Genomic DNA, 60,948 nt, shown 5'->3' on the forward strand with positions numbered 1-60,948 from the left:
TTCCCTACATTTCAATAATTCCCATGGAAAGTTTACAGTTTGGAATATTTCCGAAATTCCCAAGCTTAACTTCCAATAAAAAGTTTCTGTAAATTTACCGGAAATGTTCCAACCATTGCAACGCTACTCTGAAATAATAATAATCTTCCTTATCACTGATGATGTTCAGGTTTGAGATTCCCTGAGATCACCTTTTGGATGTGTGATTTTTTAAATTTTCTGATGTACAGAGTGGTGGAGATGAAAAATAAACAGTAACATCTCTTTCCAGAGAAAGTGTCTGTTACTAAGGATAATCCATTAAACACTGTCAACAGTTGAGAAAATACTGTGTTGTGTAATTTGGGTGAAGTGACCCTTTGATCCCTGCTGATAATCAGCAACACGGGTACGCATGATCCTTGATAAAAACAAGGATTATACCAGTGAAATCATCAGCTAACATCATTTGTGTTGAAGTTATTTTAGCTTTACCATGGCTACCAACCAAGCATTCATTATCGTAGGTCACAGATGCAAATGAACAGAAGTATCTACAATTGCAACAGAGCTCAGCATTGACCCCTGTGATGAATGCAGTTGTTCTCTATTATTTTTCCAAGGTAAAGGTTAAACACTGCAGTCTTTCATCATAACTTGCAGAAAACTGGGACGCTTTAAATGTCTGTAATCAACCTGTCATTTATTTTGCACCCGCCAGGCAAAACTATTGTCCATGAAAATCACGTCACGAGGGAAACATGGAAGCACAGAACTTTGCATGACTGTTGACAGATGAAGAGCATGAACATTTCAGCCATGGCCAACTTTTTTCCGGCTTGTTGACCGCCTCACATATCGCCCGATTCTCAGTGGATTGTGGCTGAAGGAAATGTGGTCCAAAAAGATATTACAGAGAAATGGAATGGGCCAATGCATGCTTTCTCACAGTAGGGAAAGTCTGCCTGTAGCCAACTAAAAAAAATCAAAATGTCAAGGATCTCCTTTAAAATCACATCCCAAGACATTTAGCTGTATGAGGCATCCAGTGGAAACAAATCCTTGTAAGCAAATTGGGGGATTGGCATTGATTCCCTCCCAAAGCTCAGAGATATTATCCGTGCTTAAAAACATCAGCATTTCTCGCCCCCTCACTCATCTCTCTGACCGCGATTCCACCAAAAGCCTCTTTTTACAAGACTTTCTACTCTCCTCTGGATATTAGGCCTCACACGTTGCAGTAAAACAAAAAAATGTGTTTCTTCTGCAGTCCTTTCAGGATAGCTACACATATCAGTTACTGTCGGTGCTGATCAACCCTGTAACAAACACTAATACATTACCAATAAAGTTCATAGGATTCTTAAGAGCCCCCAATGTGTAGCAAATAAAACTTCTGATTTCACAAAAAATAAACTATTTTCTTTTCCAGAGGAGTAGATAAAGTAAACAAAAAGACATTCATAATTACTGCTTTGAGATGATTGTTCTTCTCATGGATTTATTGGCTTTGTCTGCCCAAACAATCAGTACTCTGACATGTGTTGTCTTCATTCCCAGTTTCTTTCTTGTTTGCATTATATTTTATTGTCATTCATTTTGCTTTGTCACACACAATCTGTCCCTCATTTTGATAGCCAACAAAAGTATATTGTTCACTTTGTCCCTTTGTGTAGGCTGATAATGTACATCTGATGAAGTCCTTACAATGACATAATCACCATAATTAAATTGATCATTTTCAGTCAGAAAATGTAAAGCAAACTCATAGATGACAGATATTTCAGAGTGGTGGCCAAAACATATAAAGCTAAACAAAGCCTACACACGGCAGAGATGTAATTTACCATAATACTGGGTCATCAGTCCAAAAATACAACAATGTATTACCAAATAAGAATGTAAACAAATTACAATTCACCAAGTTCAACAATAAAAAGTGCAAAAAAACATGCACTGGCATACAGCAAGGCTGCATCCTCATGCAAGTCGATGGTGGCTGACAGCATTTGGTCCAAACGGCAACCTCCTGGCCTGAGCAGGGAGGCAAACCCCGAAGTGCCTTAAGCTGTATTCTACCAAAAAACAGGGGGGCACTGACAGCGGTTGCAGAAGCATTTTGGTCCTATCTTTCTCACTTCTCACTTGATTTATTACCTCATAAAAACATTATGGTCTCAATTTCTAGTAAAATCTTCTTCAAGACAATATGTTGTTGAGTGTGTAAATAATGGTCCAATTTAGAAGAAAATAGAAGATAAAGAATCATATCATTTGGGGAGTGGCTACCTTTGATTGACAGGTGGCTAATATGGCGAACCGTCATCAGAAGAGAAGAAAGGCAATGCGTATCCACGGCAATGTGTACTTTTAAACAGCCGTGAACTTATTTGTCGTTGTTTATTTCTGGTTTGGTCTCATAAAATTGACCCTCTCACACTGTATTGTCACTTAATGACAATAATGACAAGACAATTATTTAAACATTTTGTTCATTTAAAAATGTCTTGTACAGCGTTTGGTTGGACTTATAGACACTCTCAAGGGCGTCCCGGTGGCACACCTGGTAGAGCGCGTACCATTGGGGCATTGTCCTTGTAAGCGGGCGGCCTGGGTTCGAATCCGATTCGGAGCCCTTTCCCGCATATCTTCCCCTCTGTTTCCCCCTTCACTCTGTCCTATCAATAGAGCCCAAAAATGGCCCAAAAAATATCTTTAAAAAAAAAAAGACTGATAGACACTCTCATTTTTTCAGGTAAGTAACGTACATTTTGCACGCCCCCTTTCACAACTCGCCCATTTGTGGTACACTATTTCAGAGGTGTTTCCAGAGTTCCTATTCCGTTGCTGTCACCTTTCTCCGTCCCCTTAACTTGGCCACGCCCCCTTTTATGGCCTTTTATTTTGTAGGTTCTATTGGGAGGTGGCCAAAAATCGCTGGACCTGGCTTGGCTGGCTCGGGGCCCATTCATCACTGCTTGCAACTTTAATTTGTGTTGTTTTTTTTACTAACATCCCAGTTAATGCTAAAGGTAATGCTGACATGAATTAGCAGAGACTTCTCTCAGTCAGGTTGAGGTGTAGAGAGGCGTTTAGTCAGTGTCATCAGATCCCTCTCGCTCCTCCACAGTCCAAATATGGTCTGCTCCGACCATATGAAAAGAAAGATGGCGACTAGTGTAACGCTGAACTCGATGCATAGATTTGCAAAGTAATTTTCAGAATACTAAATGTCATGTTTAGCTGTGTAAACATTTAATGTTGGTAAAGAAAATAAAAATTCATTAGGCTTTACTTGGAAGACAGGAAGTGAATGAGATTTCAGAGCATTGGCAAAGCATGTAATGAGCCATCTTCTTTCCATCCAGTACCTTTGGCTGAGCTCCTGAGCACCTGTAGAATTGGCACTTGCAAGCCTGATTTATTTATTAGCTGAATTTGCATTTCTGAGCATGTGTAAAAAAAACAAAAAAAGTTTGAGGTGATGCCAATAAAGACAAGACAACTGAAATTTGAACATGATACACAGTTTTTATGTTGTTGCAGCCACATACCACACTCTTATTAAATTTGAAAAATAAGTATAACCGAACTGTTGCTCTTGTATTCCCCTGAGAGGTTAGACAGGCCTGCTTGTCCAGCTAACTTCCCAGAGGAAGATTTTACTGCTCAAAGCTTGCTCTTCCATAGCTCAGGAGACAAATTTGAGATTCTCATCTCAGCCTCATTTTAGTTTCTATTTTGTCTAAAATGTTTCTCATATGTTTCTCCTAAAATTCACTAGGAGCAATAGGTGAGACAGAGTAATTAGAGGGAGTCATACTTGAGACTTAAGGGAGATACCTTGCTAATCTCAATTCAGTGTTTTTAATGGCTCCTTTATTTCTCCTTGGAGAAGAAAATGAGCAATACTGGAGCTCCTATGGAGCAATATGGCGCACGCATGCACGCTTATATATATATATATATATATATATATATATATATATATATATATATACACACACACACACACACACCAACAGCCATAAGGCTTTATAATTCTATACCAAATGAGCTGACAGACAAATTGATTTCCTTTTTGGAATGAATAAAGTAATCTGAATCTTTATTCAAATTCAAAACAGCAGGACTCAATTGTTAAGTACAATGACTGAGTATTTTGAGTATTTCAAGAAGCTGTAATAACATTCACAATAACAATGTTTACAATAAAGTTAACATTGAAAGACAGCAAAAGCTATTCTCACATTGCCTGTACTATAAATGCGTCTCTTTTCAGTAAAAGTATGTTTTTAAAACAGTAACAATGTCTCCAACAGTGTTTTGAGCAGTATCAGCACAAGTTTACAACAGTGCACATTGCACAACATTTAACAACTTTAGAGTCTTTAAGGCCCTCATGCAGCATTTGCATACAGGGGCTTTTTTGAACATGGAACATTGAACATACATCAGTATGCCACATGAAATACTTTACAGCGTTGTGGCCCTGATGCGGCATTTGTTTATGAAGGCTTTTTTGACCTTACTTTTCTCCACCGGTGTCCATCCATCCAGGGTACTACAGCGCATGATGTAAGCTGCAAGAGAAAAAAAACGGAGAAAAGAAAGCACAAATTACAAATTTCATAATGTAACAGCAGTTACAATGACAGTATTGAGAGCTTTTTTTATCCCGATGTCACAAAATTCACATTGAAATATCTCTATGGTTCACACGAGGAAATTCAGTAAAACTGTGAGGTCACTAAAACAATCAAAAAATTAAATGTAGCTATGTGACACATGGGGTTCTAATACATCAGAAACTATGCCAAATTTGGCCAGATATTGTGATGAATGTGAGAAGGGGCAGAAGAAAGAAATAAAGAGTAAAATTACAACAAATTCATTTTTGAAAATAATTTGTGCTTCTTTATGTTATGTATTTTTACTGATGGATTTCCACAACCTTTCCATATTTCCATAAATTGTTGACAATGAGCAATGTACTTACTTAGAATCCCACTGACTTTGAACTTATCCAGGACTGTCTTCCCATCTGGCACCTTCCCGTGCTTCCCAAAGGCCACAGCATTTCGGCACTCCTCTGCAGTAAAAAACTCATCAAAAAGAAGATGGAACAATCTGAGGCAGTCCTTCTTTGCTTCTGCATGTATTGCAGCCAGGCGGGTAGAAGACACGAATAGGCCACTTTCTGGATACAGCTCTTGCTTTCCAGATCTGTGTTTTGGAGCCCCAACATCAGCCTGCGGTTGGATCTGTTCCACTTTGTTCAGAAAGCTTTTTAATGCCTCCAGGTGCTCACCACCTGTGACACAAAATATGAATTACCTTACAGGGACACAGCAGCAAAAATAAAATAAAGGAAAGGAAGAGACTAGTTTTAAAAAAATCAAGAGATTTCATGATGGGCTAAGATTTTTACCAAATTGTTAAAAGCTTTTAAGTTTTAGTTTAATTTGGTACATAAGGAAAATTGTGTGAGAAAAAAGTAATAGTGTTAAAGGAACAATTAACTGAAACAGAGAGACAAAATGTACTTACTTATACCGCACAGCACATCCTGCAGTTTGGCCTTCTCCTCCACTAATTTTTCCATCTCTGCCTTGCATGCCCTGCATGGCTTCCATGACCTGTCTTCTCTTGATTCAGGCAAACTGAGAATTGGCTCTCCAGATTCTGGAAGTGGATCACGCTCGATGATGAAAGTATCCGCAGATGACGAGCTTGAAGAAGTGTCAAGTTCAGACGTACTAGGCTGGCTCTGGTCCCCAAGAACAGCAGATTCTTGGTTTGGACTGTACAACATTTTGAGAAAGCTTTCTTTGGGTGTCACAGTAGGAGCTGGTGGCTGTCTTTGGTGATCTAAATTCACCAAAACAGGTTGTTCTGACAGGTCTGAAGATGTGGGCAGTGCCTTGTGATGCTTTGGATACTGTGAAAGGTTGGAATGATGTGTGACTGGAGACAGAGTGGGTACATACTGGTGGAGCAGCTGGGTAGGTGGATGCTCGTAACATGGATGTTTATGTGGCGATGACTGGGAAACTGGAACCTGGTACTGTGGCCAGGCAGTTACAGGTTGGTGCTGTGGCTGGATGGGTAAAGATGACTCGGTAGGTGGAGGTTGGTACACTGGCCAGGTAGTTGGAGGCAGGATGAGTTTGTTGTCCACAGTATTTGGATAATCCTGTACAGAGGTGGACTGACCTGCTTGAGGTAGTGATGGAAGGTTGTAAAATCTTTGAGCAGCTGCATCTCTTTTTTTCAGGTCTTTCTTTGTAGCCTTCTTGACATCCTTTTTAACTGTTCCAACGAAGTCCACTGTGGCGCTGTAGAACTTGCTGTCGGACCATCTTGCAAGTACTTCTTCCCCTGGCTTCAGATCTCTAAGGCAGGCGATGGGTTTTTCATCTTTGCTTTGTATATCACATACATTAAAAAGCTTTGCCGTGTATCCATCTTCAAAGGTCAAAAATACAAAAAGTCCTGAAAATGAACAGAGAGTAAATAAAGGAGATTTTGAGTAAACTAGTACAGGCTAAAAATCAATCTTACTTAAACGTGCTACTATATCTTATTGGTCTCAATCCTAATCCTCTTAGACCTTAGCAAAGATAAAAATTCATTTCTTCACTTTAGCCTTCAACTAGCATTAACTTTATTCTTTTTGCATTTGCTTCACACTTCTTCACTCATGCGACACTTTACAATAACAATGTATTTAATTTGAATCATGCACTCTGTATTCTATCTTTTCACTTTGTTTTTATTCTATTTAATTATTTTATGATTACTGCATGCATTTTATTATCAACGAGATCAACAAAATTCCTGCAAGTCTATGAATGCAGTTATTTTTATTAATTTCTCCAAGATGCCCGCCTCCTCCAGGTAAACAAACACCTGGTTGCATGTTTGAATAACTATTTGCTGTTGTCTGTGGAACAAAAATGGTGGCGTGTGAGCTGCAAATAGCTTAAACGGTGGTAGAACACACTACCTCCATTTTCTGCTGCTGCTCGGAGGTGGGGACAGAGAGATCTGCTACATAACAGGAGACATTAAGGGAAAAATCTGCACATTCATTATTCTAGAGGTAAAATATTAGGAAAATATGGCCCATGGTTGTTTTTGCCTGGAATTGTCCTTTAAGCTGTATTGTCTTTCATGCAGACACCGTGATATAACTGCGCCCTCTCATTAATTCTTGGTCTCAAGCCGCCATCTAGTGGTGCACATAAATCGCGCGACATTGCTTGTGACAGTGGGTGGTAACGGAAACACCTTTCCTCAGGCAGACTTGCCTGTAAGTCCGCCAATATATGCTGCCAATATATTGATAATAATAATCCCAGTGATAAGAGACCAGAGACTGTCAAAGATTTTGGTTATTATAATGTCCAAAGTAAGTTAGAAATGACAATCACGCTAAAAATTAGCTAAGCAATATAGTGAAACAATAACTCAATTACCATCTGAGTCCTGTTTGGGTGAGCCGGGGTCTGGTTCATAAAAACACATCTTCTTCGGTGGGTTTCGCGCTCTTTTGGGCATCTCTTTTTTGGTATTTCCTGCTGGGCCATCCATTCTGTTAAATACATAAAAGTACAATACATTTTATTTATTTAAAAAGGTGGTTCAATGTCTTACTTAGTTTTATCATGTCATTACATCTCATAATTTGGTACAGCAACTTGTTGAACCATTTGATGTGTTACTGTAACCATATCAGACAACTCAGGAACTGAAAAAACATGGTCTTTAAGAGGATATATCCTCTTAAATTTCAACACATAACAATTTTGGCCACAGCAAGCACTTTAAATATGCATGAGGCTCCAATGCAAATATCTTAATTGCCAAAAATCATACTTTTATGGTAAGATTTGATCACCAAATTAGACTTGCTGTCTTGTTTGCTAATTATATATATATATATATGATTAACCACTCACAGAAATCTAAAGAATTAACACATGAATAAGTATATAAAATTATGTTTAAGTCATGAAACAATAAGCAGTATGATCTGCTCTGAAACGCTGGAGGTGTGTGCTGGAGATACTGAACTCTGTCCAGCTACCTGCAGAACTCCCTTATAAACATACACCATTTAAAACAAGCCTTGTTTAGAGCAGTCTTGGGATAAACAACATGGGTAATACTGAAAAAATAACATTCATTAGCCACTTCAATGTAATTCGGCACATATTTTGTAGGTAAAATTTTGTAGGTCAATCATCGTTGTGTTAATTTGAAGTTTCTTTCAATGGAGTTCAGTATTATTTTACTCACTTCACTGTTTGTGGAAAAAAAAAATCCCAAAGTGCATATTCTTTACGTAAAAGTATTACTGCAATAAATTACCAGTGTTAGCTAATCATAAGTTCATGGCCACATGTGGTCCGGGCATATAGCCTCACTAGCTAGCTTCACTATTTGCCACATATGCCGACCAGTTTCTTCAAAAAAAGTATCTGAACCAACATAAACACTCGCCATTTAAGTTTTTACAAAGTTTTACCCAAATTACGCTTGACAAAGATGTCGCTTACCTTCTTTTACTTCCAGTAGCGGTTCCTTCTTCCTCCATCTCTCTTGCTCGCACTCCAACCGTTAACGTAAGACTTTACGTTAGTCATGTCAATTGACCAATCATGATGCAGTATTTGTGACTGATGGCGCTCTCTCCCAATGAAATGTTGACGTTAGGGCTGCATCATTTACTGGGTTCAAAGTTCACAACTTGTTTGCGCCAAATGCAACTCGTTGAAGAAAACAAAGATGCAGCTCCTGTAAGTGGTGAGTATATAAAGCTACACTTTTTCTAAAGAATAAGTTTACTTATTATTAGTGTGAATGCCTTAAGCATTTTCTTTATGAGTTTAGCTTGTTTAATTTAGTTTTGCATGTACAATATATTTGACAAATATTTATATGTGATTAAAAATGTATAATAATAATAATTTCGATTAATTAATTAATTTAATCTTAATTGTTTATATATATATACATATATAGTACTATGAATATATGTAATTTGTATAATTGTATGTATAAATGTATAATTTTCAAGTGCGTATCTCTACTGTTGAAATTATTTCAGGCAAACAGTAGGGCACATTTGAAAATGGCACAGAGGCACAACTCACGTTGGAGGAGAAAAGTGAAGAGCCAACAAAATACTTGCAAAAGATACAGAAGAAAGGTACATTTACATTTTATTATTTGTTTATTGTCACTTGCAGTGATTGAATATAAGTACATTTACTCAAGTGTTGGTACTTAACTTGTCACTTAATATTTCCACTCCACTACATTTTGCAGACAAATATTTTATTGTTTACTCCACTACATTTATCTGATAACTATAGTTTTTATTTACCTTACAGATTGTACGAAGCATCAGAGCCAAAGCACCACATGTTTTAATAAATTTATCTAAATGATTTAACTGATGCAGGTTTTACCCAGGTATGCCTAATAAAATTGTATGTGAGTATTAAATGTTAAATGTATTATTCTCTGTTTTCAGCAGGACACACAAGGACAGGAGAACAGAGGTAACGAATGTGCAAAAATAACAACTCTGTTAGACATGTAAGAAATTGCATGTTGTAAAGCTTTAAATTTTGATCGACTGCAGTGTTATTTGAAAGAAAAGTTCATGTATCCAATAAATCACTGTTACTTATATGAGACTTGTGAACCTCACTTGGTTTGTCAAGGTTTTACTGGCAGCTCAAGTGACTATAACACTTTAATAATCTAGTAATTAGTAATGTGTTTAGCAGAAGTATAGTGAAAAATAAACATGTCTAGTCTAGTATACTGCTTTTGAACAATTGGTGTAAATGAGCCATTGCTATAAGAAAACAAATTTGCTAAATACATTGGGACTTTTTTTTTCGAGGTCAGATGACTGCCGCACTGAGCAAGAGACCAGTTCTGCTAATCTGGAAGCTGATGACGTTGCAGATCTGGAAGACTCTTCAATCACAAATTTGTGTGACCTCCATAACACCAACCATACATCCCAGTGCAGTGGACACACAAGTGAGATGCATCACTCTGGACTTAATGTTGAATCAGAGCCTGAACAGCCTTTTCACACAGATACATTTGTTGATCACCTTCCTGAATTTGTTGAAGAAGACGAAAATGTGTTATTTGACGATGACCTGTCATTTTATGATGACCTGTCATTTGAGGACGGTTTAGAGCTAAACCAAGAGGAGGGAACAGAACCCAAAAGCCCTACAAACACTGGAGATAATCCAATTTACAGAGATGCGCCAGTTTCTGTTGCAGAGAGTCTTCTCCTCATAATGACTTTTGCAAATAGACACAAAATAACAGGAAAAGCTCTCAGTGACTTGCTTACACTAATCTCTCTGCACTGCCCCTCTGATATCCAGACTGAATGTCTTCAGAATTTACACAAATTTAAACAATTTTTTGACGATTCCTCCTCTCCGCTTTTGCACAAATACTGTAGTGCATGCTTCATGACTGTTGAGAGTACAGACAACCAGTGTAAAACCTGTGAAGCCAGTGTGTTGATGGAGGGATCAACTTCCTATTTTATTGAGGTTCCCATTGAAGCACAACTGAAGAGATTGTTTGCTAAGGAAGGTTTTGAAGAAAAACTTATGTTCAGGTTTAATAGACACAAAAAGTGTCATGACAGTATTGAGGACATATATGACGGAGAAGCCTATCAGAAATTGACTACTTGTCATGGCCCTCTCAATGATTCCAGAAACATTTCTTTAATGTGGAACACTGATGGCATACCCATTTTTAAGTCTTCAAAGTTTTCTGTGTGGCCTTTTTATTGTGTCATAAACGAGTTAAACTTTGTTGAACGCACTAAACGAGAAAACATGATATTTGCAGGTCTTTGGTTTGGGGACTCAAAGCCGTCAATGTTGACATTCCTTGAACCACTATGTGAAACTCTGAACAAAATCGAAAGAGATGGAATTTCTGTTCAATTTGCAGGAGCTCAAGAGCCTTTCCTATGCAAAGCCTTTACCATTGCAGGTACCTGCGATTTGCCCGCAAAAGCATTGGTATATAATACTGTTCAATTCAATGGACAGTTTGGGTGTCTAAAGTGTGAACAGCCAGGTCAAACAGTAAAGACAGGAGAAAGAGGTCATGTCCATGCCTTTCCTTTCCAGAAGACAGATCCAAAAGGCCCACCTCGTACCCACAAGGGGTTTGTAGATAATGCGAAGATGGCCTATGATTCCAACAGCATTGTACGTGGGGTGAAGGGACCTACCTTTCTCAGTAGACTAAAAAGCTATGATTTGGTCTTGGGTACAGGTATAGACTATATGCACTCTGTACTACTGGGAGTAATGCGTCTATTGATGTTTTTGTGGTTTTCCACAGAGTTTTCCCGATGTGCATTCAGTATGGTTAGGTCAATCAGAGAAGTTGACAAACGCATGAAAGAAATAAGACCGCCATTTTTGATTAGATTCCCTCGTTCTGTGTCCTCTCACAGAATGTTCTTTAAAGCATCTGAGTATCGGTCCATTTTGCTGTTTTTTGGGCCAGTTGTATTCCGGGGCATTCTTGCAGGCCTGTACTACAACCATTTCCTGCTCCTTAGTGAAGCGATCTTCATTCTTATGATGGAATCAATAACCCCTGCGCAAATAGATCATGCTGAAAAACTACTTTGGAATTTCTGTTCTCAAATGAGTGGACTTTATGGTGAACGATACATGATAGCCAATATCCACTTACTTGTCCATTTAGCAGATAGTGTAAGAGCTCTTGGACCTCTGTGGACACACTCTTGCTTTCACTTTGAAGACAAAAATGGGTACTTACTTCGTCTTATACATGGGACCCAGAATATACCTGTCCAAATGGTTAATGCTGTAAAGACTATACAGTCTCTCCCTAGCATCACACAAAACATAAAGCTGAACACAGTAGCTACCGAGTTTTTGGCCAGAATGACAAATGGCACTAGTTATCAAGCTGTTAATGTTGACAATAGTGTGGCCATGATAGGGGCAGCATTCAACAGATGTCTTGAAACTGATGATATGTCTCTGCTGGAACAGTTTCGTGGTCAGGGTTTATATACTAATGTTGTCAAGGCATATAACAGAGCTCAAATAGGGAAAACGGTTTACACTTCCAAGCAGTATGTCAAAGCCAAAAGACGGAACAATTCCACAGTGTTATTTTGTGATGGTATGCAGATCAAATATGGTCAGATTGAATTATTGTGTTCCTACAAAGAAGGTCAAAATGAGATGAATCTTGTATTTGTGAATGAATTTGCAGTTGCAGGTATAAATCTTCTAAGGGACACTTTGACAGGTGGGACATGTTTCCATATTGTGAGCCTCTTGGAAGTTCCTGTAAAAAGGACAGTAGTTGGACTTGAAAGTATTTTGGGAAAGTTGATGTTTATTGATTTGTCCTCAATGCCTGGTATTGTGTTTGCTGCACATTTCCCTAACAAACTTGAAAGGGACTAAACATATTTATGAACTCAAAGACATGATCTTTTTGTGAACAGAAGAGCCCATGATTTTTCCAACTAGTAGAAATTCCTTACTGAAAATATAGTCTCAAGTTGATGGGCAGATAGTATTTTGATGCTATATTAAGACAAATGTCAGTGATCTCAACAGTTCTATTAATATATTGCCACACAAATAGGTCACTTTGGGGCTTAACATGAGAAGATACAGACATCTGAATATATTACATTGACACCACTAATGGTCTGAGTTTTTGTTAGTTAAACTTTGACACAGCTGAAACGTATCTTCTTGGTCTTAAAAGCTACATCGTTGGATGCTAATATAGTTTTATGATCTTGAAAGACTGTGATCAGTGCAATGTTCCATGTACTAATATTGTTAGATTATTGATTTTGAGATATCCAGTGAAACATATTGTTATAGTGGTTTTTGTTGGCATTTTGTAAAATAAATTTCCACAATGCAAATGTCAAAAGCGTGGCTTTCTGTTTACTGTTTTGATATTAATTTCCTAACTATTTTCACAAATGTGTTCACTATTGAAGGCAATGGTAGTGAGTGATAAAAGGTGCTACATTCTGATATTGGACTTTGTTGAAATAGTAACTTTATTGCTCTCAAATTACCAATAAATTGCTGTCGTTTTTATTTTACGTTTTATGTGGTTCATGAAAAAAACCTGAATTACATGCATTGGAATACTTAAAATTATTCATAGAAAATATAATTAATATAAAAGCAGAAGGTCTTTGCAGCCTACAATCAAATTTTAAATCAATTCATTCTGAGTACAGTAATACATAATTTAAAAAAAATCATGTGGATTACAATCAAGTCAACATGATTAAAAACAACCAAAACATTGATCTAAGTCTGAGAAATCAATGCATGCTTGTGGAGAGCTCTTCATTTGTTCTGTCTGAGCTTAGTATGAGATGGATAAATTGAAGCGGGGATGAGAATAGATTGAGTTTATAGAGAGAGCTCTCTAATTTCTCTGCACGAGATCACAGAGAGACACAAAAGTTGAGAAACTCTGAGAATTATATTAGATCTTGTTGAGATCTCTTCTGAAACTTAAAAGGAGACTAAATTGAGATTTAGTGCATCTTATTGCTCTGGAGAAAAAGATGAGACATAGGAGAAATAACCTTTAGTCTCAGTGTGGTGTCACACAAATCTCATAGTTGTCTAGGAGAAGTAAATGAAACATTTTTGAGATCTCTTTTTGAATTTTCTTTTCCTCTGGGTTGGTCTAATCACAGTCATGTGAGAAACCAGTGAGAGCTTGTTAAGCCTCTGATTGTTCTCCTCCAGAGCCCTTCTCCTATCTCTCCCCCGACGCCGACACTGCCCAGCATCACACCAGCTCAATTATCCATGAAATATTCTCCCACACGCGCCCTCTGATGACGCATATTGTTGAAAATGACTCTCCGGTTGTGCTTTTCAACTACACATTAAGATCCAGGGACGTGGGGGGGGGGGGGAGCCATATGTGATGCCCCTTTTTATTTCTGCCTTGCTTGTTGTTTTTGTCTTTAATTAGCCCGCTGATGGAGAATTGTTTGTTGGCTGTTTTCGGTCTGCTCCCTATGCTTCTACAGAGCAGATTGGTGTGCCACTGGTCATGGTTGCCATGACAACAGCAGGGACACCGGCGAGTGGTGGAAAGTTTGCTTTTCATGGTATGGATTGGCCCCATTGTCCTATTTATACTGGCTGAGGGTTTTTAACGGTTTTTTGGTGCACAACAATAAAAACACAAGCCAGAAGTAAATTGTGCTTTTGTAAAATGCAGTGGGATGTGATGTGAATGTCATTTGCAGAAATTTGAAGTGATCCAGCTTTTTGTTATTCAGCGCCAGCACCGCACTGCGATAGCAAAACTCCAGCCTCATCTTTTATTCATGACTTACCACTTCACAAAAAAATTCAGCTTCTCCAAAATAATCCAGTTCTACAAAAGACATGCATGTGTGTTCCAACTAAATCTGCTCCCCTGTTTGAATTCAAAATATTTTTGAAAAAAAAAAAAAGGTACTGTCAAATGACAAAGGTTTTACATCAGAAGGAACACAAAAGCGCTGGTGGCAATCACGTAAGGAGCCCCTCTGGAGACTGTAGGTGGTTGTCTGTGCTGACACAAGGACTTCACAGCCCATTCATCCCCGAGTTGTTCAGCCGCTCGCCCAACACTGCACAACAGGACCACCGGGCAGGGCCGCTTTATCACTGGAACGCAGTGAAGACACCAACACAGACACCTTGCAGGGCTGGAAAAGCTACACGCAGGGCCGCTTCGCCTGGGAGATAAACAAACGGGCACATCTTCTCGGGAATAAACAGACACACTGGTGCTGCAGCAAACACACAGGCCCTCTGATACTCTCATTACTGAACACAGTCAGCTCATCATTGTGGTCTGTCCAGACAGGAGCAAATAAACATTGACCGGGGCTACTTGATTTCTTATGAAAATCAGATGAAAACAATGTGTGAAAGTAAGATGATTAAAGGAATGCACGCACACAAACACAGATCCTTATCATTCTATTTTTTGAGGACCCTGATTGGCATCATGATAGCCTCTTACCTTAACCTTAACCATCGCAGCTCTGGGGGGGAGACACCCAACCATCTAGGGGGGTCTGGGGGCATGCCTTCCCAGGAGAACATTTAGTACATTTATAAGTAAAATGCATCGATCGTGTGCACTTTGAGAGCAAACACCTCATGTAACATTTTTTAAAATCGGGAGATACCATTTTGAAAGCTGCATGCGTTTAGTGACAGGAAGTTATTCAAAACAGTTAGTCACAATTTATTTTGATTAAAACGACTTTAATTGTTAGCAAATGTTAGCTCGCAGCTACCGCAGCAGTGTGTTCGGACCTCTGACCGGCAGGACAGGTTGATAGTGTTTAGGGTTACGGATGGATCATGTGGGGGCAGGACTGATACGGACAGTGTCTGGATATGCGTGCATGCCTTGGAGAAGGGTGGAGAGGTGGGGGTCTGGTTTTGACTGACTGACGGGTGACAGATTGCTGAGCAACGGCAACACAATGGCAATCAGGTTAAAATACTTTCAGTAGCTTAAAATGTGACATTAGCGCAACACATGGGAGTCTGGCGGGCCGCCAGAGTCTAGGTAATTAATGGGAAACCCTGTAATACCAATCCTTATCCTAACCCTAACCTAAGCCTAATTCTAACCTCAACCTTCAAGCCAAGTGTTAAGCCAGTCTTCGGGCAAGAACGAGTCCGAGAGCAGACAACGCGACCATCAGTTCAGCCGGAGTGACCATTTTGCAGCGAAGTTTTGTTTTCCAAAAATGTCCAAAACGTCTTCTCAAAACTAATAACAAGCTTAATGCTGTGTTTTTAATCTCCATGGTTACTTCTATGATTTCTCCGTTACGTCATTTCCTGTTTTCATGTTTTGGATTACGGTCACGAGACTAGCGCCACCCGTTGTTATGGAGATTTATTGCATCTCACGCAAGAACAGCAGAACATACAGGCTGCTGTGTAGTCGGCAGTCGTCGCGGCGATGTGTTTCACTGCTTTTTTTCACCGGACTGTGTCAGACGAGAGGCGACAGAACCGTCGGACAAAAGCTCTTTGGCGTCGGGTCCCGTCAGGTCCTGTCGGGGCAGTGTGTGGGGGCCTTTAACCCTCAAACAGGCCTTTGAAGAAGTAAGGTTCTGGCCAAAATGTCCTCACTTCAGCAAAATGTCCTCACTCTGTTGGTTAAAATACTTTCCTGGTCCTCACTTTGTTCGAAGTACAAGAACACACACACACACATGTGTATTCAAACAGACACCACTTGAGAAAACATTGTTTGACAAACTGTGGTGAAGTAAAGGGTTAAGCTCTTGGTGTTCCTGTCCCATCTCCAGTTGAATTTGATAAGCAGTTGGAAAGCTCTATATAGGGGATGTATATGTAGATCCAGTCACTGTGGGAGATTTTTGGATCTCAGTGCCAAACTAAGAGGGGGAAATCACAGTAAAATAACTCTGAGTGAACGACTGGGAAGGTTCATCCAAGTGGCAACCACCACTGCTGAGTGTTGAAGCCAAAAGTGAAAGGAACTTACAGCTCCACTGATCGATATTTCTTATATTAACAATGGATCAAATGACTGAGACAAGGTCCACAGAGAGATATCACACAACCCAAACAGTTCTGCAGATCTTTTTAACTTTTTTTTTTATTGTTTTTAGTTTTCAGGCCGACAAATCCACCTCTCAGTTACCTCATTTGCAGTTGAAGGAAGCAGATGTTTTTAGTAAAAGCTCTGATAAACCCACTGTGAACTACCTGCCCAGTACCAAACAGAGTTATGTTAGAAGGGGGTCATTCCTGTGTTCCCAGAAACATATGACACATCCTGGGAACATGATCTTCTCACGTCTATGTATAATGAAGGTCTGAAAAGTTATTTTTACCATGGTGTTTTATGTTTGTTATTTAAGAAAGCAGATGAATCTGATATAGACAATTATAGACACTTAACAATTATGAATACTGACTAAAAGGTATTTGCTAAAATAACCATGAACAGGTTTACTGATATGTTAGATTACATTATAGATAAAGAACAAACCTGTGCAATTAAGGGCAGATTAATGTGGGACAATCTGAAGCATTTTACAGGAAATCATGAACAAACATGAAAGAAAAGATTTTTACATCGTAGGGCTCGACCAAAAAAAGCATTTGATTATCCCGACAGTATCTCTGGTCCAATGTCTTTGTTAATTCTATTGAGTGTCTTTATTTTAAATCAAATTAATTCAAATGTGTGCGACATAAATGGTATTTTAACCAAACCTTTCAAAGTGCACAGAGGGTTGCCATCAATTGGAAATGGATGTCCTGATGAACCAGTTTATATGAGTTGGCTTCTGGGGCTCAATTAAATCGTAGCAAACGGAGGGTGTTTGGATTGGTTCCGAGTCAGACAAGGTTAACATTAATATTCAGACCAAACAAGAAACTAAAATGCTTGTTCTAACTATTTGTAATTATGATTGTGCTGAATTAAACTATAAAACAAGAGTTAACCTTGTTAAAACTTTCATCCAGTCCAAACTCATGTTTCTTGCAAACATCATCCAAACATTAATATGATCAGTAAAATCAACAAACAGTGTGTAAATTTAATCTGGGCCACAACAAGAGAAGTGAGTAAAATAAAAATTTTGTTCAAAAGAAAGGAATATGGTGGTTTAGGGGCAGTTGACCTTGGTATTGGTCTAAATATAGCTTTTGTTAAAAAATGTATCTGCTGCCTTCGAAAGAAACTTTCTGGGTGGGTGACCTGAAATAGTGGAGGAAAAGGAGCAGCAGAGCCAGCAGTGGCCCTTATTACATGTTGTTATTTGGAGATTTTACTGATCGTTTTATACATTTACACAGGTAAGGTCATATGTAATAACATTTGTGACTCTGTAAATGGCAGTCTGACTGATTATAATAATATCGATATCTCTAAACGATCTGAAGTGATCACAGTGTTCAAAATTAAAAAACCTCTCTGAGAGGATAAGGGACGTCAGCTGGTTGGTGACTGTGGGGACGTCCCAGTCACACCAGTTGTTTCTTGGAGCTGCTTTGTTAACCCTTTATCAGGAGAAGAACCGTATTTGGTAACTTCAGCGGATATCCAAAATAAAATATTTCGAGAAAAAAGTTGCAAATTTACTGGATTAAAGTGGCAGATCTACAAGAAAAAAAGTCGCAGATTTAAGAGATTTAAAGTGGCAAATATGCGTGGAAGAAAGTCACAGATTTACGAGAAATAAGTGGGGAAAAAAGCAACTTTTTTTCTTGCAGTTTCACCACTTTAAATCTCATAAATCTGCGACTTTTTCGCGCAGATTTGCCAATTTATATCTTTTAAATCTGCGACTTTTTTTCTTGTAGATTTGCCACTTTAATCTAGTAAATTTGCAACTTTTTTCTCGACCCCATTTTGATATCCACTAAAGTTACCAAATATAGTTCTTCGCCTGATAAAGGGTTAAGACAAAAATGTGACCTGTCATGTTGTGCAACGAAAACAAGACACAAGAGCACCTGTTTATAGACCGCCCCAGAACCTAGGACATCTGGCTCTCTTTGAAGGGTTTTGGTAAAAACTTCAACATAAATGACTCCTCGGTCATGTATGGACTATTGGATGAAAAGATGCCCCCTAATCAAAGACTCCTCTTACAGACTTTATATGATGCTCCAACAAACTGATATCTGTGGTGGTCAAACAGATCATCACAGAACCAGAACCGGTTTTAGGCAGCATGTATGAGGGGGCAGTCAGAAATGTGAAGGGGGCATCATGTGGACACATCATGCTCCAGAACTTTTGTTTTCTGTGCTTATAGTAACGATGCTTTCTTCATTGGTCTATGTGTCCAACCCCAACCTGGAGAAGTGGATTACACTTTGTCAGGCCTCTACCTTCAGACCTGTACAGGTGTCCCACATGAAGACTAAGCTCCTGCTGGTTTAGCTCTTAAGGTCACTGAGGCACGCAAACCCCCTCACCACAATAAAGTGGCAATCCCTCAGGGGGGGAAACTGAAAAATAAAAATAAAATAAATTAATAAAATAAAACATCCTTCATCCAGATTTCAACCAACAAACGTGTATCTTGTGTCTCTTTTTCTGCAGATTTTTCCGCTACTGCAGATAATTTTGTCAAATTGTAATGTATATTAATTTTGTGAGTATATTAAAATGTGCTTTCTCAACTTCTAAAATTTTGATTTGAGAGGGCAAGACATTTATTTAAGGGGGCTCGGCCCCCTCTTGCACAGAACTCTGTAGGAGGAGGACTTTGGACAGGAGACCATCTCTACCCTAGCACACACTGGACATTTAAATAATCTACAAATATACATACACACAAAAAAATACATCTCTGTATTTTAGTAACTTTTCATATGCATGTATGTGTGAGCATATGAGATTATGTTGTATGATTATGTATTGTATAACTGTATATTTACATTTGTGAAAAATTTCAATAAAGAAAAAAAAAGGAACATGACAGAGGGTCTTTTGTTCCCATGGTCCTATGTTCACCAGTTCTACATACGTGGCTCCCTTCCATTAGCACATAATGGAAAAAAAGAGAAAAAGATGTTTACCAGCTCTGTATGAAATGGGCAAGGGTTAGGATTAGGGTGGTTAATGGGACTATAATCATGACTCTCAGGTCATGAAATTGCGTGGGCACAGATCTCAGACGAGATAAATATTACTCTTTTTGTATGGAGAACAACTCCCCAACATATTTCAGCCCTTCAACGAAAATAATAGGGATTATTCAAACCTATCAAAAGACAGGGGAAAAAAACATTGGTAAAACCATTATTAGTATGTGTGCTTTTGTCCCAGTAATACACATAAGTAGGCCTAATATATATATATATATAAACCTTAAGTCCAGTCCCCATCGGACACGATTTTGGCTGAACTCAGCCAAAAATGTTAAAGGGAGAAAAATCAATATGAAATATTTGAACTTTCAAATTTGACCTGAACACAACAGGAGGGTTAGTGTGTGTTAAGAAAAACTGGAAACATAGATATGCTCCAATTACAAGTTAGCAACTAGCTGGTGAAAAAATAGACGCTAAAGAGACAGATTTTTTTTTTTTTTTTGTAGGGTCGGAAACAAAAAGAGAATTAAATACCTCATTCTTTACTAAACATGTACAAAAACTTTATAAGGTTAGAAGTGAGAAGCCCCCAAGTGGCTCAAAATGAATCAGTGCCAAAGTAAAATTCAGTGTCTTCATAAATACTAGGGGTGGAACGGTATACAGAGTCACAGTTTCGGTTCATACCTGGGTTCAGACACTACGGTACAAGTTCTGTGGTGGATTCTGTTGCTACTTCAACGTGCTCTCATTTTACAGCTACATGTGTTTGGCGACAGGAAGTAATTCATACAGATAAGCTTCTTGTTTACAGTGATGTTCGTAAACTTGTCTATGGCACTCCTCAGAAATAAAGACGTTAAACTCTTGCTATTTATCTGTTGCATGAATCCATAACCATACAAATTCAACATTAATTTAATCCATAAAGATTCATTTTATATTATATTTTGTCACACGACTCGCTTCCAGCCTGTTAGTAGTGGAAATGGCAGTCCTTTTCAGTGTACTGAATCATTATAACATGTTCTTTTAAAATATAAATGCAAAAGATTCAAATTTTATGTTTCTTTTTTTTTTTTATGCCGCATATTCTCCATGTAAATCCAGGCACCAAACGGTGACGTCCACACCATGTCGGTACCCTAATAAATACCAAAGACACTGTTAAAGAGACTGGGGAAATCTCCTCTTCCTTTCTAGTTATTAAAGTAATTTAGTCACAGGTTGAATGTGTCTTGATATCAGTTTTGAAATGATTGTTCAAGCAAGGAGATATTAAAGTTTAAACTTCCATACGTAGTTGGTGTTGTTTTTTTTCTTTGACACCTTACAAAGACGGTGCCATGCCTTTGTTCTGATATCCCATTGGTCTGGTGGCCCAAATGTCCCAGGAAGTGAACTATGTCTCATACCCCATTTGGTCCAAGGCCTTTCTAGGGCCGGTTTGGAGCCGGTGACTAATCTTGTACAGTTCTTTGCTTTCCGACAGCCAAAAGAATCAGCTTTCGGCCCACTGGGGGCGGGATTATCGTGACCAAGACCAACTAGAATGTGTGTCATTCATTTTATTTGATTTGTTTAACTGCAATGTGACTGATACCGGTGAGCGTTAGGGAACTTGCATTAGCGGGCTAGCTAAATGTGTTATACATGTCATGTTTGGATGCCAATGTAGGCTCGCAAAGCCAGGAGCAACATTTGTAAAGATGATGTAGTCCGCCATTGTTGTTAACCCTTTATTGGGTGAATAACTATATTTGGTAACTTCAGTGGATATCAAAACTGGGTCCCCATGTCTCTCTGTTTGGTCGTAGAACCACTTGGATTCCTTCCAGCTAATCAGCAAAGATCAGGCTACGTCACAGACGGTGACACCATGACATTTGAGAATATTTCGAGAAAAAAGTTGCTAATTTTCTAGATTTAAAGTGGCAAATCTACAAGAAAAAAAGTTGCAGATTTAAGAGATTTAAAGTGGCTAATCTGCGCGAAAAAAGTTGCAGATTCACGAGAAAAAAGTGGGGAAAAAAACAACTTTTTTCTCACAGATTCACCATTTTAAATCTCATAAATCTGCGCATTTTTATCTAGAAGATTTGCCACTTTAATCTCGTAAACTTTTTTTCTCAAAATATTACCCCCCACCCCCGGGTCCGTAAGTTTTTTTACACATTCTGGTAGTATGTAATATCCTCCAATATTCTCTAGGGTTGAAATTTGGAATTTGCAAGTATTTCAATGAGTGCTCTATTAAGGGTTAATATAGTGGTGGAGACATATAAAGTGACGTAATGGTGTGGCTCTCTAGCAAATAGGTTCTGAGACGGTTCACAACTTGAACCAACTGCAAATCAACACCAGCCCAGTAAAAGAACTAGGTTTGCGTTGGTGGCAAAGTGGTTTAAGTGTTTTTTGGGCCTCAGCGGAACCATTACTTACCATAGTCTGTAACATCATTCAGAAGTGCAATGGCAGTCACTGGACTACAGTGTGTATTTGTACATTTTGCCTTCTCTCTTCTTCTTTATGTAAACAAGTGTGTCACTACAGTTTGCAGTGTGCGAACCAGAGAGAAAGATGGTGACCACCACTTTTTCTTCTTGAATCTATTGCCTGCACTGTCTGAGAACATTTGCATCCAGAATATGTCCGGTTTCTGGTCTTGGTTTCAGGTCCATTACACCCCTATTTGCTAAACATGACCACATTCCCATCATGCATAGTGATGCGTTGATGAGTGCAGCTTTAAAGAGAGGAATATTTTGGGCTGAGCTTAAATCGACATGCGTCTCTGCTGTGGTGTTTGCTGCGCTCCTCATCTCATCTCACCCCAGCTCAACCCGGCTTCTGCTCTGTTGCCCAAATTTGAATTTTGGATGAGTGATACAAACAGCGAGATGTGGCAGAGGGGAGCAACAGAGATCAATCAAAGCTGTGTGATACGAAGCCAAAATCAGGAATGCAGTTCCTGTTCGGTCAAGCCAGATTTGGTGGAAGTAAAAAGCAGACAACCCAGAAGGTCATATCTTTGTGGAAACTGTTGAAATGACATCTATTGCCAGGGATCTGGAACATATTACCTGTTTTTGCTTTAGGAAATCAACTTGTTTCGGCCGTAGATTGGTTTCCGCTGTGTTTCCTGGCTATCAAGTCCATCTGATCCAAGCTTGGGTTTGTCATGGAAGCTATCAAAGACCTCATCATTAAAACCAGGTTCTTGTTCCTGGGTAGTGATGTGAAAATATCAGGTTTATCGTGAGTAAGTGGATAAGAATTGCAGTTATATATATATGCAGTGTTGAATTTCCATCGTTTGGCTCAAATCAGGAGCTCTAACTCTCATCTAAGCTGCAGACGGAGAGAAGGGTGAGCAAGCGGCGCTTTGTTTGCTTTGATGATCACATTTCTGCCAGATATAAATATGAATCTATCTCCAAAAGTGTAATTGAAAGTGAGCACGAGCATTTGAACCGTACCACCGGTCTCACTCTGCCACACTAATAAGCTACAATTCAGCTTTGATGTGGAAGTGTGTCACCTCCTGAGGAGAGGAGCAGAGGGAGGGACTCTCCCTCCGTTTCCCTTTTTATTTTTTTTCCTCCATAGACAGATATGATCAGTGTATCTGTGAGATGCCATCTGAAGCGACACACACACACACACACACACACACACACAGTGTTCTGTACATCAAGTTATTAATCACCATAACAAGGAATCAGCAGCAGCGCCCACAAACTGGCACAAAAGAACATGGCAGTTGTGACTGTGGCTAAAGGAGAGATATCCATAATTAATTGATTGCAGATATGCCACATGGGACAAGCAGCTTTCATGACAAATTGCCAAGCATAAAGTGACGAACAATAAGATGGAGGAATAAAAGTCATCACGGCAAATTCATTTTTCATTCCCTCCCATTGACATCTCCCTCAGTCTGTCCGTCAGCCTTTCCTCCCCCTCCCTTCTCATTAACACACCTTTCAACTGCGACATATAGATGACATTTATATATAAATCACAGGCATTAACATTTATAAACATGAGGGTTTTATGATGGCTTGGTAATGAGGTGTTATAAATCCCAGGGCCATGGTTCACAGTGCCAGCGGACACATAAACCGCCGAGAGCACTTTAACAAGGACGCAGCGCGGCGGCGCTCCACTCTGTCCCACAGAGACGCATCCCACATCAAGCCAGCATGCAGCTCTGATTTATGGGCTCATGCTGCAGCTAGCATACATATGTATTTATATACTGTTCAACATCAAATTATACATCTAAGATAGATAGATAGACAGGCAGACAGATAGATAGATGGGTGAATGGATAGAGGCTTTCTGAGGGGCAGGGGCGTAAAAAAATAAATTCAATGCAAAAGGGCACCAGCACGTCGAAAGTTTTCCAGCATGTAGGGCAGCCCGTATGGCACTGTATCTTGTTTTGTTTTTTCTATTTTGAGGCCATCATACAGGGACTTCTTTGTGTTTTCTTCACTGGAAGTTCACTTTAAGGGGCCCTTCATCTTTTTTTTTCATTTAAGGGCACCTATTAGTGCACTACATCTCATTTATATCACTGTAAGGGCACTGTAGTAGACATTTCATACATTTTTCTCCACTGAAAAGGCACCATACACTGCAAAAAAAGAAAAGTTGGGTGAACTCAAAATTTCAAGGCTAAATATTTTAAGTTTTGTTTTTGAGTTTGCTCAACTCTGAATTCAGATTTTTGTCAAACATAACTAAGTACTAACTTATAATTTTACATTGTAATAACTTTTAATCCTTACTTCTGCTAACTTCTGCAATGTGCTGAATTGGCACAATTGTAACGCCGTTATGAAATGTCAGCAAATGTTGCGACCACAATTTTGAGTTAGCATTGATACGCTAATGGCTACTCTTGTAGCTGTAACAAGCAGCGCCGCTAGCATCAGTTAGCCGCTAGTATCAGTTAGCCGCTAGTATCAGTTAGCCGCTAGCATCAGTTAGCCGCTAGCTTTCGCTAATGACCTAATTTCACAACAAAGAAATAAGAGTTAGCAGAACTATTGTCCCTTGTTGTGAACCCCAACTTAAAGATATAAGTAACAACAACTCACTAACTTGTTTTTGAGCAGACAACTGGCTTCCTTTGTTGTGCTAACTTACATTATTGCCCTAAATGTCAACAATATATTTCTAAGTTTTACCAACTTAAATCACTGTTTTAGGCCAAAAAATACAAGTTGGCTTTTTTGCAGTGTAGAAGACTCAAATTTTGCCATGCCAAGGACCTTATATAACATTAGCCTCTGACACACCTGTTGCAATTCTATTTAAATTATGTGTACATTATGGTGGCAACTATCAAAAATCATACATACCAGCTTTTTCATTATGTTTTCCTTTCTTTTATTGATAACTAATAGTCAGTCTCTTTTCTATTATAAACATTCCTTGTGATTTCTGTCTAAACAGTAAACATTTTCTTTTACAATTTTTCTCTTTTGTTAGCCTTGTTTATTCGTTACATTCTACTTCTTCTGTTATAAAAGACATATATTGAAAAAGCATTAACTCGAAGAGCACCATAGAGAGCATTTTATCCAATATGTAAACACTTAAAGGCACCCAGAGGGTACTTTATAACATTTTCTCCACTGAAAGTCACCCATTAGTGCATGCCATCTAATTTTCTCCACTTGAAAGACAACGGTTGGTATTTTATCATGTTTCATCTACCACAAAGGCATCTAAGAGGGCACTTCTGCTGCTTTTTTTTTTCTTTTTTCAAAATGTCCCCTTCCTGAGTATATATATGTATATATATATATATATATATATAGATAGATAGATAGATAGATAGATAGATAGATAGATAGATAGATAGATAGAAATTTACTACCTGTATGGATAAGTGGTGTCAGAAGGAATCGAAGAGAAGAAAAACAACAGCAATAAAGTGCAGTTTGAATGATGCTTGTGCAACAGAAGCCATTAAGCTGCAGATCGATAGTGGAGGACAAGCAGCCTGAGTATTAAACTGATCATGACATCAAGCTAAAGGCAGAGACGGCCTCTGAAGACTTCCTTTTGGCAGCACTTTATTTCATCTGCAGCAGAGCCTTTTCATTAAGCACTGGACATAATAGATGATCCATTGATTCTCTCTCTCTCTCCTTCTCTATGCCAATCCGTCTCTACCAAAGTTTACCCCGCTGTCAAAAAAACTCAGCTACATCTCAGAGTTTCCGACAGTAGCAGGCAATCAAAAACAAACATTCGTCTTGATTATAGTCCACTCTAAGCCACGGGAACAAGATGGGTTTTGTCTATTCATCATGTCGCCGCCTCGCTCAGTAGGAGCTGGGCTCAACTGCAGCTATGTACGAGGCTGCAGCTTTTCAAAAACCTGGAAATTCAGTAAAGAATCAATGAAGAAAAAGGAGTGATGATGTTTTGCCCAAAGGCAGTTTGACAGTGATGACACCACACTGTTTAAAACATTTCAGCTAAATCTCAAAGCACACCTGAGTTGTTTTTTTTGCATTGTGTTGTATATACACTGCAGGGTCAAAGCTGCCCTCACTCACATTCATTCACTGTGTAGAGGGTCAAATCAGCAACTGGAGTCTTTTACAGCTCTGCATCTCAGTGTATATTGCCTCAGTGTGCCTCAAGACACAACAGTGCACTCGTAATGTTAACAGTTTACTGCAGGTACTGAGAGTCTTTCATAATTTATTTTACCTGTAGACGCTATAAAACAGCCACTAGAGGGCAGAATGCTGACAGGAGAAAATATAGACGAGGCCTGACCTCACCTTATAGGAGACTGAGCAGAAACTAAAGCAGAGTGAGGCTGAGTTGAGACAAAGAGGCAGCATGCACCTGCACAGACATTTCATATTACATGTTTAAATCAGTAACATGCAGCACCACACCATTTACTTTCTGACTTAATTATATATTTCATTGCCCATAAACTTGTGCAGATGTTTAACATAACAACAGGTAGCAACAAACAATGCCAAATTGTTCATGCAAAAAATTGCAATTGGCAAAAAGTCTAATTATTCCTTTGAACAAATTACTTTAAGTATTTCAATAAAAAAAAAATTCTAGTTTTCTCCACCAAACATGTACAATTTCAGTACATTATTTCTGATATTTCTGAATATCAATAAAACTGTAAAAAAAAATTTAAAAAAATTAAAAATCTTTTAAAGTGTAAATATCACATTATATAGATCCATTACATACAGAATGAAACATTTCATGTCTTAATTTATTTCATGTCTTCTAATTATAATGACTATGGCTTACATTTTTAAGACTTAAATTCGGTGTCTCAAAAGAATTTGAATATTTGAATATTCCAATTTTAAAAAGTCTGTTTAATATGTAAATGTTGGCCCCTGAAAAGTATGTCTATCTATAAGCACTCAATACTTGGTTGGGGCTATATGACTTGAACTACTGGAAATGGGTATGATATTCGAATGCATTGAGATGCACCTGTAATTATGATCTACATATAAAGAGAACTAAATTATCACATTAAGTTCATAGTGTGTTTATCCTAGGTAAAAAGGTACTGGGTCTAATTATTAACACATAGTAGACCTCATGAGCTGACATCTGTCATCATATTAACACCTAACTCATATTTTCAATCCAAGTCAGGAGTGAAATGACAGGGAATTAATTATAAATGATTTGTTACATACATATCAGTTACTATTTCTGTGTCTCATGGTGCGACATATTGCGGTGTTGCTAAGAATGCTTGATTGCTCCATGATTACTTTAACATGAATTACCATTTTTATGTTCCCACAAGCAAAGTAGATTATCACACCAAACTTTTTGCTCCAGATTGTGCTATTTATTCATGAATAATGTGAATTGATGGCACAATCTGGAGCAAAAAGTTTGGTTCTTAAATCACAAAAGAGACAACATATTTTTTTCTGTTTTAATTGGAATTATATTCACGGCACATTTACATTAATATTCACATCCACATGTTATAATAGTAGCTATGCATATTTTCAGAAACAACATCTGTGAAATATATTAACATGAACATTTGTAAGTAATGGACTTATAGCTTGTCTTTATTGATCTTAAACAATCATAATTTTTTAGTTCACAGTTAGTTGCTTGACATCCATGAAGATTGTGTTCTCTAATATGGCAAATGGATGTGAATTAATGCTAATTCAAGCATGCTTTGAATAAGTGTGTTTTGTGTCTCTGGCTTTTGTTACTACAGTACTAATCATGCAAAGGTGGACTTACTTATGATGCAAAAATAATAGTATGGAAATACTGTCGCAAAAAATGTATATAGTAAGGAGGATAATATATTTCATTAAAGGTGCAATGTGTAAGATTTGGCCAGACTTTTAGATTGAATATTCTTAAAATGTATGAACATTACTGACAGATTGTGAAGAAGTGACAGTGTTGATGTTATGTCCAAGATGTCTATGTGCTGTGTTGCAGGGATATCTACAGAAATTAAATTAATTCAAAGTAACATGTGTTTTACATATAGACTGTATGAATAATGGACGTAGTGACCATACCGTCACCTATTGTTTTGTGGCCCGTTTGAGGCATCAAGTTTAGCATTTCACTCATCGTCATCTTGTGTCGCCAACTTGTTTTGGAAAACTGGGAGCACACCGTATTTAGACTGTGGAGGAGGAGAGGGATCTGATCACTGACTACAGCCTCTCTACACCTCAACCTGACTGAGAGAAGTCACTGCTAATTCATGTTAGCATTAACTGGGATCTTAGTTTTGGCTGGCAAAAAACATAAATAAAAATGTATATTATTTACCAAAGAAAAATGAGCAGCGACTCCTTGGAGTGTCTATTGGCCCAACTAAATGCTGAACAAGACATTTTTAATGAACAAAACATTCAAATAAACTGTCATAAAGTTAAAAAAAAAATACAGTATGAAAGGGTCAAAGTCAACCGCTAAACGTCCTTTTATATACATATATAACTTTAATGTCATGTTGCCGTGGATACGCATTGCTCTGCTTCTCTCCTGATGATGGCTCGCCTTGTTAGTGACCTGTCAATCAAAGGTAGCCACGCCCCAAATCATATGATTCTTTATCTTCTATTTTTGAACTATAAACATCAAATTGTCTTGAAGAAGATTTTTTACTAGCGATTGAGACTATAGTGTTGTCCCCCCCAAAAAATCTGAGGTAATACATCAAGTGAGAAGTTTTCTCATTTTGTATTGAAATGAATGGACCAAAAATGCTTTTGCAACCTTCGTCAGCGCCCCCTGTTGGAATTATTGTTAGAATGCAGCTTAAGACAAGACTGGTTTGCCTCCCTGCTCAGACCCGGAGGTTGCCGCCTGGTTGTACATAGGCAAGTATGTGACGTTACGATGCAGCCAGTTGTCATCATATACGCGATATGAACCTGAACCGTGGGTGATTTTGCTCCTGATTCATGGAAAATTATGAACAAATACTTAAGACAATGTTAAGTGTGCTTATTCAAAGATATCAAGCAGCTAACCATGAGAAATTGCTCATTAACACAGTTTCTTTTCTTAAGTAACTTTATCATTATTTATGATACAGTTCGTGACTTAGAACAAGTACTTGTTGACTGGTAATTAGAAGTTAGCTCCTGATTTGTTCCCACTTGGGTCAGCATCTCCTCAACATGGATCTTTTGCCCGAGTGAGTCCTGCTGTTTTAACAGGATTCTAATCAGTGCTTAATGCTCCCAATGTGCTGCTGTTTCCATTACTACTTGATGATATTCTTTAAAGTGTGCTCTTACCAAATAATTCAGCAGGAGTCTCAGTTCTGCAGTCGCTTCGATGCACATGACAACACTCCAGGGAGGGGAAGTTTATTTGGGCTGCTTATGTCAACACCTGCAGTGTATCTTTTATGATCCTGTAAATCTTCACTGATTGCCTCTATCAGACAGGTTGTAGGTGGTGTGTGTGTGTGTGTGTGTGTGTGTGTGTGTGTGCATGGATGTCCCGACCAGGCCAGCAGCCATTTCACCACGCATTAGATATGATGGATCAGCCACACAGTGCCACACACCTTAGAGCTGCAGGTGTAAAGAAAACAGTCAACACATGTATCAAGAACCCAGAGAGAGTGGTGCGATTGTGTAGGGTTGATGCGATATGACAAGGGAATAATAATGAAACGCAGCTGCTGTCTTACCACTGACCTGGTTTGATACGGTACAATTGAGATACAGAGGCAGTCGATCCTCCAACACAGCGGGTTCTCTGTTGAAACGTGCTACGTCTAATCCCATTTGTCAACAGCAGACACACTTAGATTTTAGGGTCACGGCGTTGAACAACACGTTCAAACGCGCCGAGACGGCAGCCATCGCCACTCAGGATGTCTTTACACACAGTAACGGCGTGTTTGTGCGCGGGGCACAGGCGCAAAAGGTCAGCGCAATAAGAGAGTGATACGCTTTGGACTGTCAGCAAGAGTTAGCATAATTAAACATCTCAACCAAATGTGCATGCAAAGATTTTTAGTAGACTTTCTTGTGAGTTTATCCCCTTTCTGCCTCAGAGGCGTCAACATAAAAGGTGTTAGATTTCTCACTGTACATCTCTACGCTCCGTGGCACTGCAGACATAAATAATAAACATTATCAGTTTTTGTATTGTTTGTCTTTGATGCAGGAGCAGCTTCCTTCTGTCAACCTAGCGCCTGCCTCTTCTTCTGTGTTGGCTTTGATGCACATTTAACAAGGTTATACCCAGACATTCAGTATGTTAGCTTTATGCCGCGTGTGTACTCAGTGGATTTTGTTATTGACGCTGGTGTAATGGGTAGGGGTGGGAATCACCAGAGGCTCCATGTTACGATATTATCACAACACTTAAAGTCAATATTATATTGCAATTTTTTAAAGTGGTGGAAGTGGTATGGGACTGGGATATTTAGGGGGAGATAGCAGGTCAACAGTAGATGCCACATGGAAGTGGTGTACATTGACTGAAAGCTGGGAGCCTGAAGGTTATTTGAGATGCACTATACATACATTTGAATAAAAAAATGAATGATTTAAATTGTGAAAGTATATATGGGCTAAGAACATTATGATAGGAGTATATTTAGGCCAGGGATGGGCAACTTAAATGCTGCAGGGGGCCACAATTATTCATCGACACTACCACATACTGTATAGGACCGTGCACTTCACCAGATATGATGAAACTGCAATTTTTAATATGTTAACAGTGCAGTTACTTCACATATTTCATGCTCAAATGCATGTATAACAGTATAAATAGGAATACAAAAGGTCTGAAGCAAATAAAAAATAACCACTTACTGAGATTTTTTTTTCAGTGCAAGAACAGCAGACCAACATTAACTGCAAGAAGTAATTTTGAGCATTTTTACACTGCACTTTTAAGATTTCATGCTCAAATGCAGTTGTACTGAGGGCCACTTCAAGTGAGGGTGCGAGCCGTATGCAGCCCCAGGGCCTCCAGTTGCCCATCCCTGATTTAGGTCATTACCATGCTCAGTTCCAAAACTCATAAGTTATTGCAGTTTTTTCAGGGATTGATACCATTTATTATACACATTTGGTTCTAAATTTAAGCACTTTTAACCACTGTAGAATAGAAAGAAATTGTTTTTAAAAAAACACTCTTAAATGCCACTTTAAGATGCCAAGACCTGAGGAACAGCATGGAAAAGCCATGCTGTGAATTGGTTTGAAAACCTTTGACATTTTGGAGATTTTTGTGTGAAAAACCACTATATTCTGAGGTATATATATCAATATACCTATTGGAGCAAAAAGTTTGGTATGATAATCTACTTCACTTGTGGGAACATAAAAATGGTAATTCATGTTAAAGTAATCATGGAGCAATCAAGCATTCTTAGCAACACCGCAATATGTCGCACCATGAGACACAGAAATGGTAACTGATATGTATGTAACAAATCATTAATAATTAGTTCCCTGTCATTTCACTCCTGACTTAGATTGAAATAAAAGTTTAGTGTTAATATGATGACAGATGTCAGCTCATGAGGTCTACTATGTGTTAATGAATAGACCCAGTAGGACTTTTTCACCTATGGTTAATATACTATGTACTTAATGTGATAATTTAGTTGCCTTTATATATAGTTACTTATAATTACGTATAATGATCTACACTGTCAGAAATAATGTGATGAACGTGTACATGTTTGGTGGAGAAAACTAGAAGTTTTTTTATTGAAATACTTCAAGTAATTTGTATTTGGCTTCATATGATACCTATATTAATTTGAGCTTTAAAATGTAGGAGGCTACATCATCTTACAGACAGTAAAGTCGGCCATATATTAGGATAATGTGGTGGCAACAATGAGGTGGCCAGTAAGATTATAGGGGTGGCCACCCCGGGTCACTCCCTGGACCCGCCCCTGCATATTAAGTCCCCAAAGGAAAACACCCTCAACATCAGTTTTATCTGACAAGATCAAGTCTGACCAGCACTGTTAGAAAATCCTGTCATAAAAAAATGTTGCCTGGGCCTGACAAACTAAACTGTTTAGTAAAGTCTATATTGTCCAACTTGACTAAATGTAAATGTGTTTACTACTGTACGGGTATTTTGAATAGAGCTTGCACAAAGAATGTAGCCCCTTCAGAAACTTTTGAAAGTAAATGACATGTTACATGTTGTATAGCACCCAAAAGTTTCATTTGTATTTACATTATCAATATTTTATATAATACAATACTGATACTTGAGATGTGTGTGTTGATACATATTGCCGCCCAAAATACTGCAATATTATACTTAATTGTACTAGGTTTTGTTCTTAATATGTCACCATCCTCATGGCTGTTTACAAAGGCAAAGCCTGTGATAAGCATTTAAGTCACCACTCCTGCTATGCCTCTTAATGAGAAGTACACACTAAAACAGAATTTCAAACTATCCTGGCTATGATCTTAGAGCTTATCTGTGATAATAATAAACAACCCTCTTTCAGTGTTATTGCAAAAAAATAAGTTAGGTGGAAGCCAATTTCTTCCCTTCACAGAGGTAGATTACAGCTTTGGCTCTTTTCTTAGTACCTGTTTGCGCTGTCCAAGATGATTGAAAATCAAATGCCACTCTCTTTTTAGGTAGAAGCCCCCTTTAATGTGCTTTGCCTGGCTGGAAGTGTGGCGCAGCTAGCTCACAGATGATAGGAGCCTTTCCATGACCTTCCAAGCATTCAGCTCATTTGACTTTGATGTGTAAAGTGGAGCAATGAATGGAGGAGCGGCTGTGCTTTAATTTTAGTCTAAATTACAAACTCAAATGAGTAAAGCAGTAAGTGAACAATGGCAAGGTGCAGGGACCCCTGCTCTGCTCTGCTCCTGTGACGCAACAGTGCCACCTACTGGTGTGTGTGTGTGTGTGTGTGTGTGTGTGTGTGTGTGTGTGTGTGTGTGTGTGTGTGTGTCCTGCTGAGTAAAGACAAAGTTGTATCATTTTTCCCACAGATGCTTGTTTGAGTGTCTATCTGCCTGTGTCTAAATGTCTGAAAGCATATTAAAATAGTGTTCTGCAGGAAACGTTGTGTGTCTAAGATGGTTATTCCGCAAAAAATGAAATATATTGTTTTACTACTACTCCTTGTCACTGATTTTAAAAAGCATATTCTGTGAAAAATGTAACTTCTGGTCACATACTATCTCCACACTGTTACATCAATTTTAGTATGATTGCATTCCAGGTTTTAGGTTTCCATTTAAGATGCATATTGAACCATGATTGGCTTTTTAGAACTAGTCGTGATGTTATAAAATCAGATGTGTACATTCTTTAGTTAAACAGAAATACAAGGTGAGCACAGACAAACTTTTTTCCTTCTCATCAGAATAATGTGGAAACCAAATCCAACATCTGCAAAATAGATTGTATTGAACATAGACGAAGTCCCATTACATCACCCTGAGGTTTCTGAAGAACCGTTGTGGTGCTCAGGGTGGCGGGTACGGCAGACTCCACCTAACTCCCTGCTAATTCAACAATGGGCAAAGAGGTGGAGAGGTTGAGTGTGGATGGTGCTGAGGTGGGTCGAACGAAGCCTGGTGGCTGAAACCATGCAGCACCCACCTGTCACACAAAGAGGCCATGCCCTTAATTATGCAAAAGCCTCAATATAATTTAAACAGACGATGAAAATTAATTAACCATACAGTTCTTATGAACAGAGAAATTAGCTCAGAGAAAAAAACCCTCAGAGAAACAGGGGCAAATGTCGATCTAAAAACCCCATCCTAACTAGAGCAGCAGGTTGCATTAAACCTGAGTCTGTACAACGTGTTGTGACAACTTCTCCATGTTTTTAGCCATGACCCGGGCTTTTAACAGCATTTCACTAGACCTCTCAGATCGGTTTAAGGTATAATGAAGTAGATAAATATAGCTAATGTAGCTAATAGCCTGAAGACAGCATTGATGTACACAGAAGTATGAAAAGACAGTAATTGGCAAGAACTTTTACTCAACCGGTGAAAAAGCCCTCTAGACTTGGTGATGCTTTCATCTGACTCGCCATGTAGTAGGAGGTCTGGAGCACAAGGTCATTCGTAATGACAGAGTTTCGAAATAAGTTGTGTTTTTCTTTTAATGTAAAAAAGCAGACACTTTTTTTACATTAAACATGTCACTGCAACATTTTTATCTGTGTTGGTTTACGGAGATCTTTTGTACATGAATGCTGCTGCTCAATATCTTAGAATGATTGATACTCTTTATCAGCTTCTTTGAGCTTCATTACTAACTGTAAGATGTCCACTCACCATTGTGAATTATACTCTGGGGCAGGATGGCCTGCTCTGGCCACTCCAAGGGCTAGTCATTGGTATACTTTCATTTATAAGGCAATATTGGGACTGCTGCCTTCGTACATTTGGACCTTAATTACTGTGAGAAATGCTGGATCTTATTCTCTTCGTTCACAAGATTAATTGTTGCTTTCTGTCCCTAATGCTCGTACGGAGTTGGGTAAAAGGGCATTTGTTTGCTCCTTATGCTGGAATATGCTCCAGAAAACTGCCTAACTGACTTAATTCCACAATATGCACTTGTTTCTCATAACACATTTAAGGTCTGTGTCTTATGTAAATATGTAACTGTATTTTGTGTTTGCTGCCTCTTGGCCAGGGCTCCCTGGAAAAAGAGGTTCTTAATATCAATGGGATATTTCCTGGTTAAATAAAGGTTAAATAAAAAATAAAAAAAGAGTGTGTTGTGCTGCCTCTGAGGAGGAAGTGTGATGAAAATGTATAAAGAGCAACAAGGTAGAGAGGAGAGTTGGGTGGGTTATTGGGGACTTTCACAGGGTAGACCTCTGCTTGTGTCTTGTGTTACTTAAGTTATGTGAGTTATGTAGCAAACGTTTCTTTTTCTAAACAGTTTTGTTTCCTAAGTTGTGCCCTGCCAGGGCTCAGTGATCACGTCGATCATGCTGAACACTGATAGCCTAATGCATGATATATTGTGTATAATTTTTCATAAGATATCATAAATTACTGTCTTATGATAACTGTTGTATGACAATAGATTGATTTCTTTGTGTTTCAGTGCAGTTGCTAGGCTTGCCAAATTGGACTCTTGTTTCTTCACCATTGGGACAGAAGCAATGGGAATGCATTCAAAACATTGCAAAAGCAAGCAGAATACAGTCTTTTGTGTCATTTATCTTGAGATTCCTGATAAAAATTAAATTACATCATCATGAATCAATTGTTTTCCCTGCATCTTATCATGTAATGTTTGAAAACCTGCTTTTGTCATCAGAAATGTCTTAACAGCATTTATCTTCAATGACTGTTATAACACATTGTGTCAGTTTTAATCTGATTTCTGTCAGATGTTATTTTGTAACTCTGTGGTGCTTTTGCCTGATCCCCTTCCAAATCAGATGTAGTGCTGTTTGATGGATAAACATGTGGTCATATGGTCATTAGACAAAATGACCATGCAACAGGCTCAGTTTTAGGGTCATATTGACATCTGATAGCCAGCCATTAATCATGCTCACATCCGGGCCACACCGCCTACATACATGTGGTTTCCACCCAGAGTATGCCTTTAATAATTGCCATCAATAACATAATGAATAACAGTCTTATGTAAGTGGAACATGTATGGTTTTTATGTGTATTTGCCCACTTACTTATGTGCACATACTTTCTTTCTCTGTGGATTCATTTATACATAGTCATTTTATCATTTGTTTATCATGTGTGATTAGAGCAGCTTAAGTACATTCACTTCTTTAGGAAGAAAAAACAAAATTATCAGCTGACAGAAAGCAGCAACTTCTGGACCTGAAAAGTGAAGTCAATGCAGAAGTGCCAACAAAAAACATGCATTCTTTCTCATGGCCAGCAGGGGGCAACACCACTGGTTGCAAAAAGATGGAATTCAATAGAAATATGACCCTACTTTTTGAGGCCCTTAGTGGCCACAATGCCACATCATATAGGGATCCCCAATAGAAAAAAACTGCCTGGATGCCTATATTACTTTAGTTTACAACCAAATAAACAAAAAGTAAAGTGAAGCAGACTGGCATGTCATGCATGTATTGAACACTGGAATATACAATGTGTAATGACAAGAACTTGAGAATACTCACAGTCACCTCATCAGTTGATTGTTTATATCTCTTCCCTGCTGTTGTGTGCTGTCATTCTCACTGCCGTGAGATGTCATTTCTCCTCACGTCGTATCCGACAGAATGAGCTGCGTTAGAGCGGCAGACTAAAATAACTGGCGTTAGGACTCGCGCACCCACAACTTGATGGTATATGCATAATACATGCCCACTTCACAATGTGTCACATCATGTCTTGATTTGCATGCGTGCCATGCATTTGATCTCCTTCAGGCAGGAATAATAACCAAAGCAGAGAGATCTGAGAGATTTCACTCGTGGAAAAGGGGGAGCTCGACATTAATGAACACATCTTTGAGCATAAGCTCAGAAATGATGTTGAGTTTGTGATGTCTTTCAGAGAGGGTTGAGAAGGGGGTTCATACTACAGTGCAGACTTAGCTTTGCCTCATAAATTGAACTGCAGGAGATACTTTGCAATAAAAAATGGGCTTTTATAAGTTGGATTTACAGTATTTATCTCAAAATTAGAGAACATGCAAATATGTGGAAAAAGCAGTCTTCAACATGTAGCACTAATGACTCTGTGTATACACTTTTGTAAATGCCATTACCACTATCGGTCACTTTATATTGTAGCATCCCAGCAGGTGGCAGTGTTGGGAAGCCTCACAGCATGCACCACAGCTTTTATCTTATACATTTAGTTCTTCAAGGCTTATGATGTATAAATGGTGTTATACTGTGAGTGCTCAATTGGTGCAGATCACTTTATAGCTCAGTTTCCTCCCCAGTGTGAGTGTATTGACGGGTCTGTTGAAGTGCTGACCTGCCTGTGGCTACTACTTAAGATGCTGCTTCTGAAGGTAAAATGTTCTCTCCACTGAGTTTTTCCTACCTGCAAATCCAGGCTTGCCTAGATATATCTGTATCACACTAACATGTAGTCAATCAGAACATCAGTTTATTGTTCATTGTTAAGAAGAGCTGATGCGGTTGCTATTCCTCCTGGGATCTATTAATAAACACAGAGCTGAACTGGTGCATAACCCAGAAAAAAGACGAAAGACTTGTTTTAATGGTTTATAGTTCACAGTCTAAAGTGCATGGCGCAAGTGTAATTTTGGCATGTCCAACTCTTTAACCTTTTGCTAGTTAAACTGCTCAAACTATTTTACAGATAATTCTGCACTTCAGCTACATTGAAGTAATAGAGTACATAACTCTAAACTAAATTCTCATGCAGAACAAATGAATAGAGAGCAATATCTCACTGAAATGGTAGGGAAAACACTTTAAAAAATGAAAAAATGAACAGTTAGCATTAGAAAATAGTTCACAAGTGGTATAGTATGTTAGGGTTGAGCAAAATAATAATAATAATAATAATAATAATAATAATAATAATAAATTAACTACTTTTTAAGTATCACCTGTGTATAATGTGTCCATATCTGATGAAAGAAAATACTCAATATGTTCTTTTACTCTTAGATCCAAAACATTGAACTGAAGTTTAATTCTGAGGCTGTTCTGAGAATAATTTTCACAAAAAAAAAATACACTGTCAACATACAACTTTTGATCGCCCCATATCAATTTCAGGCATAAAATATCAACTTCCAGTTTAAGCCCCACTCATCTCCAATTTAAACTGCATCTATTCAAGTGCAGATGCAGATGATTTTAGCATTACAGATACAGGTAATGGTGTACTTGCTCATCTCTGTAGTATATGATGTTTTAGTTGTGACAATTAAACTTGAAAAAGTATTGGTATGTTCCTTTAAACTTTCATATGGGCCATTTATGGAATAGGAATTGGCTCAAAAGTGACCATTCAAACACCAGTTCAGCTTGTGATAGAACTCAAAGCTGCTCAGTCATCAGCAGTACCTGTTTATGTACAGCAGACTGGACAGACTTCCAAAGAGCTGCCCACTCAGCTTTCTGATTCAGACACTTCTTACTCATGTCCTTCACAGAAGTCACTGTCTGTGTGTGGGCTGATAGGGGAGGCAAAGTGTATTTGTACTGATTGTGTAAATACTCCTCCAGCAACTCCTCTGTTGACAGGTCAAAGGGCGAGGAGTCGTGTGAGGCTGATGGCCATCTGGTTACACATCCTCTCTTCACTGTGTCATCGACCCAATAAAACTGAACTGTCAAGCCACTTGAAGAGCATTCTACCACAGCTGTTTTATTTATTTAATATACTGTAGGCATGACATCAGTCAGTTAACAGTGGTAGGTAAAGATGAGATTATTTAATCAAATTGAAATATTTTTATAAACTTAGCTTGGTTAAAGCCTGGAGGGTATCATGTGTTTTCTTCATCAGTCTGTCTGTCTGTTTGTGTTTATACTGTTAATCAATGATACTACTATACCAATAAGTCAAATACTTTGTGCATATAAATAACTGTATACTAAAGGACCTCCCATTGTTGCAGTGATTCATGATTTTTGATTAACCAGTTTTATTGATTTCATATCAGTCACTATTGATTTTTCACTTTTCCTGCCCGATAGGAATTGCAGGTCATCAACAACTGCTTCAGTTACACGGTACAGACAATTCCAGCAATACTTTTTTTTTTCTCAAGACAAACAGGGCCATTCTGGCTGGCACTTATACATTGCTGTAATTTAATTGCAATAGATGGATGAAAAGGATGGCAACATAATAACATCATGATGTTGATGTGTGAAAAGTCAGAATGCGACTTCTGTCAGGTCTGTCTGCAAGACGACAAGCAAACAACTTAAATTTAAAATGATCGTTTTCTGAATTGAGTTCAGGTCAGTCAGAGCTATGTTATGTAGGAGATTCCAGACGCCTGCTAGAGAGATCTGCACTCTGCTATTACACCTTTCAGACCAAAGCAAACCTAGTTTTTTTGCTGGGATGGTGCTGGTGCTGGTCGAAAATTGGTTTAACTTGTTAACCGTCTCAGACCCTGTTTCTTTTTCCACAGGCTCAAGAGCCACGTAATAATGTCCCTGTAGCCTATATGTCTAAATATGTCCCAGCTCTCTCAGCAAGTATAACAACAACAATGGCAGACTACATCGTCTCTTTACAAATGTAGCCTACATTGGCATCCAAACACAACATGTACAACACATTTGTTATAAATTATAAGTTCTTAATAACACTGAACGTAAGATGTTGATGTTAGCCTTTGTTGTAAGCTAACACTAGCCTGCTAACCCAACACCCTCAATGCTAGCCAAATAATGCTAGCCCGTATTAGTCACAGTTAAACAAATAAAATAAAAAATGTATGATACATGTTTTAGTTGGTCTTGTTGGTCACGATAACTCCGACCCCAGTCCCTGACATAAATGGCTTGGGGTTCTAGACCAGCAAAGAGTTGGTGGTGCTCTAGAACCAGTTTTCCTGGCAGAGAGCCAGTTATTTGGCTGTTGAAATGCAAAGAATTGGTTTGAAATTAGACTCTGTCTCTGAACCGGCCCTCAAACTGCTTTGGGTGGAAAAAGAGGCATATGTGCACTTTTAACAATGCACAATGATTAGAAAAAATAAAATTACTTTCATCTATTTACAGGGCAATCTTTTATTGTCTCTCCAAAGTAAAAGATCAATGTTGACATGCAGAAAACTCCAGCAGTTGCTCATTATGTCTGCAAATTATGTTCATTAAATTTCAATTCACTTTAATGTAAGACAAGACAGCATATTCTCACATTTGAGAAGCTGAAACCATCAAATATTTTTGAAATTTTGCTTTAAAAAGATCCAGTTACCCAAATAGCTGCTCAATTCTGTCTAATTGTTGGCTCAACTGTTGCAGATCTATTTAAATCAACAAAATGTTCTTTAATGATACTTTTGTAGAGTTCAGAGACAGATATACGCATACATTCCATATAAAAGAGTCAGTTATTTTGATTATGGCAGGATCCTCGTGATTCTCATTTTCCTAGCAAGTTCACATTGCTGTGGGGTTGTTGATCTTGCCCATGAAGAGGATGCTCCCACTGGTGGCCTCCAGAATGAAGACCAAGAAGGGTCTGTCAATTCTGACAGATGGTGGCAAACTTAACATAGTAAATTCCATAATGGAAGTGGCTGCTGCCTCTGTTCCCATCTCAGTGACACTAAGCACTGCCTTGTGGGACGCCTGTGGAGGAAAAAGGATGCATTAGAGATTGAGTAATGAAAAATGAGGAAGCTGCGAGGTCTTTTACAGAATCCTTTTGAGGTGTATGTCCGCAACTTCTGCTCATCCAAAGCAATTGCATTTGTCCCCATGTTGTTCATCAGCACTTTAGAAGAAAAGTTTGCTCGTACCTTTGAGACTTTCAGCTTGACCTCGTCAGACATGCCAGAGAAATCTGCATTCTCTTCAAAAGCGTTGGTTACTCCCATTTCTTTCAATGTGTTTTCCAGTGGAGCATCAACAGAGATGGAAAACTTTGGCAGGAACAGAAATACATACCTAAGAAACAGAGAACATATATATATATTAGCTTGTCGAATTAACTTTGCTAATCATGAACACGCTCTTTCAAGGTAATCAGTTACATGTAAGGCAGACATTTTCAAAACAAGATTCCTCTTACTCCATTGAGACTGAGTCTTGCCAGTGCCTGATGTAGTCCTTGTTGATGTTGCCCTCCACCTCCGCCATCTTGCCTTCATCAGGGAGGACGATCATCATGGAGGTGCTGCCCTTGTAGGGCAGCATGACCACAGTGGTGTGGTTGTCAACATCCCAGTAGATATTGTAGGTACCCGTCCTCATCATCATGTCCACCTGAACTTTGGTGGTCTTGTCCACAGTGAAGTTTGTTTTGTGTGTATTGTCACGGTCAAAGGGGTTTTTCCATTGTCCTGCGTGAGGAAGTGGAGAATGGGAATCATCATGTTTACATGATTGATTAAAACTGGTGTGTTTGTGTCTTTGCCTGTTGGTAAAGTACACAATGAGAAATGGAATTGAACTTGCTTCTTACCTTTAAAGTACACATAGTTGATAAGCATCATGGCCATATCAGGGTGCAGGTCCTTCACCATATCTTTGATCTTGTCTTGGGTTTTATTGGCGATGAACCTGTTGATCTCCGCTACAGCCTCGGCTGGTTTGGTAAAGTCAACTTTGAAGACTTCACCATTGTAGTAGTTCCTGACATCTTTCAGGAACTTGTCCAGGGGAGTGAAATTAGAGCGCACGGCCACGGCATTACCAACATCCAGCTGCTGATTCTCCTGGCTGTGTCCATGCATGTCGAAGAGATGCTTGTACTCTTCATTGACCTGAGTCTGGTTTAAAGAGCTGTAGCCCAGGCTGGAGAACAGCTGGCTGTGGGTTTCACCACGAGCCCCTGTGGACACCATGGACAGCACGGTGGAGATGCCCAGCGGTGAGTAAAAGATGTTCTTTCCAGCATCAGCCTTGGTGTTCAGGCTCTTGTAGAGGGCAAAGGCAAAGTCAGCATTGGGAGACGACAACCTGTGGTGGTGATCTGCCCAGGCTGCAGCCAGCAGCAGTGTTGTTAGGGCACAACTAGCAAAGATCCTACGCATCTTTAAAACCTGTCCATGTAAAAGGAAAATGTTAGTTCGTCCAAGCAGCTTTCTACATATTTTTCTCTGCTTCTCTGCATATTTTTCAGCTTATTTGTGCAAAAACACCCATAAGACCAAAAGTCCATCCACATAAAATGACACTCCAAATGTGACCTTTAAGGTCCCTTTAACAATCAAGTGTGCATTTTTCACAATCAACTAAAAAATGTCTTAGCATAGACTCAAAATTTTAATCTCTCAATAACTCAAGAACTCGTCAGAAACCATAGGTCCAATCGTCCCAAAAAATTGTAAGGATCATATATGGAATTGCTGATTTCAAGTTATCAAGTTTTGATACTTCACTTTGTTTAAATTTTAAAAAGCCATTACATTTTCAAAGTTTTTTAATTTGTTGCATTGATCTCAACGCATGTTCAGGAGTCCTTCCTTACCTTTTGTTTTAAAGCAAATTGCACTTGAAGGGAGTAATCCACTTTTAAAACAAGGGAGCGCCACAAGGGAGCGCAAGAAAATGTGAAAAGTTTATATTTACTTAATTAAAATGCTACCATAATTGACACAGGCGTTCTTTGGATACTGGATGCCACATATTTCAAATGGTGTTTGGAGTGTTTACATCAGTCGAATAGTGAGTCATGTGATACAGTGGTAAATGGTAAATGGACCTACACTTGTATATCGCTTTTCTAGTCGCTTTACGACCACTCAAATCGCTTTACAGTACAGACTGCGCTCATTCACCCTTTCACACACACATTCATACTGGTGGCAGAGGTACCCTATACGGTGCCACCTGCCACCATTGGGAATTCATTCACACACCGATGAACACAGGGAGCAATTTGGGGTTCAGTATCTTGCTCAAGGATACTTCGACATGTAGGCAGCGACGGTCAGGGATTGGCATCTTACTGTGCGGCCCTGATTACAAAAAGTCAAGGAATACCTCAGGAATGCCTTGAGGGAATTTCTTCAAATTTGGCCCAAATGTTCGCTTGAATTCATGGATGAAGTGAATAGATCCTGGGGGTCAAAGGTCAAGTCATTCATTTTTGGCCATAACTCAAGAACTAATTTGCAAATCATGACTATTTTTACATAAAAGGACTGACAGGATGAAGTGATGCCATTTTATATCAAAGGGTCAACTTCACTGTGACATTATAATGTTTTACAAAAACACTCTTCCTGAATTATGGCATAGAATCTATAATGGTATAGATTCTATGCCATAATTCAGGAAGCAGAATTGGTGTCACTAATCTTTTGTGCCCACCTTGAAACGTGCATATCTACATTTAAGAATTTGCAGCTTCTTCTTCCAGACATGAATGTAAACTGTATCTTGGCTGCTTGGCAGAGGCATACTACAGTGAGGCGATAATTCTAGTTTCACTGGGACTTTTAGAGGATCTGTTATTGACATGAATGACAATGACCTTTGACTATGTGAACAGAAATAAAGAACAACCTTTATTCAGAGGCTCTGGCTTATGCGTCCCTGGGCCTGGACCCTGTAGGCCCATTCAGTAATCCAAGCATGATTAGGAATGTTTGCAAAATTGCTTCGATTCCGCCAAATGTTTGATCAAACCTCACTTATGTAATTGACAATACATTCAAAACTAACAGAATGATGAGCCATTTTCATCACATCATTTTGATTGTTGTTATCATTTTAATTTTGAATGGACAATACCCCAGATTTGCACATTTTGAAACCTTACTGCCTCAAGTTCTAAATAGATTTATAGAAAACCATGACTTCTCAGTGGTGCAGTCAGTAAGTTACTTTCTCTGAAATAAAAAGGTTCAGGGTTCAATTTCCCATGTGTGCCAAGTTTTTGCAAGCGCTCATTGAGTTCAGTCAACTTGAACCTCGATCATTGCTGCTTGTGGCTAAATTTCACAATAGTGTTTGATAGTTCACAACCTTATAACTAATAAAACCACGCGAACAAAAATGAAAGCCAGAACAATTTTACAACAGTGTACATATGAAACATAATGAATGAAAATGATAAACAGATCTCATTTTAACAGCTTTACACTTGTATTGTAACACACATTTGCCCCCCTATTTCAAGAAAAGTTAATTTCTAAGTCCTCATAATTCAACTAGAACATTCAGGATGTATAAATGGAGGCCCATGCTTACCATTAATGTCCTCTGGTGTGTTCTGACAGAATCTTCCTCATTATATTGAGTCAATTGAAGAGAGAGTCAGCTGACACATCTGTTAAAAATTAACAAGGTTCAGCTTTTTCTGTTCTCTGTCAAGAGTTTTCTGGTCAAGCTGTCTTTACTTCAATACAACATAACTCACACAACACAGGGGTAAAGTACCACTGTTGTTACATATACACAAACCTCCAGTAAAAATCACATAATTACAAAAACAAATGATACAACAGAAATCAAACGCAGATGAACAGTTGAGGAGGCAGCAGGAAGAATGATTTATTGCAAAAGGGCTTACACACAGGTAACAAGTAAATAAATAAAAAACAGAAACACTAAACACAAACTGATAAAAGGGGGACAGGTGAGACGTAGAATAACAACATATTTTGTTTGGCAGCCTGAAGAGTGGCATTAAAGGAAATTACTGCTGCAGTGTAACAGTGGACTATTTCATTCATAGCCTAATAGCCAATACAATATGTTATTAATATTATTATAATGAAGAAATATTAATATTACAACATTTATATTAAAATTGATGTCGCAATTCTCTACATTTAGAAAAAAAACTCTGTCCCAATCTGAGCGTGTGGCAGCGCTGATTGGGAATGTGACATTTACTATTTGTGACATTTATTATTTATTTAATCGACTTTAAAAAATCTAGGCAAGTTTTTCCACACAGTTAGTGTTTGTAATCTTTACTCAGGCTGTTTCTAAGTCGTATTTATTTAATAGAACCACTTTGTTTTTTTTAATGAAAATACACAAGTAAATATCAGATTCACTGATGTCCCTCAATTACATTTTACTTGGAAATATCAACTAATGAAGCCAAGAAGCAAATTAGTGAATATTACTTGGAACGAATGATTCATTGTACATACAAAACTGAGGACACTAGTAACTAAGTAATGCACTACGTGAGAAACTGCTATTTTAAAGTAAAAGCACTGAATTCGTATTTCTCTGCAGAATTTATACGATTGAAATAATAATTACAGGGCCAAACAAATCTTTTTTTCAGTGTATTTGAGCAGAACCACTGGTGGAGGAGACACTGATGCTCCGGTAAACATTTAACAGCCTTGGCTCGTAGCCTGTTTAAAGAATTTCACAGTTGCAGGGTTTATTTAGTTTCATGATGTTGTAATGATAAATTATAAAAACTTGTTTGGTTTGTCAATCTTCAAAAAAAAAAACACCACAGAGTTTTATCTGTTCCAGGCATCAATACAATAGTCTAAGATCAATTCTCAGACTCAGCCACGAGGACTTCATGCTGACTCAAACTCACATACACGAGCTGAGAGCAGACATGAGATCTGATCATACCCTCCACTCACGGCCAAATTGATAAATGTGGACATGATTTTAAACACAAATCATTTCTACATCATGATTTGTGTAGATCGTACGCCCACTTTTCTGCCGTACGTTTGTTTCGTAAATGAGCGCCAATGAGTCAAGAATAATTACAAGGTACAGTATTGCAGATCTAATGTAGAGGGACATTATAAGGGAAAGTAGGCATAAATCAATCAATCAATCCAACTGTGAACATTATACTGCACATAGGGTCAAAACAACAATCTGAAATGTTGAAAAAAGACCAAACACAGTCAGCTCCTTAGATGCAGATGTGTTTATCAGTGGCCCTGTACCACCAGTCAGGACAGCAGATGAGAGATTCAGCAGGTTATGGGCACTGAATAATTGGCTTACAACTGCATGTACTGTCCATTCAGTGCATTTGATTGACAACTTTAACATTTTCTGGGAACGCAGACAACTTTCTCGGGGGTGAAACTGTTCACCTCTAACCTATTTTATTTCCTGCGTCAGCCATCAGTTCTCTCTGCCAAGGACAAGACAAAAGGAAAATGCACGCAAGAAAGACATAAGACAGGACAATGGACACCTTGAGGAAGAACCACATCTGCTCCCATCAGAGTTCTGAAGAGGAGAGACATCAGAACCAAGAGGAGGGGTCACGACCCGTCTTCAACACCCGAACCTGGGAAAAGTCACCGCCCTCACCCCCTCAAACCCTCAAACCATCACCAGGTAATTTTCCTCCTTAATCATCATATCTCCCCCCAGTTCACTGACCAGATAATGGAGCTGGTCAATGTTGGATTAAAATGTACCCCCCACCCTTCTCCCCTTTTCTCTCCCATAAACATCAACCACCAAACTGTTTCTTCTCCTGAATATGTGGTCCTTAAGTTAAAGTCCTCCCCTCGAGCCGTGTTCCTAAATATTTACAGGCCATCTAAATACTGTGCTAACTGTTTAGATGACCGGACCTGGACAAAATCATCTCCAAAGGTCCGAACATTTGCAAGGTTCTTGTGACTGATGTTGCTCTTTCTGATCACTCCTGTGTTTTCTTTGATTGCACTATCTCAGTTCACATAAATACTCAGACAGAAGTCAGTCACAAAAACGGTGTATCACTGAAAACACATGTGAAATCTTTAACCAGGATTTCTCTTTCACACCTGCCCCGTCTTGGGGCTCAGTCAGTGAGTTGGTAGAGAACTTCAATTTTAAAAGTGCAGATATTACAAAGGATTTCATTGTCTTTCAAGGTTGTATTTGGTAAGAAAAGAGCTCCACGGATGAATTTACCAATTTACTCTGGTAAGAAATAAAAAAGAGAGTGTCGAAAAGCACCAGATTCATTTTACCATCTACAAAAAGAGACTGAGGAATGCAAAGCAATCTTTCTTTTCTGATAACAAACCCTCACTGCAAAAAAAGAAAAGTTGGGTGTACTCAAAATTTCAGGCAACAAACTTCGATAAAATTTTAAGTTGGACAGTTAAATTAAATATTTTAAGTTTTGTTTTTGAGTCTGCTCAACTCTGAATTCAGATTTTTGTCAACTCAACTGTAAGTTTTACTAACTTATAATTTTACATTGTAATAACTATTAATCCTTACTTCTGCTAACTTCTGCAATGTGCTGAATTGGCACAATTGTAACGCCGATATGAAATGTCAGCTAATGTTGCGACCACAATTTTGAGTTAGCATTGATACGCTAATGGCTACTCTTGTAGCTGTAAGAAGCAGCGCCACTAGCATCAGTTAGCCGCTAGCACCAGTTAGCCGCTAGCATCAGTTAGCCGCTAGCTTTCGCTAATGACCGAATTTCACCGTTTTCCCGCATTTCACAACAAAGAAATAAGAGTTAGCAGAACTATTGTCCCTTGTTGTGAACCCCAACTTAAAGATATTAGTAACAACAACTCACAAACTTGTTTTTGAGCAGACAACTGGCTTGTTTTGCTAACTTACATTATTGCCTTAAATGTCAATAATTTATATTTCCAAGTTTTACCAAGTTAAATCACTGTTTTAGGCAAAAAATACAAGTTGGCTTTTTTGCAGTGCTCCTGTGTCAGTAACACCTGAACTGCATTCTTCATCGATGTCTTGCATTCTGGCATTCGACCCCATCAAAACACTGACAGTGGCAGACTTTTCAGTACTACTCAATCTCAGTGCTGCATTTAACACATTTGATCACAATATACAGGGCCATAAAGTCTCTTTAAAATGTAATAAATGATTACAAAAAGCAAATAAACAGACATATGTGGAAGGTTATTACATATTATTATTTGGTTATTACAAACTGACAAGTAGATATTGAAATTGTTTGCCTCACTCAATACACCTCTACATGGGCACCATTAGTTGCATGAAGCATATCAAGACGGAACTCGATTTCTAGCCATTTTGGCTGTAACAAAGCCTCATCGTCGCAATGGCATCAGTGATCTTTTGCTTTAGGTCAGTGATGTCCTGTATCATTGTTCGATACACGATATCTTTACCAAAACCCCACAGAAAGATTTTTTTGTTTCAATAAACCATGATACACATTGTGCCTTCTCTTGAGGAGTAGCCATTTTTATAGAGGTTCATTCTCCACTACCTATTTCATCAACAGGGTACCTGAAATTCACAAATGCAATGTGTTTAAAAATGTTGATAACCACTAGTACATACAACAAAACTGATGATGATATCTCATCAATTGCCTTTGTAATATCTTTTAAAATTGTAAAGAGACTTAACCCTTTATCAGGCAAAGAACTATATTTGGTAGTTAGAGTCAGATAATATTCAGAGAAAAAAGTTGCAAATTTACTAGATTTAAGTGGCAAACCTGCAAAAAAAAAAGTTGCAGATTTAAGAGATTTAAAGTGGCAAATCTGCGCGAAAAAAGTCACAGATTTACAAGAAAAAAGTGGGGGAAAAGCAACTTTTTTTCTCCCAGATTCACCACTTTAATCTCATAAATCTGGGAATCTTTTCCTAGTAGATTTGCCACTTTAATCTCGTAAACTTTTTTTCTCAAAATATTATTTTCGGATGTATTTTTTTTTTTACACATTCTGGCAGTATGTAATATCCTCCAATATTCTCTAGGGTTGAAATTTGGAATTTGCAAGTATTTCAATGAGTGCCCTATTAAGGGTTAGAGTGGTGAATCTGGGAGAAAAAAGTTGCTTTTTTCCCACTTTTTTCAGATTTGCCACTTTAATCTAGTAAATTTGCAACTTTTTTCTCTAAATATTACCTGAAGTTACCAAATATAGTTCTTTGCCTGATAAAGGATTAATGAACACCCTGTATTACTTGACTGACTGGAGAGCTGGATGGGATTTTTTTGGCAGTGTACTAAACTGGTTTGAGTCTTAGTTAAAGGACAGGGACTACTTTGTGTCTTAAGGTAACTTCAAATCTGAGCAGAGAAAAATAACATGTGGAGTTCCCCAAAGTTCCATCCTGGGGTGTCTTTTGTTTAATATCTACATGCTCCCACTAGCTCGGATCATACAGAACCAACAAAATAAGTTACCATAACTATTAAGATGGCACAGATCTAAATTGCAATGTCCCCAGGTGAACATGGCCCCACACATGCACTGGGGAAATGCACAGAACAAATCAATGATTGGATGTGCCAAAATTTCCATCGAGAAAAAACTGAGGTAGCTGTTTTTGAAGCCCAAGAGGAGTGATTAAAAGTAAGCATGCAGCTTCAGTCAGTAAAATTGAAAACCACAGACCAAGCAAGAAATCTGGGTGTCATGATGGACTACTTTAAAAGTATTACGATCATTGCAAAGTAATTTTACTATCACCTGAAGAACATATCACAAATTAAAGAACGTATGTCTCAGCATGACCTCGAAAACACTGTCCATGCATTTATCTTCAATTGACTTGATTACTTGTGTTGCTAGTGTCTTCACAGGTCTGCCTAAAAAATACAGTCAGACAACTACAGCTAGAGTCCTCACGAAGACCAAGAAAGTGGATCATATTGCTCCAGTTCTAAGGTCTTAACAATGGGAAAACAGATTCTAAAATACTGCTGATTTATAAAATATTGAATGGTTTATGACCAAAATACATAAGTGACCTTCTGATAAACTATGAACCATGCAGATCACTCAGAACCAAATTCAGATGACTGATGGTAATAAATGTGCCATATGCATCTAATACTTTTGTTTAATCTGTTCCAGTGTCATAACAGTAGATCCTGGAGGAACCATAGAATCTAGAAAAATATTTATAAATATTTAAACATAAACGTGTCTAGAAGTTGTAGTGTTAATAATATGTGTCATAATATCCAACAACTGCCCTGAGTGAGAGTTGAGGGTGTAAGATTAAAGACATGTAGTTGCAATAATTGTACAAAACATTAGGAATATTTAAATAAAAAGCCATGCTGTCCATTAGTCTGGTCTTTGCTGCAGTTTGGCAGAAGCTTCACCGTTGCATACAATTGATCCAACGAGTCAGTTGACAGTTCTATTAAAAATTAACAAGGACCAGTCTCCTCTTCTTCTGTCCTGTGCCAAGAGATTTCTGGCAAGGCTATCTTTACTGATGCAACACTCTGTGAACACAATCTGTGTTGAGAAGCGCTGTGCAGTAGGCTTCTGAGAATGTGTGTTAGTTTTATTAAATGTGCATGAGCCAATCATCACACAATTACACATGATACACCAGAAACCAGCAGCCTTTGAAGGAATCGTTAAATAATCTATCAATAATTCAGCATTAATTGGCATTGTAGACATCCATGAACTTATTGTTAAAATAACAAAATTCCAGTTTTTCTTTTCAAATCTTTATTTTACTTAAACATGTTGAAACAGCAACAACTTCTTTCCTCAGTGTGTTAGCAGGCGCTCAAATGATATGTTTATTATGTGAATCATGTACAACAGTCAGCTGGATACAATATGTAATGATGTATTTAGATATTTATACACCTAGCCAGGTTTATACACCGGTATGGTGAATCATATGTTGCACTGACAGAATGAAAAGCAGATTAATAGACTGACATTTCTGTGAATTGATGATAGATCTGTTGACTTATTCATCAAACTATCCTCCATTTATCATTTCCCCTCTTAATATCACTGTGACATCTCTACAGAGCTTTCAGATGCTGAGGTAAAAAGAGCTCATGTCCTGTAGCTGCTGCAGTGAGAGAATGTAACACATGCATGTTTACATGGCTGTGGGGTTGTTGATCTTGCCCATGAACGGGATGCTCCTGGTTGAGTGCTCCATGATGAACACCAAGAAGGGTCTGTCAATTCTGGAACGTGGCAAACTTATTATGGATGTTTCCATTAATGTGATAGCTGCCGCCTCTGTTCTCATCTCAGTGACTCTCAGCACAACCGTGTGGGACTCCTGTGGAGGAGAAAGGAGGTTGACTGGGGGGGGGGGGGAGCTGTCAGCAAATGATTTCAACTCAATGAGTTATTTTTCCACCCCATGCCTTAACCAAAATATGTTTAATTTACACATGTTTAAATAAACTGCAGTGTAAACAACAACCAACATATTTACATAAATAAAAATAACTTTGTACATGAAATTCCCAGTGCAGCCAAACAAATTTGAAGCTGACTCGATGAAGGACCCAAAAACATCTCTCCTCTTTTCATTTCCCTGAACATACTGCTGGGAAATTTCTTGTCTGTCCAGTCTGTTAAGCCTTTAGAACCAGTGTTTCCCACAGGATTTTCTGAGACTATGATGGGGGGACCCAAAGAAAGTAGGGGGGTCCGGGGGCATGCAGCCCCTGAGAAATTTTTACCCTTAAAGCCTAAATTTTGTGCCCTTTCGACACAATTCCATCTTAATCATTGCATATTTTTAATGAATTATTGTAAAGGAGTATAAGGTCTCCTCTGTTTTATTTAAGGAATCATATTTTGACAGTCTTCTTGTAAATTCTGTGGTGGACACTTATTTTGAAAGCTACATGTATTTCCTTCTATTTTGAAGGCGGGTCCAACACGTTCTTACCATAACGCCATTATAAATCTGGTGCCATCTGCGTGCATGAGTTGACCTGTTAGTTTGAAACATGCCACAGGTCAAGCATAAGAAGCTAAAATAATTTTGAACCCGAAGCCTGAACCCTTCAGACATGCCAGAGAAATATGCATTATTCTCAAAAGGGTTGGTTGGTTATGCCTTTTCCAGGGGAGCATCAACAGAGATGTAAAACATTGGTAGTCACAGTTCCACATATCTAAGAAACACACAGTGTGACAATAACTTGAAGGTACAGTTGAATTACACATTGTCTAATGAGCCTTGTCAAATGAGTTAAACTGTGCTAATCATGAACATAATACTTGTTTTAATCAAATCCAATACATACAAAACAAGATTCCTCTGACTCCGTTGAGACTGAGACATGCCAGTGCCTGATGTAGTCCTTGTTGATCATCATGGTGGTGATCTGCCCAGGCTGCAGCCAGCAGCAGTGCTGAGTGCACAGCTAGCAAATATCCCACGCATCTTTAAAGCCTGTCCATATAAATGGGAAAAAAAAGTTCACAATATTATTTGATAATCAACAACCACATAAGTGCCCATAAAACCAAGTAAACAAAGTAAAATTTTGATTAGTCACCAGGGAACAAATGAGGAACTAATGAGGAATTCATTACTCGTGAATCAATGGTTAAACCTCTGAGACCCACATGTGTTTTTTGGGGGATGGGGGCAGGGGATCTTTAGAGGGAGACAGCAGGTCAACAGTAGATGCCACACAGATGTTGGGTACACCATTTGAAAAAGGAAGCTCAATTTCAGATGCAGCTCAGTGCTGTGTGTCAAGTTCTTCTATCATTAATCTGTACAAACATTATGTTTTGTTGAGTGTACAACAGCTTAGATCATTTATCAAAGTATATCAAGGCTATTAGCATGATACATTATATCTAAGTTGTTGCAGCAGTTTTGGGGTTGATACTATTTGTTACACAGATCTGATACTAAATTTAACCATTTTGACCACTCAAGAATATAAAAAAACTAGAAAAATGAATGATGTGATTTGTTGTCAAAACTTTTTGGAGATTTCATTGCAACACAATGAAATGGCTTCTATTGGGACTAACATCACCTAGTTTACATAAAATTGGGGCTCATTGAATCTGCAAGAGTCTCAGCTCTCCAGTCATACCCAATTTATATAATTACAAGACTGTTTAGGGACCCAGTATCCAAAAACATTTAAATACAATAGGCGAAAATAACACATTTTACTGACTGGAGAAAACTGAATGGTATTTACCTAAAACTGCATGGGATTAGCATAAAGTGGACATGTCTGTTAAGGGGAGACTCATTGGGGATCTGTAGAACCCAGTTTTCGTTCAGATCTCTTGAGGTCAAAAGGGAAAACACTCATGTCAGTTTTTCTCTCAACAAAACTATGCCTAAATTTGTAGCAAAATTTCTCATCAATTGCAATGATTCATCAAGTCAGTAGTTCCTGATTTTCTTCCACAATATAAACAGATTTTTAGCCAGTTATTAGTTTTATTATACATTTGTAGAAGAGTTACTTAGTAAATTATGGTTCACTAGCAGTTAGTTCCTCATGTGTTGTTTGGTAACTACTCAAAATGTGTGTACCTTATTGTAAGTGTTACCAAAATAAAACTTGAGTACAATGGCAAGGCAATTTTAAAAATTGTTTTAAAAAATGAATGAAAAGGATAACGTCTTCAGTAGCTAAAGTCTCAACACATTTTAAACAGTAGACATAAAGGCCTAATCTTAACAGCTTCTCACTTCTATTGTAACACAGTTTGCCTCCACATAATAAGAAGTTCATTTCCAGATGTCAATTCAAATTAAGTACAAGCCCCCTAATAATGTATATCAAACATGAAGGATATTGCAATTGGAAGTCTTACCATTAATGTCCTCTGGTGCAGTCTGGCAAAGACTAAGTCATTATATTCAGTCGATTAAAGGGTGAGTCAGCTGAAACAGCTATTAAAAATTAACAAGGTTCAGCCTTTTCTGGTCAAGCTGTCTTTATTTCACTACAACACAACAATCAAACATTATTAACAAAGACAAATAATACAAACAAGTATGAAGACAGATATTTCCAATGGTCATTTCCTCCTTTAAATTTATTGTCAACAAAAAGTGTTAATTGGTGTTGTGATTCATATAGTCAGGAGGATTAATTGTAATAGTAATATTGATTTAAAGTTCAATGAGTTCACCTTATGTTGAAACATTGTAAAACATTGCTCAATAACACACAAGTTGGTGCCAGCAGTGCAATGCAAGAATTAACTGATTTAATTAACTACCATATCCAAAAGTGTCCGATTCATTGGGATTACATGGGAGCTGGAGAACCTCACTGAGAGGATGGAGGTGGTTGATGTGGGACACATGTCCATACTACCTGCCAGCTGCAGTACTCGACAGTGAGGGAAAGTGTGGGTCTTGGGACGGACCAAAGACTGTATATAAAGATAAATGACATGGCAGATCCACAAGTGTATCAAAAACATCTTGATTGCCCCCTGGTGGCCAATTGCAGTATATCACAAATCCCACTCCCATCATGTTAGCCTCAAGCGGCAACCTCCGGGTCTGAGCAGTGAGGCAAACCAGGAAGTGCCTTAAGCTGCATTCTACCGAAAATTCCAGCAGGGGGCGCTGACGAAGGTTGCAGAAGCACCTCAGTCCATTCATATCAATACAAAAGAAGAAAACTTCTCACTTGATTTATTTCCTCAGAATTTTTTTTTCAGACACACTATGGTCTCAATCGCTGGTAAAAAAAAAAAAATTCTTCAAGACAACTTGATGTTAATAGTGTAAATAATGGCCCCATTTAGAAGAAAATAGAAGATAAAGAATCATGATTTGAGGCGGGGCTACCTTTGATTGACAGATCACTAACAAGGAGGAGAAGCAGAACAATGTGTATCCACGGCAACATGTTAATAAAGTCATATAAATAAATAAATAAAGATAGATAGATAGATAGATAGATAGATAGATAGATAGATAGATAGATAGATAGGTAGATAGATAGATAGATAGATAGATAGATAGATAGATAGATAGATAGATAGATAGATAGATAGATAGATAGAAAAGGACGTTTACCGGCTTGGTCTCATATCTTTGACGCTTTCATACTGTACTTTCACTTAATGACAGTTTTTTTTTACGTTTTGTTCATTAAAAATGTCTTGTTTAGCGTTTGGACACTCCAAGAAGTCGCTGTTCATTTTTCTTAGATGACTTACATTTTGTTTTCGCTTTTTGTTTTTTTGCCAAAACTAACATTCCTGTTAATGCTACAGTTAATGCTAACATGAATTAGCAGCAGCTTCTCTCAGTCAGGTTGAGGTGTAGAGAGGCTGTAGTCAGTGATCAGATCCCTCTCCTCCTCCACAGTCCAAATATGGTCCGCTCCCCGTTTCCGATGGCAACACAAGATGGCGACGCGTGTAAAGCTGAACTCGATGCCTTAAAACAGGCAGTCCACAAACCAATGGGTGACGTCATGGTGACTATGTCCATTATTTATACAGTCAATGGTTAACCTATATGGACCAAACTAAAAGATAGAAGTGCACATCTAATAGTCTCTTCATCTGTGTTAAGTCTCTTTGATGCTATAAAAAGGAGCATAAAAAGCGTTTGTCTGGGAACTTAATTCTGTGGCTCCATCCCCCAATCACTACTGCATAGACTCTGGAGTCACCAATGCAAGATTTCAGCGACTGTGTACAGAAAATTTTAGCTTTATTTTTGTACAGTGGGAGGAAGTGAAGACACAGATGGAAATGGGGCACCTGGGACATTCTTCCTTATACGGTGTTCACAGAGTTTCTGAAATTTACTCGATTGAGTTGAAAAATTTCAGCCTGTGTGATTGACGCAAATTTTGAATAATCATTTGCATCACTTTGTGCGAATACACATCCATTTACTTCTCTGCATTCATTTAGTAAGTAATCACGTGGCATTAAACACCATATTTGGTGTGAAGACACCATTACCAACCACTGGCACTCAGTACATAATGTGGTGTGTTACCAGCTGGTATATGCAGTAGTGTCCATTAAAGGCCCCACCAGCCACATTACTTCTTGTTTAACAGTTAATATTCTCTCTCAAACAGACCACCGCACTAGGCTGCACTGTGAATATTTTATTTTCTGTAATGGGACTTTTCTCTTGTTCCTTGAGATGTGCACTCCACACCGTCCATGCCTAGAGGCTGTTAGAGGCCCGGGCTGGTAGATGGTGCAAACCTCCAAAACCTGCGAAACTGCATTTCTAATGGCTAGGTTATATGTCTCTCCAACCTGGGGTGGGCTGTAGTTTGGAGATAGTGAAGGAAGCAACAGACACAGTGTGTTGTTAGAACACAAATGACCCTATAAAAGCATCCAACTAATCTAATGTGGAGTAAACTAAACAATAAAATGAAGACCCTTTTTTTAGCTAATCAAATAAGTTAGGGGAGCTAACACCTAGCTCATCCATAGACTGTTTATGAGTTAGCATTAACTGTATGACAATAACTTTCACATATGACTTGTATATTCACTACAGTCTTACATCATCTCTCAGTTTTAGCATCAGCCATCATTTTACAACTCAGAACACAAAACTATTTGGCAAATACTAACTGTGGCTCGTCATCTTTGAAAGGAAGTGACAAAAATATAAAATATGAAATAGAATAAAAATCCCAAAATCATTGAGGGGAGGCTTTAATTCCCCTGGACATTACAGCATATCATCACATTAGTATGACCTATGCTGTTACAATACTGTGTAGTTGTCATACTAGTCAGTATGACTCATTTTCAGAAGTCATATTGTTATATCTACATACAATGCTTAACAAATGTATTATTCCACCAGTTTATGCCACAGCTGTCCTAAATTAACAGCATGAGTAATTGTCATAATAATTTTTTATGTTTCTGTAATAGTTAATACAGCATTATGTAGAAGCTCTCTAAACAAAATTATATTTTTAATACAAAAATATAATTATTATTCATGAATTTTCAAATGTACTGTTTTACAAAAAAACTGTAAAAAAAATATTAAAGCAAATTATTATTTATCAATTAAGGTGTCAAATTATAGTTATTTGTTTGCATTCCTGAACAGAAAAAAAAACATTAAAAAATTAGTTTAGTTAAACAAGTTTCTGAAATATTTCTATAATATTTATGTTTTCTCGTTTTTTACTCTACTGTCAATACTTTGTCACTACTAGAGGTTGTGGTGTCATAATATCCACATGAACTGCCCACTGTCCTGGGTGAGAGAAGAGGGTGTAAGATTAAAGACATGTAGGTGCAAATATCTGTGGGATTCTCAAAAATTGTACAAAACATTAGGAATATTTCAATGAAAAGCCATGCTGTCCATTAGTCTGGTCTTTGCTGCAGTTTGGCAGAAGCTTCACCGTTGCATACAATTGATCCAACGAGTCAGTTGACAGTTCTATTAAAAATTAACAAGGACCAGTCTCCTCTTCTTCTGTCCTGTGCCAAGAGATTTCTGGCAAGGCTATCTTTACTGATGCAACACTCAGTGAACACAATCTGTGTTGAGAAGCGCTGTGCAGTAGGCTTCTGAGAATGTGTGTTAGTTTTATTAAATGTGCATGAGCCAATCATCACACAATTACACATGATACACCAGAAACCAGCAGCCTTTGAAGGAATCATAAAATAATCTATCAATAATTCAGCATTAATTGGCATTGTAGACATTTTTGGATCCATGGACTTATTATTAAAATAACAAAATTCCAGTTTTTCTTGACAAACCTTTATTTTACTTAAACATGTTGAAACAGCAACAACTTCTTTCCTCAGTGTGTTAGCAGGCGCTCAAATGATATGTTTATTATGTGAATCATGTACAACAGTCAGCTGGATACAATATGTAATGATGTATTTAGATATGTATACACCTAGCCAGGTTTAGAAGACGGATGGTAATTCATGTGTCGCACTGACAGAATGCAAAGCAGATTAATAGACTGACATTTCTGTGAATTGATGATAGATCTGTTGACTTATTCATCAAACTATCCTCCATTTATCATTTCCCCTCTTAATATCACTGTGACATCTCTACAGAGCTTTCAGATGCTGAGGTAAAAAGAGCTCATGTCCTGTAGCTGCTGCAGTGAGAAAATGTAACACATGCATGTTTACATGGCTGTGGGGTTGTTGATCTTGCCCATGAACAGGATGCTCCTGGTTGAGTGCTCCATGATGAACACCAAGAAGGGTCTGTTGAGGGTTATGGTCTCGGGCATGCTCATGGGCATGATTTCGATGGTGGTGGCGGCCGCTGCTTCTGTTCCTGTTTCATCCACGCTTAGAACGGCCTTGTGGGACACCTGTGGAGGGAAATTAGAGAACCGGTCTATTAGAACCGTAGCTAGCAAAGGTTCTTCCTCCCATGAGCAATTGTCATTTCATTTACTATAATGAGGGCAGTCGTTTTACTCTCTTACCTTTGAGACTTTGAGCTTGACCTCTTCAGACATGCCAGAGAAATCTGCAGCCTCTCCAAAAGCGTTGGTTACGCCCATTTCTTTCAGCGTGCTCTCCAGGGCGGCATCAGCAGAGATGGAGAACTTTGGCAGGAACAGATCCACGGAGCTGAGAAACACAGAACACCATCACAGTCCCTGGGATGTACAGTGGCCTCTGAGCTTTTAATGGACACTTTGAGCAGATCAATGAACACTGTATCCACAGCACACTTTACAACCGTGAAGAAGAGGAATCAAAAAGTCAAACGCTTACCTCCTGTAGAGCGAGTCATGCCAGTGCCTGATGTAGTCCTTGTTGATGTAGCCCTCCACCTCCGCCATCTTGCCTTCATCAGGGAGGACGATCATCATGGAGGTGTTTCCCTTGTAGGGCAGCATGATGACAGTGGTGTGGTTGTCAACGTCCTGATAGAAGTCGTAGCGACTCATCTTCTTCATCATGTCCACCTCAACCACGGTGTTTTCGTCCACAGAGAAGTTTGCCTTGTGTGTCTGGTTACCATCGAAGGGTTTCTCCCACTGTCCTGTACGAGACAGTAGAAGGGGGAGAGTAACAGAGTTACTATATGTCATCTTAAATGGTCAGGCGTACTTGTTTCATTGCGATATAATTTGCTAGCATTCTTTTATCTTTCAGACTGGTTTGTCTTAAATATTCATGGAATGCTGTTCTTAAGCTTCTCAAACTAGGATTAGGGTTATTTCCCTTTAGAATGTATCTGTGTGTTTCCTACCTTTGAAGTACACATAGTTGATCAGAACCATGGCCATCTCAGGGTCCAGGTCCTTCACCATATCTTTGATCTTGTCTTGGGTTTTACTGGCGATGAACCTGTTGATCTCAGCTGCAGCCTCATCAGGTTTGGAAAAGTCAACTTTGAACATTTCAGCAGAGTAAAAATGCTTGACATCCTTCAGGAACTTGTCCAGGGGAGTGAAACCTGAGCGCACGGCCACGCCATTACCGACATCCAGCTGCTGATTCTCCTGGCTGTGGCCCATCATGTGGAAAAGATGCTCGTACGCTTCGTTGACCTGTGCCTGGGTGAGAGCACCGTAGCCCAGGCTGGAGAACAGCTGGCTGTGGGTGTCACCGGCGGCCCCTGCTGACAGCATGGACAGGGCTGTGGAGATGCCCAGCGGAGAGTAGAAGATGTTCTTTCCGGCAGCAGCCTTGGCGTTCAGGCTCTTGTAGAGGGCAAAGGCAAAGTCAGCATTGGGAGACGACAGCTTGTGGCAGCTCTGCTCTCCCTCGTGGCTGTGAGCAGATCCATCGTGGTGGTGGTCGGGGTGGTGGTCGGGGAGGTGGTCTGCCCAGACTGCAGCCAGCAGCAGTGCTGAGAGTGCACAGCTAGCAAAGATCCCACGCATTGTTACAGCCTGACCAGGGAAAATCAGAGGTGGTTAGATGGGCAACAGTAGGTGATGATAGTATTAGATAATACGGAAATAATGACTGAATAAAGCACAACACATTGATACGATTTAGCCTCTAAACAGCTGCTCCAACATCATTACTTATTATGTCACATCTTCAAAATGTACTTGCAATTTTTACCATGTCGAAAACATCTAAAAGGTTCAAGTTAAACAACTTTTTTTTTTTTTTTTTTCATATTTCCATAAAGTCCCATGCTTACCTTAATGTCCTCTTTGCTGCAGACTGTTTGCCAGAATCTCCCCCATTTTATACAGGAGCTCTGAGAGTCAGCTGACAGCAAGGTTAAAAATTAACTAAGACCTCATTCTGTCCTACGCCCAGAGATATCTGGCTATCTTCACTGATGCAACACCGCTCACTCAACACAGCATGGCCAATGAATCACTGGTGAGATAAGAGGACGATCTGTGTGTTATACATGTATTTGTTTTGTAATAGATTGCATCACGTGCTTTCACGTTGAGATTAATCATAAAAAAGAAGGAGTCAAATGATCAGGGTGGATTTTTTTGTAGATTTAGATAAAAAAAATTCCATTAATAGTGTCCTGATATCTGCCCTACCCCTCAAAGCAATATGAATAGCAAAATATGTTTTTGTTATGCAACTACAAAGCTGACAGAAATTCCCAGTTATAACACGGTCCACTGGAAAAGTGTCCTCTGTGACCTCTCTGTAAATTACACCTTTTGAAATAACACAGTAGAAATCTGTAGAAAATCCTTCTGATCTTCACTTTAATTAAATAGCATGAAGTTGTGTTCTAAATCATACAGCCTTTCAAAAATGTTGTTGGGTTGGCTGCTGAGACCTTTTTGTGTGGAGTTTGCATGTTCTCCCCTCCCCTCTTACAGTCCACACATGCATATAATGTATAGTTATACTACTGTAGCATGCCAGTAGTTCTCAGCCTGTTCTCCTGTCAAAAACGTTAATATAGTTTGCGTGTACAGTAGGATTGCACATCTCTCTGTGATAAACGATTCAATATGCATGTAGATACACAGGAAACGATAAAACGATCAAAAACAATATACATTTATTACAGACCGATTCTATATGAATCGATACAGTGTAAGAATGATTCGATTTTATTTAATTCTATGGTTAATATTTGTTGTAGATATTTTACAGTGTGTTACTCACAAGTTTTATATTTTATTTATCCTCTGATTCGCCATGTAGTTAAAAATCTGTTTTATTGTAGGTCTGAACAACAAAAAGACCCCTAACATCTTTCTACATTAATTATAATGTAAAGAAAAAATCGTTCCAGAACCTATTTTCCTTTCATGGTCTGTTATTTCCCCCATTCTGATTTATTATGGATACTAATAAAGTAAAAGAAACAAAACAGTAGAGTCTGTCTGTCAGTATTTCCATTCAGTCCCACGTGAGGCTGATCATTCCTGAGTGTAGGTTTGGTCTGAGTGACATCATTTACCTGTTCCCTGAATCATCTAATCTAATAAAACAT

General features: G+C 38.5%; 4 protein-coding genes and 1 long non-coding RNA gene across 6 annotated transcripts; 1 reads left to right on the forward strand and 4 right to left on the reverse strand.

Moving 5' to 3' along the window:
* Positions 1-4,043: 4,043 nt before the first annotated feature.
* On the reverse strand, positions 4,044-8,571 carry LOC131990666 (uncharacterized). The gene is made up of 5 exons (XM_059355753.1): positions 8,544-8,571; positions 7,461-7,576; positions 5,530-6,474; positions 4,979-5,293; positions 4,044-4,562 (listed from the first exon to the last, which is right to left on the reverse strand). Exons 2-5 carry the CDS (start codon positions 7,573-7,575, stop codon positions 4,456-4,458), a joined length of 1,482 nt encoding a protein of 493 aa, XP_059211736.1. The 5' UTR covers position 7,576; positions 8,544-8,571; the 3' UTR covers positions 4,044-4,455.
* LOC131991462 (uncharacterized) lies at positions 8,289-14,011 on the forward strand. The gene is made up of 5 exons (XM_059356916.1): positions 8,289-8,790; positions 9,095-9,196; positions 9,524-9,551; positions 9,907-12,084; positions 13,827-14,011. Exons 2-5 carry the CDS (start codon positions 9,119-9,121, stop codon positions 14,009-14,011), a joined length of 2,469 nt encoding a protein of 822 aa, XP_059212899.1. The 5' UTR covers positions 8,289-8,790; positions 9,095-9,118.
* Positions 14,012-39,274: 25,263 nt separating this feature from the next.
* Positions 39,275-44,190, reverse strand: LOC131991709 (alpha-1-antitrypsin homolog). Its single transcript, XM_059357210.1, has 5 exons — positions 44,068-44,190; positions 41,333-41,912; positions 40,940-41,210; positions 40,668-40,815; positions 39,275-40,497 (listed from the first exon to the last, which is right to left on the reverse strand). The coding sequence occupies exons 1-5, from the start codon at positions 44,068-44,070 to the stop codon at positions 40,306-40,308; spliced, it is 1,194 nt and encodes a 397-aa protein (XP_059213193.1). The 5' UTR covers positions 44,071-44,190; the 3' UTR covers positions 39,275-40,305.
* A 5,850-nt stretch (positions 44,191-50,040) lies between these two features.
* LOC131991234 (uncharacterized) lies at positions 50,041-53,506 on the reverse strand. Of its 2 annotated transcripts, none has more exons than XR_009396113.1 (3): positions 53,370-53,506; positions 51,821-51,969; positions 50,041-50,838 (listed from the first exon to the last, which is right to left on the reverse strand). It is a non-coding gene; the product is annotated as an uncharacterized LOC131991234 (long non-coding RNA). The 2 variants fall into 2 exon arrangements; XR_009396114.1 differs by lacking the exon at positions 53,370-53,506 and adding an exon at positions 52,742-52,943.
* Positions 53,507-57,275: 3,769 nt separating this feature from the next.
* On the reverse strand, positions 57,276-59,443 carry LOC131991022 (alpha-1-antitrypsin homolog). Its single transcript, XM_059356305.1, has 4 exons — positions 58,765-59,443; positions 58,284-58,554; positions 57,989-58,136; positions 57,276-57,871 (listed from the first exon to the last, which is right to left on the reverse strand). The coding sequence occupies exons 1-4, from the start codon at positions 59,399-59,401 to the stop codon at positions 57,680-57,682; spliced, it is 1,248 nt and encodes a 415-aa protein (XP_059212288.1). The 5' UTR covers positions 59,402-59,443; the 3' UTR covers positions 57,276-57,679.
* Positions 59,444-60,948: the final 1,505 nt, after the last annotated feature.

This window comes from Centropristis striata, chromosome 18, assembly GCF_030273125.1.
Source record: "Centropristis striata isolate RG_2023a ecotype Rhode Island chromosome 18, C.striata_1.0, whole genome shotgun sequence".
NCBI lineage: Eukaryota > Metazoa > Chordata > Actinopteri > Perciformes > Serranidae > Centropristis > Centropristis striata.

Bases quoted from the DNA above. Each gene is read 5' to 3' on its own strand.
- LOC131990666 (XM_059355753.1), bottom strand. From the start codon at position 7,575: ATGGATGGCCCAGCAGGAAATACCAAAAAAGAGATGCCCAAAAGAGCG. The intron at 5,294-5,529 runs GTAAGTACATTT...TTTGTGTCACAG, and splicing joins GGATGTGCTGTGCGGTATAA to GTGGTGAGCACCTGGAGGCA. The intron at 4,563-4,978 runs GTAAGTACATTG...TTTCTCTTGCAG, and splicing joins CAAAGTCAGTGGGATTCTAA to CTTACATCATGCGCTGTAGT.
- LOC131991462 (XM_059356916.1), top strand. From the start codon at position 9,119: ATGGCACAGAGGCACAACTCACGTTGGAGGAGAAAAGTGAAGAGCCAA. The intron at 9,197-9,523 runs GTACATTTACAT...CTCTGTTTTCAG, and splicing joins GCAAAAGATACAGAAGAAAG to CAGGACACACAAGGACAGGA. The intron at 12,085-13,826 runs GTCAGGGTTTAT...GTTCTCCTCCAG, and splicing joins TCTGCTGGAACAGTTTCGTG to AGCCCTTCTCCTATCTCTCC.
- LOC131991709 (XM_059357210.1), bottom strand. The intron at 41,211-41,332 runs GTAAGAAGCAAG...TTCCTCACGCAG, and splicing joins CAACTATGTGTACTTTAAAG to GACAATGGAAAAACCCCTTT. The intron at 40,498-40,667 runs GTACGAGCAAAC...TTTCCTCCACAG, and splicing joins TCAAGCTGAAAGTCTCAAAG to GCGTCCCACAAGGCAGTGCT.
- LOC131991022 (XM_059356305.1), bottom strand. From the start codon at position 59,401: ATGCGTGGGATCTTTGCTAGCTGTGCACTCTCAGCACTGCTGCTGGCT. The intron at 58,555-58,764 runs GTAGGAAACACA...TGTCTCGTACAG, and splicing joins CAACTATGTGTACTTCAAAG to GACAGTGGGAGAAACCCTTC. The intron at 58,137-58,283 runs GTAAGCGTTTGA...TGTGTTTCTCAG, and splicing joins CATGACTCGCTCTACAGGAG to CTCCGTGGATCTGTTCCTGC.